This window comes from Sminthopsis crassicaudata, chromosome 3, assembly GCF_048593235.1.
Source record: "Sminthopsis crassicaudata isolate SCR6 chromosome 3, ASM4859323v1, whole genome shotgun sequence".
NCBI classification, from domain to species: Eukaryota; Metazoa; Chordata; class Mammalia; order Dasyuromorphia; family Dasyuridae; genus Sminthopsis; species Sminthopsis crassicaudata.
In genome coordinates, this window is record NC_133619.1 from 513,903,653 (window position 1) to 513,964,600 (window position 60,948).

Consider the following 60,948-nt stretch of genomic DNA (forward strand, 5'->3'; position numbering starts at 1 on the left):
AAAAAAAAAAAAAAAAAAAAAAAAAAAAGATAGGTGAATATCACAGAAAGTCAAATAGGGAATTGTGATTGCATAAAAAAAATTTAATGTGCATAAACAAAACCAACACAAATAAGATTACAAGAGAAATAGATAAATGAGGGGAGAAAAATCTTTGCAGTGAGTTTCTTTGATAAAGGTCTCATTGCTAATATATATATATATATATATATATATATATATATATATATATATATATATATATATATATAGGGAAACGATTTAGATTTAGAGCAATAAGAGCCATTTCTCAGCTGATAAAATGACAAAGGATATGAATAAGCACATTTTTGGAGGAATAAACATAAACTATCAATAACCATATCAAAAAAAACCTCTAAATGATTAATAATTGGAGAAATTAAAATTATTCTCTGTTGGACCACTTCAAAACATTAGATTGAAAAAACTGAGAAAAATAAAAAAATGACAAATGTTAGGAAAACCATACATCAATACTGTTAAGGGAGCTATGAACTGGTCCTGCCATTCTATAAAGCAATTTGAAACTATTCTCCAAAAGCTGTTAAACTCTGTATACCCTCGACCCAATTCTCCAAAGAGATAAAACACTGATGAAAAGGATCTTTATGTATAAAAATATTTATAATAATTCTATTTGTGGTGGCAATGAATTGGAAACTGAGGAATTGCCCATCAATTGGGAAATGGCTGAACAAATGATGATATGTGAGGAAATACTTTTGTGTTGTTAGAAATAATGAAAGTCATGGTTTCAGAGAAACCTGAAAAGATTTGTATTAACTGATGCACAGTGACATGAGCAAAATCAGGAGAACAATTTATATAATGATAATATTATTAGTTAATTAATTAATTGGTAGCTAATTATTGAAGTCTTAGGTACCCTGATCAACACGATGACCAAACGTGATTCCAAAAGACTTTTGACAAATCAGACTATCCACATCTTGAGGACATGGCAATATCCTGATCGAGACATTTTTTTGGACATAGTCAATGTGGGGATTTTTTTTTTTTGCTTGATTAGACATGTTTATGACAGACAATTTGTTTTTCTTGCTTTCTCAGTAGAGATTAGGAATGATGAGAGAGAAAAAGCAGATCTTTGTGAAAATGTCATTTAAAAAACTAATATAGAAGTCATTTCTGAATCTTCTTTCTGTGTGCAAAACACTGACAAATTCAAGCAAAGATCAAAACACCAAGTTAGAAATACAGATAAAAATGAATAAAAGAAATAGGTTATAATTGTAATGGCTTCAACTTGACTTGTTAACAAGTTATTTACACCCCATAATGGAGAAGAAAATTTAAAAAATACATTGGTTGTGATGATTACTATTTTCTTAAGAAATTTAACCAAGTTAAAGCAGTCTCTCCACAATTTAAACAATAAGGGAATCCAGAAATAAATTAAATGAGCAAATACTTTGATCTTGCCAATCAGAGAGACATGGAAGCCAAGGGCAACATCATTTAGAACATAAAGTCCCCTAGAGCCTATTAGCACAGTTCTGGGAATTATGGAGGAGGGTGGTGAAAGACTATGAGTAATTGCCTCCCAAAGTACCAAAGAGTTATAGTGAGAAAAATCATTCAGTAGAAATCTTGAGATACCATTTAAGTCAGACCATAGATCAAACTAGAAGGAGGAAAACAAATAGGTGAAAAATGGAACAGATTTATTTAGTTTCTATTCTGATCCAGCCTCCACATTGATGAGACCATTTTAAGATTCTCAACACCTCACTCCCCAATGTGCTATTAAAAATAAGCAGAAAATAGAGAGAAAGAAGAAATAAACCAAACTAAATTTATAATTTGTTATTATTGTTCTTCAGTTATTTTCCATCAAATCCAACTCTTAATCTCATTTGGGATTTTCTTAGCTGAGATACTAGGGCAATTTACCATTTCCTTCTCCAGCCCATTAACAGATGAGGAAACTGAGGCAAACAGGGTAAAATGACTTGCCCATTCACTTCCTGACTATATCCTGTGCTCTGTGCACCATGGTACCACCTGGGTGCTGTAGGGCACAGACTATGGAATATCAGTATGGGAAGGCATTTTAGAGATACTCTCATCTAACCATCATTTTACAGAAGGGGAAAATGAGGTCCAGAAAGGGCTTGTGCCATCTCTAGCTCACACAACTATTCAGTGACAGAACTAGAACCAAGGTGCCTTGGTACCACTGTCTGCCAAGTAAGTAAGTTAGATGGTCACAGTTGTCCCTCCAGCCCAGTACCACTGCCTGCCTTCCATATTCTCTAGGATGGCACTCCATGCTCAGAACACTCTCTTTCCTCTTCAATCCATAATCAAGTTGCACCTATTTCATGTCTCATCCTACTTAGGGCCTTTATTCTCAGATGTTGACTAATTAAATCAGCTAATTTCAATTAAAGTGTAAATCACTCATGAAATCAATGTTTTTGTATGGAAATGTACTTTAAGAGAGGCCTTCTATGTTTTATTCCCAAAGACAGACATTTTGATTTCTTCTTATTTCAAAAAATCCTCATATCAGCAAAAGATAGAAAGGGATTCTTAAATTTTTTGTTAACGTTTCCAACTTAGTGACTTAGTGACTATAGATACCTCTGGATAATTTTTTTTATTCATTTTTCCAAATTATCCCCTCCCTCCCTCCACTCCCTCCCCCCGATGACAGGCAATCCCATATATTTTACATGTGTTACAATATAACCTAGATACAATATCTGTGTGTAAATACCATTTTCTTGTTGCACGTTAAGTATTAGATTCCGAAGGTATAAGTAACCTGGGTAGATAGACAGTAGTGCTAACAATTTACATTCACTTCCCAGTGTTCCTTCTCTGGGTGTAGTTATTTCTGTCCATCATACCTCTGGATAATTTTTAAAAATTGTAATTGAATGAAGTATGAAATTTCAATTAGAAATTAATGAAAGTTAGCTGTAATTTTTTTCTCTATCCAAGGAAGGGGTCTTGGAGAGCCCAGGTTAAGAACTGTCATAGAATAAGAATTGTTGGGTTCTGTGGTTGTTTTTTTGTTTCAGGCCCCATTTGAGGTTTTCTGGGCAAAGATGCTGGAGTGGTTTCCCATTTCCTTCTATAGTTAATTTTATAAATAAAAGACCAAAACAAACAGGGTTAAGTGCCTTACCCAGGGTTCCACAGCTAATAAGTGCCTGAGGCTGGACTTGAACTCTGGTTTTTCTGACTCCAGTTTTGGCACTCTATCTGCTTTGCTACCTAGCTGCCTGCTAGCAGGACTCTAGCTGGGTTTTAGTTTTGACTGGCTTTATAAGCTTGGAGTAATCACTTCAGTATTCTGGATAATGACCTGTCTTGTCTCTGTCAGGGGGCTAGTCTAAAAATCAAAGGAAATAGTAATGCATATGAAAGTGCTTTGCAAACAAAAAATTGCTGAACAAAGTCAGGAAGACTGGGATTCAAATTCTGCCTCATATACTTATAAGCCATGAGACTCTGGGAAAGTCATTTAGCCTCAGTTTCCCCATCTATAAAAAAGTAATAACCTCACCGGGACATTATGAGAATCAAATAGATAATCAATCTGTAAAGTGCCTAGTGAGTGCTAAACCTTGGGGCTTCAAAAAGAGGCAAAAGACAGCCTCTGCCCTCAAAGAGCTTGCAATCTAAGATGAGTCAACAACCAAGGACAAACTATGGATATTTTGTAAATGTCCATAAATAGATTAAATAGAAAATAATTCAGAAGGACATCACTAGGGTTAGCAAAGATTTACTATGTATGTAAGTATGTAGATGATAATAAATATGAAGTATTTTGCAAATTTTAAAGCAATATATAAATGTCAGCTAAAATAATTATAACTTATTTAGTGCTTATTATGTGCCAAAAACTGTGATAAGTGAGTTTTTGTAGCTGCTATCTTATTTAATCCTTACCACAATTCTGGGATGTACGGACCATTATTATCCCTTTTTTACAGATGAGGAAACTGAGGGAAATGGAGGTTAAATGAACTATCTTATTTGATCCTTATACAAACCTGGGAGGAAGGTGCTATTATTACCCCCATTTTACAGAAGAGGAAACTGAGAAAACGGAGGTTAAATGACTTGCTCAGGATCACATAAGTAGTAAGTTTCTGGGGTCAAATTTGAACTCACCTGATTCCAGGCCCAGGACTTAGAGTAGCCCCACCTAGTTGCCTAACACGAACATCTTTTTATATTATTATTATTAATGCGAATGTGAAACATTATCGGTACAGATTTTTTTTTGCAGTTGTCACATCTGTTATATATACGTATATACAGTCTGATTCCCAGACAAAATTCCCTTGAGGACAGGGATCTTACTGATCTGCTTTGAGGAGTATCACAGAGATCAGGAATTCCAGCAAGGCATTTGACAAAGTCATGTTATCCTTGTGTATAAGATGTGTGGGTTAAATGATAGTACGAGTGCTGTCATGATCCAGACCTATAATCCCTTCTACTGGAGGTTGTGGCTCCCCAGGACTTCCCAGCTTCCGTAGGGTAAAGTTGGGCGTCACTATGGTGAAATCCTGGGAGCAGCCTAAGGCAAGGGGCACAGAGCCTGGTCACAAAAATGGAACAGATTCAATCTTTGCCAAATTGTATTGGAATAAGGCCCTTGAGTGGCTGATGCGGTTCCAGCAAGGGCAAGAAGGAGAGGCCCAGTTGCAGATAGATAAATAAACAGACAAGACAGACAGACAGATATGTAGGTTGATTGATAGGTATAGAATAGACAGACAGATCTAGATAGATAATATTGATAGACAGATATACAAATATGGTTAGGTAGATTGGAATCCAAGTACACCAGAAGGTGTCTGATATTACTACCTAGGAGAAGGTATCAAGGGCCACAGACACTGCAGGGGCTGTGCTGAGCAACGTTTTTGTCCGTAATTTGGACTAAGGCCTACATTGTTTATATGTCAGATTCACAAAGCTGAGAAGGATGGATATCTAACACACGGCACAATTGTCAGGACTTTAATAAGTCTCCTGACATGCTGAAACAACAGAACAAAATCTAACAAGATTAAACTGAATGCAGAGCAATGTAAAGTCTTGCACTTCAATGCTGGAGAAGCCATTTCACAAAAACAGGATTACAGAAAGTGTGGCTGTGGCTGCTGTGTGGGCCTTCAGCTCAGGGTGGATCAACAGGGGAAGTGGCAGCTAAAAGCCGAGTCTGTGACCTCCTGGGCAGGTAGAGGAACCCTGACGCGGCTGTGGGGGAGGAGATGTTAACAAACGCTGGGTGACCCATGAGCTCTTTTTTTCAAGGTCACTGCTAATGCTTGCCTGGGGGAATTGGCACATTCTGCCCAGATTCTATGATATTAGGCTGAATTAATAGAAGCATTGTGTTCTGAATGAGAGGAGATGGCAGATAGGAGGAGATGGGCAGAGCTGGAGCTAAGATTTCTTGATTCCGGGGTGAATTCAGTTGATTGAAAGATGGGGAAGGGATGTAATTATTCAACATGGTAGAAGGCCCATCCTAAGTAGAATTGCTCCAGAAAAGGGGGTAGTTCACCCCAAAAAGAGTATGGCCAAGGACTCTTCTGTCTAGCTGATTGATGGCCTCTCTTGGAAGGCCAAGAAACGCAGAGATCATACAGGTGGGGTGGGAAACGTGTCAGAGTCAGGGGCTCTCAGACTGCGACGTTTATGGGCCGGCCTGGTATGGCAAATGGGCCGAGGGGCGGAGACAGAGTGGGAGCTTTTGTTTTTATTACAGTCCGGCCTCCCACAGTCTGAGGGACCTGGCGGCCCCTATTTAAAAAGTCTGAGGACTGCTGAAAGGACACTAGATGGTACCGTGGGTGGGTCAGTGGGCCTGGAGTCAGGGAGACTTGAGGAGAAGTTTGGCCTCAGGACATTGATAGCCCTGGGCGAGTCCCTTAAACTGTTTCTCAGTTTTCTCATCTGTAAAATAGGGGTGGTCGTAGTGTCTACTTCCCATGATGCTGTGAGAATGAAATAAGATAATATTTGAATACAGAACATATATATATATATATATATATATATATATATATATATATATATATATATATATATATATATATATATATATATATATATATATATTTAGTTAGCTACTATGATCTAGAAATCAATTTTCTTGTAAAATGAGATTACTATTTAACTGCAATTCAGTCTTTCTTAGTATCAATTTTTAAAATCCCCTGTCGGGGTCCTTTTTGAAATTAGAGTTATAATTATATAAATTACATGAGATAGTTCTGGCTTAGTGGAAAATGCAGGACAAAAAAGAATCATTTAGGAGATTTCGAAGTATTTATTATTGCTATTCAGGATCTAATTGGGCAAAGAAACATCCAGTCAGGGCCGCTTGTGAAGAACGCCGAGCTTTCCCAAAACGCCAAAGGCAAAGCTCAGATAGGACGCGGCTCTCTGGGGCTCCCCAGCCCAACCCGAACTTAGGTAATTTTGACGGAGGACATAAAACCAATTTATTCCGGCCGCGGCTCCCGCTGATCCCTGACACGGACAGGGTGGCGGGAAAGTGTCTGAGAGCGCCTCAGTAAGTACTCAGATTGCCGGTTCCCTCACCTTGAGGTGTATTTATTTGTTCAGAGGAGTTCCGGGGTTTCTTTTAATCCCGTCCCTTTTTTAGAAACGGGACCGTGTGAGAATGTATTTTGCTTGAAAATTCCCCTCCATTACAAAGGTTTTCTTATAGGATAGATGAAATAGGAGTGAAAAAACTTGATTAAAAAAAAAAAAATATATATATATATATATAAAATAATAATAATTATTATTATTTTTAATTTGGGAGAGGCCCTACAATTCAAAGGCTGCTTTTATAAAGCAGGGACACGCATTCAGCGTTCCCGGATCTCGGTGTCCTGCTCTGAAAAGTGGGGATGTCTGACCCCCGCGTCCGCTCCAAAGCCTCGGGTTTTGTCACTTCGTTCTCCCGGCATGTGCTCCCTTCCCCCCTTCCACGTTCTAGAACCCCCGCCCCGCCCCCACCAGACGGCCGTCACAACAGGTACTAGAGCAGGAAGGGGGGATGGTTTAAGAAGGGTTATGAGTAAGGAAGGATGCAAAGACGAAGATCTCTCCCGTCTCAGACAGCATTCCTATCTGACTGCCCCACCTCCTTGCGCGCTCCCCGGTCGTTCGCATACACACATTAAAGAGAGGGAGTTGTGAAAGGGAGTGGAGACCCCTCTGAGAGGCTTTGGTACGCTCCGGGGCGGAGTCTTGGAGTGAGAAGGCGGGCGTCTCGCGCACCAGCCCCACCCCCCGCGGAGGTGGGCGTGACCCCTCTGTGAGGTTAATAAATCGAGGCAGTGCCGAGGCGGGCGGCTGCAGAGCGAGCCGGCTCCGGAGCGAGCGCACACGGCGCCCGGGACTCCCCCTCCCCGTCGCCGGTGCCGGTGCCGGTGCCGGTGCCGCTGCTGCCACCAGCGCGGGTTGTCGCGCGCTTCTCTCCTCCTTCCTGTCGCCGCCGCCGCCGCCGCCTCCTCCTCCATCCCCGCCACCTGGTCCGGGTCTGCGGTCGCGCAGGGCAGGCGGTGCTTCGCCCCCACCGCGCCCCCTCGGGGGAAGCCCTGGCCCTGCGGGCCGGGGGATGGAGCTGGGGCGCGCGGGGAGGAGGCGGCTGCTTCCCGCGGGCCACTGAGCGGCCATGAAGACCCTCATAGCCGCCTACTCCGGGGTCCTGCGAGGTGAGTCCCTGGCGGGGGCGCATTGGGAAGCCTCCGTGGGCGCGTTCCCCTCGCCTGCAGCCAGGTGTGTTTGGAGCCTCCGGCGGAGCTCCAGGGGGAGGGAGGGAAAGGAAGCCCTTCTTGTGGGTCAGAAGGGGGTGGGGGCACTCTCGGGGAGCTCACGATAAGGGGTGCAGCGGCAGCGAGGTCGGGGAGCCCCCTCCGGTGGTGTCATGAGGGGGTGTCCCGGGGTGAGGCGAGGGGAACTTCCTTCAGGTGTTAAAATGGAGTTGGGGGGGCCGCTGGGAGGGCGGGGTGTCAGGGATAGAGCGAGGGGAACCTCTCTTACGTAGGCCCCTCATTATACGGGCGTTAGGGGGATAAGGGGAGTCGGGAAGCTTCCAGAGAGGTGGGCTGTCAGAGGGAGGGGATTGAGGGGGGCCCTTTAAAATGGATACTAACTATGGGGCAGGGGAACGTTTTAATGATGGGGGAGGTGCAGGGGTATCGAGGAAGGTGTGGAGGGGAGCCCGGTCCCAGCTGCTGTAATGGGGCAGAGAGACCCCTCTCTCTGAGGTGGGGAAGTTGGGGATAAAGTGAGAGGAAGGGGCTCCTTGCGTTTTATAACGTAGAAGTGTGCCCGCAGGGAAGAGCCGAAAGCTGGGTGGTGGAGAAGTCGAGGAAGGAAATGGGAGAACGCTGACCAGAATTTGGTGGCCTGAAAGCCCCCGGAAGGTGAGGTTAGAGATGAACCTGGGGGTGGGGCGAATGCTCCTCCTGGGTCTCTGCAGGTGGGTGAAGTCCCTAAAGGGATCCTGTGAAGGAGGAGGGACTTGGTCTTTCTGCTTCACTCTCCCCTTGCAGGCTGAGGCGCTGAGGAAGGGTTGAGGAAGGAGTGGGGGTTTTTGTCCCTAACAAATTCCCAGTTCTTCCTCTGTTTCCTCTCCTCCACCTACAGGACCGGTGTGGTTCTCGCCCCTCCCCCAGGTGGAAGCGGTGTTCTCCGCAGTCCTGGGCCCCTCGCGACACGGCTGGGGGATTGGGGAGGAGAGACTCTATGCTTCTCTACCAGCCCCCGACTCCGGGGAAGGGTAAATCCTGTAGATTTATAGTGATAACTAGCAGTGACATGAGCGCCCCATCACTGACTGGGAAGTAAATGACTTTGTGGTGGGGATATTGACTAGGTCCCTGACAAGTCGCACAAGTCGCACTGTTTGCTAATAAGTGGCTTCTGTTGTCCGTCTGTCTGCCTGTGGGAAGTCTGGCTGTCAGAGTTGAGTAATTGTACCCGGGCAACCCAGCTAGGAAACCAGGGCTGGATTCACTAACTACCCCTCTGCCCTTCCCTGAGCCGTGATAGGTCCTGAGTACTTGTTCCAACCTTTTGTTATTGGCAACCAGCAAGACAGTATAGCCTCCCCCCACATCACCCCAGACTTAAAACCTCAGCTGCAGGGAGCTAGGGACTGACAGGATGGGGGATGGAAGCAGGGTTTGTCAGGCCCTGCTCTGACATTTACTGGCTGTGTGGAAATTATTCTGTTTCCTCACTTGCAAAACATGATTTGATTAGATGGTCCCTAAGAAGGTCTATTGAATTTTTTACATATATTTTATTTTTTGGCATAAAGATTAGAACAAAGAAATTCTTGAGGTTCTTTCCAAGTCTGGGCTTCTGTAATTATGTAATACTAAAGCAGACCAGGTAATAAAGGGGAGAAATTAATGCTTTGCAGCAGTCTTTCAAAATGGAATAGAGAAGCTAACGATAGGACGAGTTGAATCTTTGGCTGATCAGGTTTGGCCAGAGGTGGCAGCTGAAACTGCACCTCCCTAGTTTAACATCCCAGGGAACATATTTAGATTGAAAGATCACATGTTTATTAGAAAACATATTTACTGAAATATTCCTTCACTCGCTTCTGCATCCCTTAGGCAGTCAGCTCTGGTGAACAAGTGAATAATCATCCATTTTGTGAAGCCTGTTTTTAATTCAGGGTCCCTATTTTTCTTCTGCTGACCTGCCCTTCTACTTCAGGAGACTGCGCCAGGCAGCTAGGTGGCTCAGTGGTGGAGTTCCAGGAGTCGGGAAGCCTTCTTTTCTTGAGTTCAAATTTGGCCTTAAGTACTTACTAGCTGGAGATCTTAGACGAGTCACTTACCCCTGTCTGCCTCATTTTCTTATCTCTGTAAAGAGCTAGGGAAGGAAATAGTAAACTACTCCCCTATCTCTATCTACTCTATCTAGAAGGTAACTCATTTAACCGCACAATAAAAGCCGAGGTAGAGGATAGCACTTGGATTCCGGCAGTTGGATGTTCTCTGTTCTCACCAGTTATGAGCTGCCATGGTGTGGGGGAGAGAACCCCCTAGTAAGAAGAACTTTTTAGAAATCTAGGTTCTGTCCTACAGAACTACTAACTGGGAGATCTTAGGCAGCTTGCTTTATCATTTCAGCAGATCTCTGGGCCCTACTTTTCTCCATAAAATAAAGATTAGATTAAAATAAGGCTTCTTAAATCTTTTTTGTGTGTGTCCTGGTGGTTTCTGTCAATCCTAGTGTAGCTTGAGGAATCCTTCCCAGAAAAATGTTTTTTAAATATAATACAATTAAATCAGGAACCTTTTTAAAAAGTGTTCATGAACTAAATCCTATTTAGAAAAAAATTTTAAGTGAAGAGGGCTTACATCAAGTCTGAGATAAAATTTAACACAGAAAACTTACACAGGTCACTTATTAAGATGTTTGACTATAAATGTCTTTATTTCTATGGGACTCAGTTTTCTTAAATGTAAAATTAAGATAATGCTAGTATTATTTTTACAAGATTACGGGAAGGAAGCAATTTATAAACATTAAATCATTATAAAAATGAAAGGGTTACAGTACAGGTCATTTAACACATACAAGTATTGAAAAAGAGGCAATATTCAGTAAATCTAGGGTTCAGAGAAGATCATTATGTTCTAGAATAGGCAAGGTTTCTTGGAAAAGGAAGTTCAGTCTGGGACCTGTAAGATTCAACTGGGAAAGGGTATGTGTAAAGATTTAATAAATGTTTGCTGAATTTGTTTAATTGAATTAATAGCTCACCTGTATTTCCCTCCAGTTTAGAAAATATTTCTTTCCAACAACCCCTGTGAAATAGGTATTGCAAAAATTGTTAACAAATAAAGTTATATGTGTAAAGTGTTTTGTAATAATAGTAAAATAACTAGCATATAAATGGCCCTTTAAGTTTGAAAAGAGTACTTTGCAAATATTATCTCATGTTATCTTCTCCACATTCCTAAGAAGTAGGTGCTATTGTTTTCCCTCTTTTACATATGAGTAAACACTTGCTCTGTGTGTGAGGATAGATTGAATTCTGGTGTTCCTGATTCTAAACCAAGCACTATCCATTGTGCTACCTAGAAATAATAGCTATAGGTTTGCAAAACATGTCATATGTTGATCAGTAAACTTTTATTAATTGCCTAGTGTACTGGGCTAAATTCTGGGGATACAAAGAAATATAAGACAGCCCCTGTTTTCAAGAAGCTTAAAGTTGAATTGATAAATTGAAAATAATCACTGTGTTTGCAGGTTTTTTCTTCCATTACACTTAGAAAGTGATCTAAGTAAACTGGAAAGGTGGTAGAAAGTGGTCTAAGTAAATTGGAAAGGTGGTGTGTTCGAGTGTGTGTTTAGATTATGAAGGGCTTTGAATGCCAAACAGAATTTTATATTTGATCTTGGAGGTGAGCAAGAGCTCCTGGAGTTTATTTAGCATAGGGGTGACACGGTTAGAAGCCTTCTTTAGAAAGATCATTTTGGCATACGAATGGAGGATAGACTGGAGTGGGAAGAGAAATGCTTGGAGCAGCCAGGGGGTTGTTGCAATAGCCCAGGTATGAGGAGATAAAGGGGGTGACAAGTGTCAGAGGAAAGAAGCATATGTGAGAGATATTATGAAGATAAAATTAGTAAGACCCTGGGACATAGTTGCTGTCATTATTTACAGATAAGGAAATTGAGGCACACAATGGTTAAATGACTTGCCCAGGTCCCACAGTCAGTGTCTGAGGTTAGATTTGAACTCTGTTTTTCTTGGTTCCAATTCTGGCACTTTATGCATTATGGTGTCACCTATAATGCTTCAGGTGCTATATGAATGTTGGCTACGGTCATTATCCCTAGTTTCCAGATGAGAAACTAAGGCATATAGAGATTATGATCTGCTCATGGTCAGCTTGTAAGGACGGAAGCTTGTCTTTGTGCTCTCTCCATGATGTCCCACTGCCTCTGTAGTTTACAATCCTCGTCCCAGTCTGGTTCCTATAGATACACAAAGCCCTATGCTTGGCACAGGGGGCTCTAAGATGAAATGTCTGCACTGGAGGAGTTTACTATGCCCTGCAGGGATTTAATAGACCCATTGTAGTAGGGACAAAGGAAAGAACCATATAAAATGCTCTAAGAATATATGAGGAAGGAAAGAAGAGTTGGAGCAGGAAAGTGGGTAGTAAGGAAACAAGGATAAAGCTTCATGAGAAAGAGGAAATGTGAGCTGGGTCTTAAAGGATCGTAAGAATTTCATTATTCAGATGTGAAGGGGCTGTGTTCAAACCATTGGTAGGGAGAATATTGCCACTGGATGTGTGGAAGTGGGAAAAGGCTGGAGGAGAGATTTGGGAAATGTCTAATGGGCCATTTGGCTAGAGCACTGAATATGTGAAGTGGACTTGCTTAAGTGTCTCCAGGTGAATCAACTTGGTTGGTTATCTGTAATGAAAAAATAAAAATTATGCATGTTAAATCCCTCAGTGATAACCTTTTGACAACCAGCATGATTTAGGAGATGTGACACCTTTCTCTCCTCCCCCACAAAACAAGAAGAATATTTGGGATTATCATCTTGAATATCTGTGCCTGACTTCTGTTAACATCAACAAATGAGGCTGAACTCTAATTATCCTGAAGGAGGAAATGAGAATTCTTCAATTCTCTTATTAGATTTCTGAAAAAAATGATATGTCTAGTGGATAATGGTTTTGAAATTAGAATGCTTGCATTTCAGCCCCAATTTTGACACTTATTAAACTAAATTACTTAGGGTAGGCATCTGGGTCACTCAGTGGATAAAGTGGCTTAGTGTCAGGAAGACCTGAGTTCAAATGGGGCCTCAAACATTAACTATGTGACTATTATTATTTGTTATTAATTATTATTATTTATTAATTATTATTTAATCCTATTTACCTCAGTTTCCTTATCTGTAAAATGAACTAGAGAAGGAAATGGCAAACTACCCCATTATCTTTGCCAAGAAAATCCCAGATGGGATAACTAAGAGTTGAACATTACCGAAAAACAACTTAACAAGAACAAATATAGGGCAAGTCAGAGTTTTTAGCCTCTTTCAAACTCAATTTCTCCCTCTATTTTTCTGTAAAATGGGGTTAATATTTGTACTTCCTACATCATAGAGTTGTTGGATCAAATGAGGATATGTAATGATATTAAAGTGATTATATGAGTCATCTGATTTTAGACTTGAGCTTTTTTGTTTTTTGAATAACCCTGTTCCCAGCTACCTCATGTTACAGAGGAGAAAACAAGCCTAGTGTCTAGCAGCAACTAGCCCAGAGTCACATAGGGAACTCATGTCAGAGCTGAGACTAAACTATAAGACCCCTGAGTCTCACTTTAATCATTTACCAAATTCGAGGCTGGATAGCATTCTGAAAGATCATTTCACTCTGAGTAGTGAGCTGCTTTGGGACTTTAGGCTATTTTCTCTCCTCCCCCTCTTTTTAAATCCCAAGTAACATGCATTACATGTTGGGTGGGAGTGGAGCTGGGTTTTGAGGTGTCTAGTCATGGACAAGATCCAGCCCCTTCCCTTGGCCATATGCCATCAACCTTCTCCATCCTGCCCCAACTTGGCCCCTTAGCTCCAGGTTTGGTGAGGGTTGGAGGAGGCAGGATGAAATGGCCAGCTCTCTAGCCTCATGAGTCTTTCTCAGAAAGAGCAATTCTGGAGCCCAGGCTTGTGGTTGTACCAATCAAGTGAAGATTGAAGATAAGAACTCTGCTCAGCTGCCAACATCAGAACAGTGGCCCAGAGTGTCTCCCTCGGGGCCTCCTGCTTCGGGGTTGGACTTGGCCTGGGCTCATGGGCAGCTGGCCTGGCTCACCTGAGGCCTAGGTAAGAGTCAGAGAAAAGGATGAAAGAGTGGTGGAAGAGGATTACAAGCCCTTCTCCCTTCCTGAATCTTAGAATTGCAGAGCTGGAAAGGACCTCCTTTAGAGATCATCTCATCCAATCCCCTCATTTTGTCCTTGAAGAAATTGAGGCCCAGGGAAGAAGGAAGGGACATGCTTAGGGTCACAAAGCCAGTAATTTGCCGAGCCAGGCGGGACTTAAAAACAAGTCCTCAGACTCCAAATCCATATCATCTTATCCGCAGCTTCTTAAACTTGTGGGTCTTGTAGCTGAATGTAGAGGACTTGAAACTGTATTTTATTATCAGTAAATGTTTGATTTGAAAATATCTCTTTTATACAGCTGTATACCCCACAGTTGTGTGAAAATTTCTTGGATAGAAAGGGATCACAAGTGGAAAAAGTTTTAAGAAGCTCTGATCTAATCCAGTTTGCACATGAATAGGAATCTCTTTTTCAGCATTATGTATGTTACCTCTAGACAATAATTTTAAGTAATTTTGAGGAAATCTGTTAAGAGACTTAAGTTTGTAGGAGAAGGGATAATGTCGGAAAAGGCAGAAAATTTTCTTCATTTGTAGGCACATGTGAAGGGATAAGGACAGGTAAACTGCCATGTTATTTGCAAGACCTCATGAATACTTACTTGCCAATTGCAGCCTAGAAAGAGATCCTTAAATGAAATCTGTGTTAAATACTATACCTAGGCCAAGCCTAGGTATTAACAGGAAATAAAAAGTATGTTATTTAATTTGTTCACTCATGATGAAGTTTAATATGTGATCTCTGTCTTTGGAGAGATTACATGGTCAAGTGAGACATAGAAAACTGGCACATTGGAAGTTCTAAATAAATTTTTGTTCATTGATTTTCAAGGAATCTCAGATTTTGGAAGATTTGAAAAGGTTAGAGCCTTCTGCATTAATTATACTTGTATTTAACCTTGTGGGGAAGAACTAGCAGCATTAGGTAAACTTGTAGAGGTGCAGGATACAAGGTAAAACTTCCTGACTATTAGAACTGACCAGTGATGGAGGAATCTGAAGTGGTAGAGAGGGAGTTTTGTCACTAACTTTCATTGACAATGAACTAGCTAACCTTTCACCTTTTCATCTCTAAATGTCTGGCCTACTATGTTGCAAAGAGCATTCCTGCTCAGGTAACCTTTGTCAGAGGTTATTGAAATTCTATGAATTTGCAAAATGTTAAAAAATTTGTGCAACAAGGGGAAGCTGGATGGAGCACTGGCTCTGGAGTCAGTAGGACCTGAGTTCAAATTCGGTTTCTGTAAACACTTGTTAGCTGTGTGACCCTGGGCAAGTCACTTCATATCTGAAGTGAAGTCACATCTGACTTCAGGGCTAGTGCTCTCTAATCACTGAACCACCTAGCTTTCTTTTCTATTCTTAAATGGAGTTTCTCCATTAAATCTCTCTCTTAGCATGTCTTTGGGGCATGGAGGTGACTTTAAACCTGTGGCTATAGAGTGAAGGTCCTAAGACTTCTTGTTTAGGCCCATTGCTTGTCTGTTTGAGAACCAGTCTAGTTGTTTCCCCCCCCCCCCCCCCCAGGCTGGAGTTGTGACTTGCCCAGGGTCACACAGCTAGGAAGTGTCAAGTGTCAAGGGTCCTTCTGAATTCAAGGCTGGTGCTCTATCCACTGCGCCACCTCGCTGCCCCTAGTCTAGTTAAGTTTAAAGAAGCTTACTATCAAGTGAGAATTATCTCAGCTATCATAACCCTCAAAAATAAGCTGCCCATGTGGAGAGTGCTATATCTTTTGTAATATGGAATTACAAAATAAGGATAAATGATACCATTTACATTAAGAGACCATGGGAAAATTAAATGTGATCACCTCTTCCTTCTTCTCTTCCTTTTTTTTTTCTTCCTCCCTCCCTCCCTCCTTTCCTCCCTTCCTTCCTTCCTTCCTTCCTTCCTTCCTTCCTTCCTTCCTTCCTTCCTTCCTTCCTTCCTTCCTTCCTTCCTTCCTTCCTTCCTTCCTTCCTTCCTTCCTTCCTTCCTTCCTTCCTTCCTTCCTTCACAATTGGGATTAAGTGAGTAGTTGTCCAGAGTCACAGAAGTGTAAGTACGTGGCAAGTCCTCCTAACTCCAGGGCTGATGCTCTGTCAGCTGCACATCTAGCTGCTCCTGTGATTGCCTTTTTGTTTTGCAAAAAGCACTCTTCATAACTGCCTTTTGTCACCCCTCCTTTATGGGTGACAGAACAGACTCAGAGAGATGAAATAATATAAATTTTCCTAAAGTAACATAGCTAATAAATGATAGAAAATGGGACTTGGGTTGTGAAAACAACTAACATTCTTGAAGAACGTTAAAGAAGTCCATGATTGAATAATTCAGGGTTCCATGGGATTCAAGGTTTATACAGAAGAAACCAATTTCCACTTTTCATATGTCCCTGCACTGTGACTGCAACCCATTTGGGGAATTTAATGGTGACTATTACTGTGATGTACTCTTGAGTCTGGCATTGTCACCAAGCAACCTCAGATACCTCCCACACCATTAGTTATTTAAAATTTACTGGCAAGTAATGGGGGAATTTGCCACTGGGTGCTTGGTTCTATACTTGGGTTAAAGGTGAGGGCCGAATTCATTAGCCAAAGTGTGCTAGATATATGTCCCTAGAATAATGATGATGATATGTCCTTAGAAAGTATGTGTGGCACAGAGTATAAGAACTAAAAGTATTGGTAAGTTTCTCAGACTACATGAGAACTGCTTTTGTGCTCAAAGCAGACTTTGATCCCTGAGTTTGCATCCATTGTCTTTGCTATAAATCCACACTTCACAAAATGTTGAAACTGGAAGGAGACTTGAGATACTGAGTTTAACTTCTTAATTTTATATATGAAGAAACAGTACCTGGAGAAGGATACCAATTTTACATAGTTAAGTAGGCCCTACTTTAGGAAATGTTATAGATGAGCCATCTAGACTTATATTCATAAAATATACTTATTAAATCCTGACTAACCTTGTGCAGCCAGGCTGCTGTTAAGTATTAGACTTCCCTTAATGGACCTCAGTATTGGTTTGTAGATTATTTGAGTTGTTTTTATTGTGTGTGTGCCTACATGTAGATCGAGCTTTAAGGAAACCTAATTTACAAAACAAGAAAAAAATTAGAAGGCAATTTTATTATAAAAGGATTATTTTCAAGGATTCCACGAAAAGCTAATTTATCCCCAAACCAGTGTTCTTTCCAATGTAACATACTATCTTCATACTTATCTCCATTTACATGAGGAAATTCAGGTTCAGGGAGTTGTGACTTCTCAAAATTGTAATTCTTTTCAATGAGCTCCATTACTCTGGTATAGTCAAACCTATATTTATGTCTCATGTAAAAGGAGATGGAATGACTTAAAGCTAAATTGGAGATTTCTCAAGATTTGTGACATGCTTATGGAAGTTCAAAAGAAAATCAGGTTTAACTTATAATTTCAATTTATGTATGATTTTGGGGGAAGGCAGGATTTCTTTTTTTTATATTTATTTATTTATTTTTATTAATTTTATAATTATAACTTTTTTTTTGACAGTACATATGCATGGGTAATTTTTTACAACATTATCCCTTGTACTCACATCTGTTCCGAATTTTTCCCTTCTTCCCTCCACCCCCTCCCCCAGATGGCAGGCAGTCTCATACATGTTAAATATGCTATAGTATATCCTAGATACAATATATGTGTGCAGAACTGAAGTTCTTATTACACAGGAAAAATTGGATTCAGAAGGTAAAAATGACCTGGGAAGAAAAACTAAAATGCTCATACAGTATTGTTGAAGTGTATAATGATCTCCTGGTTCTGCTCATTTGACTCAGCATCAGTTCATGTAAGTCTTTCCAAGCCCCTCTCTATTCATCCTGCTGCTCATTTCTTACAGAACAATAATATTCCATAACATTCATATACCACAATTTACCCAACCATTCTCCAATTGATGGGTATCTGTTTATTTTTCAGTTTCTAGCCACTACAAAAAGGGCTGCCACAAACATTCTTGCACATACAGTTCCCTTTCCCTTCTGTAGTATCTCTTTGGGATATAAGCCCAGTAGTAATACTGCTGGATCAAAGGGTATGCACAGTTTGATAACTTTTTGGGCATAATTCCAGATTGTTCTCCAGAATGGCTGGATTCGTTCACAAAGGCAGGATTTCTTAAACTTTTTCCACTTGTGATCTCTTTCTGCCAATAAATTTTTACATGACATCTGGTCTAAAGGTGTATAAAATAGGTATACAAAATCAAACATTTACTGATGATAACTCATAATTTTGTGACTCCCACATTCAGTTATCAGAACCACATCTGGAGTTGTGAACCACAGTTTAAGAAGCTGGGAGGGGGAATCAGGGGTACCTGCTATCAGGTCCACAGTTAGCCAATTCTCTTGATTGGAAGTTAGAATATAGTTTTCAAAGGTCTGTGGGAAAACATAACCATTAATGTACTACCAGTGGAAGTTAGTAGCACTTTTCAAATAAAAATATAATTATAAGTCACTTATCATGGAAAATAGCATTCATTGGATGCAGAGCCCTGGAACGGGTATACAACCCATCCATGAGAACCACCCATCTTAGAGGAATTGATTATTCTTGTCCATACAGAATTGTTAATGTGAAAGGGCCTTCTGCCCTTATAGAGATATAGCCCTTTACCTAGTTGGGGATTCCTAGTTAAAGGAACAACCTTGACCTTTGTGCTGTTTTCCAAGTTCAGTGCTTCTTATTCTTCAAGCCAAAACTCTCTTTACTTTCTCCAGGAAGCCTCTTCTGGCAAATTAGGCTGTCATGGATTTTTCTCTCATTTGACCTGCATAGCTATTTTTTTTTTTTTTTTTTAATAGCTTTTTAATTACAAATTTTTTTTTTTACATTTACATAAAAATTTTTTCAACATTGACCCTTGCAAAATCTTCTGTTCCAAATTTTCCTTCCCCCTACCCTCTCCCCTAGATGGCAGGTAGTTTTTAATACATGTTAAAAATGTTAAAATACATGTTAAATGCAATATATGTATACATATTTATACAGTTATTTTGCTGCACAAGAAAAATCGGATCAAGAAGGAAAAAAAAAAAAAGACTGAGAAAGAAAACAAAAATGATCTGCATAGTTCTTGAAACCTGTACCACAAAACAGTACTCAGGTCTGCCCTGATTCCAATATTGGCATCATTAACTGTTGTGGTTTACCATGTCACTTCTTCCAATATCAGTTGTTTGATAAGATCATTTATTTAAGCCAGGCCTTCCCCACCCCATGCCCTAATCATTCTCCATAGATTCTGTACACACCCATTGAAACTAATATATGAGCATATGCCTATTTTCTGTAGAACCAAACCTGTGCTTTAGGCTAAGCTCTGGAAGTGGGTGGTGCTAGTTTGGGACTTCTTAGGCGAAATGAAGCTTAAGAGTTAGGGAGAGAATCCATCTTGATGGAGAAGGGGGGGGCTAATGCTGTACAATGAGGGACTTGATGATCTCTAAGGTGCTTCCCAACTCTTAATAGCTTGAGAGGGTATAGAATAGCTTCTACCCTTGTGATGCAAACAAAGTGGAAAGAGCATTAGTTTAGGAGTTAGGAGAGACCTGGGTTCAAGTTTTGCCTATGGAATCATAGACAAGACTCTTCACCTTTTTTAGTCTATTCCCTCATCTATTAAGCAGTAGTAATAGTTATTTTACTTAACTTTTGAGGTTTACATGAGACTTAAATAAAATGATGTATATAAAGTACTTTGCAACTGCATTACCTGACAACAAATGTCAGTAATTATTAATAAAGTTTTTTATTCAAACAGCCCAATGAGATAGAATTATTGTTCCCATTTTAAACTTTAAGAAGCTGGGTCTCAGAAGTGGAAACGTCATCACAAAACTTAACAGTAACAGGGATAGGGAAGGGAACTTTCATTTCATTTTTATATGGAGCTCCTGAGGGATGATGCTAAGAGGTTATAAATGACTTGCCTGGGGTCACATATCCTGTATGTGTCTGAGACAGGACTTACATGCAGATCTTAGACCCACTTTAGTCACTATGCTGCATTCTCTCTAAATATATAGCCTTTTACTTTTGCAGAAGATTGAACATAAATTATTCCATCCTCAAACAGCCTTTTGAAATGGGTAGAACAAGTATTAATCTTTCTCCCAAGGAGCTAGACTTGTCTTAATTCAACATCTATAAAGTACCTACTATGTATGTGCAAGGCACCATACTAGGCCATTGCTGATTAAGTGACCAAAAAAAGTCTCTATCCTCCAAGGACTTTAGATAAGAGAGCTCAGATTAAAAGTTTTCCCATGCCTTTGAGCCAAAATTTACCTTCCTGAAACTTCTTTAGGTCTAGCAAAACATGTCTAATCCATCTTCTATATCCTAGTCTTTCAAATATATGAAGAAAGCCATTGTGTCATAATTTCTTACCACTCCCCAACCCCAGGTCTTCTCAGAGCTAAACATTCTCAGTTCCTTCCTAATTGTAGCACCCAGAATTAAGCATACTATTTCAGACTTATTATCACCATACTTAGGACAATGAACTGTCTACCTTGAGCCACTTTTTTTTTTCTAGCCTCTTGTCCCAACTATATTCTGAACCTCATTTTGATTGTTAATGGTAATTCCCATTTTTGTATGACTAATGTTTACAAAAATACTTCTCTCATAGCATCTTTGTGAGGTAGATTGTGCTGATGGTATTATCCCCCTTTTGCAGATGAAGAAATGAGGCTGAGAGTTAAAATGATTTGCCTGTAAGCCTCACAACCAGCATTGAACCAGTATTTTTCCTAGAACATACCCCAATTAATCTTGCTATCTTTGTATTTGATCACTGCTTACTCAGGATAAGGCTAAGGATAAAGGGGGGAAAACCCCCTGGATTTGGCAGATGGTGATTTGAAATCCAATTCTGGCACTAGATTTATAATCTTGGCAAGTCACTTAACATCTCTGATATTAGAAAAAAAATTGCTTTATAAACTTTACTGTGTGGGATTTTTAAATTACATCTTATTCACCATAAGTTCCTTTAAAGAAGGTAGAGACTGTGTGTCCTTGATAATAATAATAAGCTAATACTTAGTATAAGGTTTTTTTTTATGGTTTACACAATGCTTTTCTGGCAACAACTCTGAAAGAAAAAGGTAGGGATTATTGCCCCCACTTTATATAGAAGGAAACTGAATGGTGATGATTTGATTTGACTATTAAGAAGTAACACTTGGATTCAAAGTCAGGTATTTTGACTCTGAATAATAGTGTACTTTCCACTGAATTTTTCTGTCTTATGCTAATGTCCACACCAAAAAAGTTATGTCATACTCCATATAATTTGCTCCAAACTAGTTTTGGAGAATTTGTGATTATGATTAATTTTCTCAGGACCTTTGACTACTAAGTAAAACTATCACTGGAAAGAGCCTTGGAAGCTTTATAGTTCACCCTGTTCTAGGGTTCCCTTCTATAGCATCCAGAATGAGGAGGAACTTTTCTTCCTTCTAAAGCCACCCATTCTAACTAGACAGTTGGAACTCAGTAAATGATGATTGAATTGAATTTACAAATGGTAGGTTAAGAGGGGCTTGGCAATAGAGCAGTTAGATAGATGGCGCTGTAGAGTTTATTGGGTGAGTGTCACATTATTAACCCATATTAGATGTTTGGAATGGATCCAGACCTGTGAGGACATGAGGAAAGAAAGGGAAGGAATTGATCAGTCACTGAAATCTCCAAAACCATGTTAGAACAGAGATCCTTTTATCCTATTTCTTTTCTTCTAGGAATGGATAGTTGAAGCAAGAATTTGATTTCCAGGGAGGAATATAGAACAGAAAATGTTAGTATTGGCAAGGATCTTAAAAGTTAGAATTTTAGCACTAGAAGAGAGTTAAGTCCAACCCCCTAGTTTTGCAAAGAATGAAACCTAAAGAAAGGCCAAATGATTTGCCAAAAATCACATAGGCAGCTCAAAGCTAGGACTAGAACCTTAGTCTATGGACTTTTCAGTCAGTTGATTTTTCTACAAGACTCTGTTTTCTTGAGATTAATATCTTTTAAGTCATGTAAACCAGAGTGACCACAGGAAATGAGGCCAGCTTCATTGAAATTGTGAAGCAGTTTGGAAAAAAGTTTATTTAGACTTGAAGAGTCAGTCAGATACTTGCTCTGCTACTGAACGATTCTATGGCTGTTAAGCAAGTTTCCTCAGGATTAGTGTGAGGATTAAATGCCAGCCTTTAAAAAGATATTCAAATGTCAGCTATTATTTTTCCTAGTTAAATTACTATTGCAAGAAAGTCTTCATAAGCTCAGTAGCTATGTTCTCAAAAAATTGGGTATGAATTCAATTTTTATTTACTAAAATGTATTGTTCTGTGGCTGCAGAGATACTCTGTCTTTTGTGACTGATTTTAAAAAGTTTGCTTTTGGGGCAGCCAGGTGGTGCAGTGGATAGAGCACCAGCCCTGAAGTCAAGTTCAAATGTTACCTCAGACACTTAACACTTCCTAGCTGTGTGACCCTGGACAAGTCACTTAATCCCAATTGCCTCAGCAATATATGCTTGAAAAATTCAGCAGTGTTAGGTCATATAACAAACTGCTTCCTTTACTTGCCATGGGCAAGCAAACTAATAGTCAGACAAGCTGATTTTGTCTGATTCATCACCTCTCTTTAGCACCTTTACTGCCTTTGGGTATGTGTGTGAGAAGAAAAGACCCACAAATGTGTAGAGTCTTCTTGTTACACAATTATCAGAGGATGTGGAATGTGAATGTTTGTTTTGTCAGTGTGGACTGAAACCCATCTAGATCTCATGGTCCTGGGTAATTCTCAGCAATGTTCTTTCCCCATAGAAACTCCAACCTGCTAGAGGTCCTGCTCACAAAAAAAGTAAAAATGCTAATCTGGGTGATATAAAGTTCTGAAAGAAATGACAAGACTGTTATTTAGTTGATGGAGAGGAGAGTTATACAAGTGTCCTTTGGGATCCTCTTGCACTCTAGTGCTACAGCATGTAAGAAAACAATTTTAAACTGGAAAAGACCTTACAGTGAACAATGTACGATATAGAAGAACCTGAGGACATAAAATGTTAAAACTGCAAATTGGGAGTCATTTATTCTAAACTCCTTGTTTTACAAAGGAGAAAGATGAGATCACAAACAGAATTGATCAGAGTCACACAGCAGGTTAGTGGTAGGGCTGAAACTCCCACCTGGGCCTTCCAAATTCAGATCCAGGTGTTTTTCTTTAACAGTATAGTACCTCTCCATTTCTGAAGTAGTATTTGTAGCTTGGACGGCAAGTCCTTCTTACCTCAGAATAATAGTCTTCTAAGGCTTCCTCTCACATCTGATTTCCGCACCAACATCCACAACAGCTGGACCCTAGACGATTGTCATCTGCTGCCTGATGTTGGAAGGTAAATGAGGAAGGAGCTCGCTTAGCTCCCAGCATCCATTGTACATGGACTTGTGTGTGTCAGGTGGGGAGCATAGCTCTGGGCATCAGTAGCTTCACGATGGCTGTTTGCGCTTTCTCTTGGGCCTGGTTACTCCTCTGGGCAGCAATCCAGTTCCCTGAGCTAAGCCGAAATCTGACTTAGAATGTAAGATCTAGATTTCTCTGGGCTTCTCTGGTTCAACCCCTTATTTCTGTCATATTCCCAGAGGTGAGAAAGGGACCTGTTTTCCATAGGCCATGTGGAGTTAATGGCAATGTGGCTGAAGCACTTTTCACTAGGCACCACAGAATAGGACTGGATGGTGCCCTAGAACCATTCTGGGATGGCTCTTTAAGGAGGCAGGTGAGACCCACAGAAAGTCAGGTTAAGGTCCTCAGAAAAAAGCCTTGAGTTTGTCAGGAGACTGTGATCCTGGGCAAGTCAGTTCCGTATTATGGGTCTCACTTTATCTGAGAAATTGATCTCTAAGGTTTCTTTCTAGTTTAAAAAAGCTATAGTTCTATGAATATAATCATAGCTGACATTTCTGCAACATAGTAGAGTGCTTCTTCATAACAACCCTCTTAGGGTACATTGTCTCAGGATTCTTATCCCCAAGACTGTTATCAATTGTAAAGTTGACAAAACAACCTTGGAAAGGAGTGGTTATCCTAAGATCAACACAAGTGTGTGCATGTGTGTAATATGTGTGTGTGCAGGTCAGTGTGTATACATATTTATATTTTTTCTTGTAAGCAGAGAGTATTGAATAGTATCAAGCTCAAACTAATCACTGAAGGCTTCCTGGAGGAGGGGAATCTGAATCTGAAGGGTTTCAAGTTTAAGAACTGGGAGCAGCGGCTTGTAGGACAGGCCACGCCCAAATCTGGAGGAGGGAAAATAAAAACAAAACTCCTTTTGGCATCCCCAGCCAATTGAGAGAGAGGCACCCAGCCTATGGATCTTATTTTTAATCAAGACCGAGTTTTGGTGATTGAGCTTCTCTCCTAAAGGATAGACCTGGTTTAGTGGGTCTGATCTAATTATCTAATGCTGTGAATGAGTTATAGGGATTAAAATTTAAAAAAAAATTTTTTTCTTCTATAAATATCAGGTAATATTGAGAGGCTACTTAGTATAGTTGGAAGAATATTAAATTAAGATCTAAAAATACTTGACTGGGATCTGAAGTCTGTATCTATAACTTCTGGGAAACCAGTGCAGCTCTCTGGGCCCCAATTTCTTTAGTTGTTAAAAAGAAGGGCTTGGATTCCCTGACATCCAAGGTTCCTTTTAGTTCTAACAGTCTATGTTTCATTTTTTATTTCCAATTATAAATTGTGATGAAAAGAACACTAGATTTGGAGTCAGAAGCCATGGGTGCAGGTCCCTGCTTAGCTACTCTGTGATCCTGGGTAATTGTTTCATCTCTCAATTATTAGCTTTCGTTTTCCCATATGTGAAATGAGGAATAATATATAAGGCCCCTTCCAGTTCAATCTTATAAACTAATGGTAAGATAGATGAAAGATGAAGGCTGACCACATTCTTCCTTGCCATTAGTTTGGCCATATATCAAGCCAATAAGTTAGCCAATCCCAACTCTCATTTTCATTGTTTCCTCTACTTTACCTCTGTACAAGCTAGTTGAAAGGGAATCTCATATTAAAGGCCTAGTTCATTTTCCCCCTTGATTTTTTTCAGTGAACTAGAAAAAAAAAGTATTAGTCAGAAAGGAGAGCTCTAGGCTCTCTGGTATTTGTATTATATTTTTGAAGTATAACCCTCTTGAATTCCCTCCTACACAGAGAATCTGTTTGTGTAACCTGTTGGGCCTAAACCCCATACTAGAACTATTCCAACCACTTCCTTTTGCCTCATGAGAGGAAGTATTGGGGGGGGATAAAGAATAATAGATAATAAATGAATGAGTAAATAAAATTAAAGAGACTTGAAGTCAGGATTAAATTTAAATCCTGGCAAATACTTTTACCTGCCATCAAATAGGGATTAAGAAATTTGCCTTTCCTATAACTACTGGTTGTCTTGTGAAAAGCATTTTGAAAACTACATAACTGTGAATGGTTTGGGTTGTGGTCCTAGACTTTCTTCCCTTGTAAGTAGGGATAATAAGACCAGAATCATCCATCTTATGAGACTCTAAATGTAAAAGCGTGACAGAATTGTGGGCATTAAAACTATCTTATGATTGGGAACTCATTTCAGGAGATACCTCAGAGCCCTTAGTAGGTCATGTTCCCCTTCTATTCAGAAAACTCCAGCAGCTCCCTTTTTACCTCCAGGACCAAAAATCGTCTTTTTTCATAACCTGACCCATTTTCCCCCATTCTTCCTACACATGACCCCATTCCTCAAACTCTGTGATTCATGTACATTAGCTTTGCTTTTCCTCAGACACCAAATTCCATCTCCCATCTCTCTCTACTTTTGCATTGGCTGGCTACCATTGCTGAAAGTCTCTTCCTCTTCATTTCCACTTTATAGTTTTCTAGGCTTCCTTCAAGAATCAGCTAAAAATCCCACCTACAAGAAGTCCTCATAGTACTAGGGTCTTCTCTCGTGGGATCACCTTCAATTTACTCTTCCTGTGGTTTATTTATACAGTTGTTTGCCCTTTGTCTCCCCCATTATAATATGAGCTTTTTGAGGGGCAGGGTCCAGATTACCTTTATTTTTATTCCCAGCATTTAATATTATGCTTGACTTGAAAGTAATAAGTACTTGTTGATTGACATCCTGTACAGTCACCTACAAGTGGTCATTTGGCCTCCTTCCCTAAGATCCTCCCATCCTGTACCCTGATTTAGGATTCTTTTTCAGACTCTTCTCACTTCAACTCTGATAATTATGTTTCATCATGCAAAATAGAAGATTGGAGCCCAGGTTCCATGCTTCTGTAGGGTGTACCACCACTCGCAAGTTTCTCAAGACTGTTTTGCCCTATAAAATGGGTCTCTGCTCTCCTCCCATTCTTTCTTCCTCCCCCTTCCCCAGGGTAGGGTGGGGTACTAGGGTAGATGAGGGCCTATTGGACATCAGGGCCTTCACCTAGAAATATCATTCTTAAGCTTCTCTCCTACTCATTTTAAACCCACCCAACTCCTAGAACTAGATTGTGTCTGTAAAGTACATCAAGACTAGACTTTCTGGTTCAAAGGAAGGTTAGGCCATCCCAGCTCATGTCCTGAATAATAGAAAGGAACAGCTTTTTTTTTTTTTTTCTTTCTTCCCACAGAATATTCGAGTGTCATTTTTTTTTTTTTCTTTTAATTCACAAGCTCTCTGAAAATGCACACAGACACATGAGTTCCACAGTAGAAAGAGGTTAGAATTAAATGTTAGGAAGGAAGAGAGAAAAGGAGCTAAGGAGTATGGTAAGATGCTAGACTGCCACAATTTGATGTGGAACCTTAGGCAAAGAAGCACTTCAGTCCTTGCAATGAACTTTGAACACAGGGAACGATTAACTCTAGATCAGTGGTCCTCAAACTTTTTAAATAGGGGGACAGTTCACTGTCCCTCAGACTGTGGGAGGGCCGGACTATCCTAAAAACAAAAGCTCACACTCTGTCTCCGCCCCTCAGCCCATTTGCCATGACCTGGCAGGCTGCATAAACGTTCTCTGCAGGCCACATCTGGCCCATGGGCCATAGTTTGAGAACCCCTGGTCTAGATAGTCTGATCAATTCTTTTAAGGATGAGGAAATTGGTTCAGAGAAATTCATTGATTTAACCAAAGCCATACACCTAGTATATATAAAGCAATGGTTTAAATATAGGTCTGTGAAAATTTGATCCTTTTGTATAAATGTCTTGTGTGAGGAAAAACTTAGAAAAACTTTAGGCCCTTGAGAAATTTTTGGTTTGTTCATAGAACATATCTTCACAAACATAATCATGAGATTTGTTGGTCTTTAAAAAAACAAATCTCTAACATATTTTTACCATGTTTAACATGTATTAGATTACATACCATCTAGGGGAAGGGATGTGGGAAAGATTGTGTGTGAGAAATTGGTGTGTGAGAAGAAGGTGTGGGAGAAATTGGAATACAAGGTTTTTAAAGGGTCAATATTGAAAAAATTACCCTTGCATGTTTTGAAAATAAAAAAACCCCAATAAAAATTTTAAAATAAAAAAAAGCTCAGCCTAAAACAGTCTTTAACTACAAATTCTCATATTTAGAATTAAGTGACTTGCTCAGGATCATATAGCTAATGGCTAAGGCTGCATTTGAAGGCAAGGTCTCCTGATTGCAAAGCCAGTACTCTAGCCATTGTAGCACCCAGCGGCCCCCTTGTATGTCTTAAAGTGGCACCTTAGGACATTTTGACTGCCCTATCTTATTTTGTTAAAAAAGAGGATCCATTTGAAAACTGATCTCAGGTTGTACTCTGAGAAAGTACTTGTCCATGCCAAAAACTTGTATGTTTGAGAAATTGAGTCCTTGTGAACCAAAAGAAGTTTTGTTCAGAATTATGGCAGTCTGTGCACATAAAACTCAGAATTACTCATTAAAATCTATAGGTATGGTTCTCACAATGTGGGATGCCTAATTCAAACAGATTTGTTCCACTTGAACCTGAGAGGGCAGAACTAAGAGCAAAGGTTATACAGAAAGATTTCTGTTCATTTTAAGGAAAAACTTTCTAACAATTAGAATTGTCCCAAAATAGGATAGAAACAGCTTCTCCTTCACTGGATGACCACCTGTCAGCAATGTTGTAGTAGGGAATTCTGCTTGGCTACAGGATGCTAAATGATCTCTGAAGTCCTTTTCAGTTTTAAAAGTCTCACTAAACTTCTGTCCTATTTTGCAAAATGGGGATCCTCAGTCCTCTCCCATTGATTGTTCCCATTGTTCTAGAGAGATCTGGTTATAACAGCCTCTTTAGACTCTAAGATAGTATAAAGGGCACTGGACTGAGAATGAGGAAACTTGGGTTTGAGGCCTGCTTTCCCTTCTCAGTAGCTATGCAACCTAGGACGTCACTTAGTTTATCTGGTCTTCCATTTACCCCTCCAAAAAGTGAGAGGTCATAACTAATTTAATGCTTGAACCCCAAAATTAGTTATTAATGATTGTTTCAACTTGGAAAGCAGGTTTCCTGGAGGGGTCCCCCCAAAATATGTCCTTGACCTAACTGATTCAGTGCCTTTATCATTTTCTTGAAGCAATGGATGGCATGCTTTTCAGATTTGCAGATGACATGAAGCAGGGATAGTAAATTTTTGATACGTTAGAACAATGAGCCAAGTCTAAATAGGTGAATTTTAATGGGGATAAATCTAACATACTGCTCTTGGGTTAAAAAAAAATCATTTTTTAAGTACAAAATGTGGAGGGTGGGTGGGTGGAATATGGCTAAATAATAGTGGGTAGGAAAATAATTCTGTGGATTTTAATGGACTAACATTATAACATGGCAGCCAAGAAATGTAATTTGATTCTAGGTTGCATTATAAGAGGAATGGTATGCTTGGCAAAAGAGATGATATCCCTACTTTACTCTTCTCCAGTCAGACCACTTCAGAAGAGCAATGTACCAGTTTGGGTACCACATTTTAATCCATAAGAAAACAACCAGGGTGTTGAGAATACTAGAGAGTAGGCCATGTTAAGGATTCCTTTTTTAAGAATTTTTAACCTGAAAATGAAAAGATTCAAGGGGAAAGTTTGAAAAGCATAATAGCCACCTTCAAATATTTGAAGGTCTCTCCTGTGGAAGAGGGATTAGAATTCTGTTCAGCTACTGGAGATAGGAAAGGCAGTGGGGTGGGGGAGGTAAGAGAGTCTTAGAGAATGGCTATAGGAGTGGGCGGGGTGGGAGGGGTAGGAGAATTTGGGAGAATGTTGATTTCAGTGAGGAATAAGGATAAAGGCAGAGCAATTCCATCTGTCTCAGAGTAGCCTGCAGTGCTTTTGGAAGGGGAGAGGGGTTTTCCTCAAGCAAAGACTGGGTGATCTCTGGAGCTTTATTAACTTTGAAATTCTGATGGAGATTCTATGAGGTGGCAGAGAGTCTGTTTCCCCTCTAGCAGTGATTCCCTTTACTGTCAGTTTGTTTTCCCCATTCTCTCATGCTGCTGCTTCTGCCCATTAGAACCCGCCTCAGAGACTTTGGACAGTCTACCTATTTCATGTTCCTCATGAACTTTGACAGTGAGACACCCCCTGAGGTTCTCAGGGTTTTGAGAAAGGGTTTTCCTTCAGCTGCCACACCCCCAGGCATTCCCTAGCTGTCTGAAGGAGATGGAAGTCCTCCCTAAGTTGGCCAAGTAGGACAACTTTTCTCCTCCCATCCGCCCACTGCAGGGATTCTGGGAACCTCCCAAAAGGCGACTAGGGCTGATGGAAAGAACCCTCATCTGGCATGCTTTCTTCTTTGTGAATGATCTCGGGTAGTCACTTAAACTTTCTGCAAAATGAACTCATGGAGCTCAATCTGACCAGGCATTTTGAGAGAGTATTAAGGCACTAGATTTTCAGTTCAGAAAACCTGGGTTCCAGTCTCACTTCACCAGCTGGCTGACTTTGGGTAAGTCATTTAACCTCCTCTGTTTGCCTCAGTGTCTAATCTGTTAAAAATAAGAGCCTTTGAGATTCCTTCCAGCTCTAGATATGTGATGCTGTTATCTCTGGGTACACTCTTACTCTTAAATCTGCCACTTGCATTATACCTAGTCCCTGGGTCTTATCTTAACTCCCCTTTTTGTCCTTCATTTTTTCTTTTATTCCTTTCAGTAGCCTGGGCTCTCCCTACTGCAAAGGCTTTGTCCAGTACAGCCAACTGACCTCTGTTCAGTCCCTTTACTCTCACACTTCCCTCTTCCCCAACATGCTTTAAACTATTTCAGTCTTCATTCCATTGGGAGAGATATCTATCCTTAGCTTACAGATCATTTAAACTGAGCCACCACCCATGATAAAACTTTTGCCAGTATAAAATTCTTAAGGCAAGCGATGTGTTTCCCATTCATGCAATGGAGTTCTAGGAGATCGATCTCTGTAAATTTTCCTTAAAGGAGGTGGTGGTGGTTGTTTAGTTGTATTTGACTCTTTGTGACCCATTTGACGTTTTGTTAGCAAAGACACTGGTGTGGCTCGCCATTTCTTTCTCCAACTGATTTTACAGATGAGGAAACTGAGGCAAACAGGGTGAAGTGACTTGCTCAGAGTCACACACCTAGTAAGTATCTGAGGTTAGATTTGAATTCAGGTCTGCCTGACTCCAGGCCCAGCATGCTATCTACTGCGCCATCTAGCTGCCCTAAAGGTAGGTTGCAATAAGATCTTATTCATATTTCTTAATCTTTTAAGGTCTCCGTTCTAGACATGCCTTCTGGAAAACTAGGTCACTGGGCAGAGCACCTGGGGACTCAGGATATTTTTCCCCAAAGAATTCATGGAGCACAATGGTATCCTTGCCTCTGGTGTCCTGCCTTTTTATCTCTCCTGTGTCCTGGTGGTATGTGGAACAGGCCTGGAGATTGTTGTCTACCAATAGAGCCTTTAACACTTGATTAACATACAGAATCCCCCTGATTGGGAGTTCGTAGACCTGGATTCTCTTCCTAGGTCTGTCCCCAAGTTTGGGACCTTGCCAAACAAGTCACAGCCTATTCTTAGGTGCTTCTTCTATAAAATGTGAATTTGGACTAGAGACTTTCTGATATAATGGGAAGAGCCCACGATTTGGAATGAGGAGGCCTGAATTTGAATCCCAGCTCTGCTGCTTATACGTGTATGACCTTTTGGTAGGTCATGCTTTGGAGTATTTATGAGCATCTTAGTTGTCATATTTTCTGTTCTACTGTGGATAATTTTGCCTTCCCCATTAGATTAGGAACACCCAGAAAAGGATTTGCCTTCACAAAGTTTGGGCTTCTTGAAGACCAGGGGACTTTTGTCTTCCCCAGATTAGGATTTTCTTCTTGTCAAGAATCCTTGTTGTCACCCCTCCCCCTCCCCCCACTTTGTTTGAGAAGTCTGAGGCTTTATTGACAAGGGAAAAAATGATAGTAAGAGAAACTTAGCTTTAGTATTAGTTAGATCTTTTGTGTTCTAAAGTCCTCCTTTGCTGTACATTATCAAGAAAGTGTGTGAACTTTTGTGCACATTTTAAAGAGTTGGAATTTCTTATCATGGCTGAAGGATGGGATGAAATTACCTTTGGTTTGGTTTAGAGTTCCTGGCTTGAATTCTGTGTCACACATACAGTTGTTTATCCTGGCTTGTTAAGCTGTTTTGATGCTGCTTTAGAGAGTTAGACTGCCTTCCCAAGAGCCTAATAACAGTTTCAGATCTTGTAAATTTAATTATCCAGCGGTACTAATTAGTATTAGTAAAGATCTCACCTTGGCCAAATAGTACTCTGTAGTTTTCCTTCCTTTTTGTCTACCTCTTCCCCCAAGTATTCATGGCTACCCCCAAAACCAAGACTGGTAGGCCAAGTTGGCCTTCAGGAATGCTGAAAGGACTCCCTTTTACTTCCCACACTACCTAAAGATACCCGTCCTGAAGCTTCCCCTAAAGCCTTAAAACTCTTTAGCTGCGAGATAAAGCCATTCTTTTCCCCATGAGAGAATAGGCTTAAGGGCACAGCCCTTCTCTCCTCTGTCCTACTGTTCAGGTAAAGGGGGTGGGTAGAATGGGGGGTGTGATTAGGCTTGTCCTCCATCCTGGTCACACTGGGTCCATAATGCTACTTCCAGTTCTGGAAAACAATGATATAAGGAGAAAACTGATCAATCTGAGCATATCCTGACAGAGCTAGAATGGTGGTTAGAAGAGAGTGTCTGCTGTAGTGATGAAAGATGTCTGAGGTAGAAGGGGGAGAGAGACCTTGTAATAGAGCAGCGGATGGGGGATGGTGTCAAGGTGGACTGATGTTATGAGCCAGAACTTGAAACAAGATACTAAATGGAATTGAGTAGACAATGGCCAAATCTAGTTTAGCATTGATTTAATCCTACAACAAATAATGGTTTCTTAGTGATGTATACTCAGTATAGAGCATATAAGGAAGAAGTTCTCAGGGCCAGAAAAGACAAGCGCACAAAAAGATCGTGGAGGCTGAGAGATTCATTCCATCTGCCACCTTTGTGGTGGCCGGAGGCTGAAGCACAAATCTTTGGATTAGGAGAGATTCAGGAAGCCAAAGGCAGAAGCAGAGAAGACAAAGGACTGGTGGCAGGAGCTCAAGCTCTTGGAACTAAGGAGAGAACTAGGCTTCTAAGAAAGCTAACTGGGCCCCCCAAGAAAGGAGACAAGACTTGGAAAGAGACAATAAAGGATTTGGGCTAAACCCTGGCTACTTGTGTGGTGATTTGAACTTAAAAGGAAGCCTGCCTCCAGAGACCCCAAGAAACCAAACCCAAAAGAGAACATTACAGATGGAGGCTTGATGTTCAGGAGATCCTCCTTGCAACTAAAGAGGCCCCCAAGTAGAAGCACCCTTGGGAGCTACGGCGGAGATGACCCCATCGTTGTAGGTCTCTTTAGCAGTAGCGAGATAACCATTGTCATTTTCAGGTAGGGATTGGACTATATTACCTCCAAGTTCCCTTCCAGTTCCTTAAATTCTGTGATTCTGAAAAATGTAGGAACTGATACATGTTGAGATTTTTGCAACTTTTAGCAGGGCTTGGTGGGAGGGAGAGGAGAGGCAGGCAAGGGCCCTAGAACTTAGCTGAAAAAAGAATTACCTCCCTATGAACTGATGTGGATTCATCACCAGGAAACTTCAGGATGTATGAGCTCGTACTGAACTACACCTCCTGCGGTCCTCTCTCATCATAGAATCTCTCAGCAACTTTCTGGGTAATTCTGGGGCTGAAATAGCCTATAAGAATTCTTCTCCTGTGATACCCCTTTCCGTAGTGACATGAAACTGGAAACCGAGTGACTGACCATCAGTTGAAGAATGGGTAGGTAAGTTATGGCATATCAACATTATAGAATATTACTATTCTATAAGAAATGACCAACAGGATGATTCCAGAGGCCTGGAGAGACTGATGCTAAAGGGAAACGAGCAGAATCAGTATCATTGTACACGATGGTAACAGCAAGATCACATGATGATCAGTTCTGATGGATGTGGCTTTTTTCAACAACAAGGTGATTCAGATTAGTTGATGGAGAGAGCCATCTAAAACCAGAAAGAGGAGAGTGGGAACTGAGTGAGGATCACAATACTTTTTTATTATTTTGCTTGTATTTTATTCTTCTTTCTTTTCCTTTTTGATCTGATTTTTTTTTTTGTGAAACACAATAATTGTATAAATATGCATGCCTGTATTGGATTTAATATATTTTTAATATTTAATAATTTTTAACATATATTGGATTACTTGCCATCTAGAGGAGGGGAGTGGGGGGGAAAGGGGGGAAATTGGAACACAAGGTTTTGCAACAGTCAATGTTGAAAAATTATCCATGCATGTTTTTTATTTGTTTTTTTATTGAAGCTTTTCATTTTCAAAACCTCCTCCCTTAGATGGCAAGTGATCTAATATATGTTAAACATAGTAAAATATATGTAAATCCAATATAGGTATATATATTTATACAGTCATCTTGCTTGCATAAGAAAAATCAGATCAAAAAGGAAAACGAAATAAGAAAGAAAATTCAAGTAAACAACAAAAGAAGTGAAAATGCTATGTTGTGACCTAGACTCAGCTCTCACAGTCCTTTCTCTGGGTATAGATGCCTTTCTTCATCACAAGATTATTGGAATTAGCCTCATTGTTTTTTGGAATCACCTCATTATTGGAAAGAGTCACGTCCATCAGAACTGATTGTCATATAGTTTTGCTGTTGCCGTGTATAATGACCTCCTGGTTCTGATCATTTCATTCAGCATCAGTTCATATAACTCTCTCCAGGTCTCTCTGAAATCAACCTGCTGATCATTTCTTATAGAATAGTAATATATTCATATGCCATAACTCATTCGGCCATTCTCCAACTGATGGGCATCCCTTCAGTTTCCACTACAAAAAGGGCTGCCACCAATATTTTTGCACATGTGGGTCCTTTTCCCTTCTTTAAGATCTCTTTGGAATATAAGCCCAGTAGAAACACTCATGCATATGTTTTGAAAATAAAAAAGAATTTAAAAAAAGAATTCTTCAGGCCTTGGTGTTCTCCAAATAGTTTGTAGTTCTCTGCCTGCATGTCTGGGCAAAGAATCTTTCAGAGAGCTGTGCAGGACTAAGCTACATATTAACATGGGGGCAGAAGAAAGGCATTATGGTATAATGAAAAGAATATTGAATTTGTGATGAGAGGATCAATGTTTAAATCTCTGAGTTGTTGTTGAGTATGTGATCCTTGGTTTTCCTTCATTGTGGAATGAAGAGGCTGAGCTAGATCACCTAAATTCCCTTCCAACTTTAGCATTATAAATTTCTGGGTCCTTTTAGCCCATGAATCCTCTAAATTTATAGAAAGCATACTGACCAGCAGAACCACAATGCTTAATAATCATGAAACCACTTTAAACAAATAAGGTGGATGGGGACTGTTAATGTTAACAAGATAAAAATGAGTATTTTTAAATGAGAAATCTGTAAAAAGATCCTCCATATGGAATGACTAATGTCATTCAGATTTTTCAGTTCTATCTGCACAATCTCACTTGCACCCATCCTCTTTCCACTCCCATGTCACACACCCTAGTTCAAGTCATCATTTTGTTCCTGGAGTTGGGCAACAACCTTCAAACTAATGTCTACACCCAGTCTCTCCCTCTTCCAGTACACTGTAGATAGATACCTGACTTATCTTAGGTGTACACAATTCTGACCGTGTCAGTTCTTTGCCCAAAAATCTGGAGGTTCCTTGGGGTCACCATTGTGAACAGAACAAAGTACAGGCTCCTTAGACTCGCACTTGGGACCCTTGACAGGCCAGTCCCAGCATATGGCCTTGGGTCCTGCTGCTGCCCCTTGTAGACATCTCCTGTCTTCCTCACTTTTTTGTTCAGCTTAATCTGTGCTGAAGGGTACAGTAGAGAAAGCACAAGGGACTGGAGGCAAAAAACCCAGTTTCTAGTCCCAGCCCTGACATGTACTATTGCCTGTATGACTTCAGACAAATCTCATTCCCTCTCTCAACCTCCATTTCATTATATCTAAAATGGGGGTAAATTTTATTTGTGTTGTCCATTTCACATAGTGATTATAAAATACCCATCCATTTCTAGGAAGTCTTGGATGCCCTACTCTCCCTGTCAGCTGAAATCATCTCCCTTCTTTAGAGGGGAATAAAAAAATAAAATAAAATAAAAAAAGCACTGCCTTTGGAATTGGAAGATAAGTTCAAATCCTGCTTCTATGGCTTTCCTTTCTGAAAGATTTTGGCAAAGCACTTTCTCTCTGGGGCCTTGGTTTCCTCCTGTAAAATGAGGGGGTTGGACTCGATGGCCTCAGAGTCCTCTCAGGCCTTTGATCTATGCTCCTACTGCCAAATGCTATTTGTTTCTTGAAGCTTTCCAGCCTTTGTCTTTCCTATCTCCTTCAAAACTACTGAAGTCTCTGTCCCAGCCCCCCTCAGTGCCTTGTTCCTTTATTACATCTGCCTTTTTTTGTTAATAACTCAATTATACTTTAAAGATTTAAACTGCTGTTCTATCTCATTTGAGTCATATGAGAACCCTACTCAGAGGTTAAATGAGTTTGCTCCAATTCTCTGAATCCTGTCTCTAGGTAGCATTTGAATTCATGTCTCTCTGATTCTGAGTCCAGCACTTTCCCCCCTTTCACTCCTGCCAGATGACCTTTATGAGGTCAGAGACTATGTCTTGTTCATCTTTGTCCCTCCCCTTTTTCCTCTCCCAATATTGAGTACAGGGCTGTGTGCCCTCAGAAATGTGTAAATGAGTCATCTGTAATGTCAGAAAATCCTGCTGTTCTCTACATTGGCCAGACCACATCTAGAATATTATATTCAGTTCTGGAAAAGACATTTTATATAAAACATCAGCAAGCTGGATAGTGAACAAGATGGTGAGATGACAGTAAGCTTTGCTGTACAAGAATCAGTTGAAGGATCTGCAGGAGAGGATGGGACATGATAGCTGATTTCAGTACTTGATGTTTGTCATAGGAAAGAGGGGTTAGATTGTTTTTGCATGGCCATTGAGCTTAGAGTGTTGAGAGGAAGCTTCAAAAGAGGCAGATTTGGGTCCATTGTTAAGAAAAATGTCTAATACTATCCAGGTGTGGAATGAGGACTGCCTTGGAAGAAAGTGACTTCTCCATCAGTGGAGATTTTCAGAAACTGACTAATCACTCATCAGAAGATCCTTATTCAGATGGATTAGATAATATCTGAGTTTTATTTTCTAGCTCTGAGTTTCTGTGATTGAACATTTGGGGAGTCTGATTCTCTTTTTCTTTCCATTCTAGGCACTGGCTCTAGCATCCTCTCTGCACTACAGGACCTATTCTCCATCCCCTGGCTAAATAAATCTAAGGTTGAGAAACAGCTTCAGGTCATCTCTGTGCTACAATGGGTCCTTTCCTTCCTTGTCTTGGGTAAGATGGTTTTTGGTGCTTTGGGGGCATGGTATAGAACCTGGGCTGGAATGAAAAAAGTGGTTAGAGATGTGCCCTGACAATCAGATAAAAAAGGTAAGTGAAACAATAATATTGAACACTCCCATTTCTATAGCACTTAAAAAGCAAACAAAATGATTTCCTCATAATAATCCTGTGAAGTTAGGGAAAGGAAAAAAGTAGCATTCTCCTCACTTTACAAATGACAAGTGAGTTTTGGAGGAGGAAGGTCACTTGCTCAAGATCACATAGCTAAGCAAATGTTGGAAGTGAAGGGAGGCTGGGGAACAATGGGGAATGTGGACAAAGAGAAAGCAGCCTGGATAATGTGAATATTTTTGTACTTCAGGACTCTTATTTCATGCAGTGATTCAGAGCCAACTTTGCCCATGCCATCTTGAGTGCCATGGGCAAAAACTTCACCATTCACTTTTGGCCAATCTGTTGCCGAGCTTTTCCTAGGCTGGGTCTGTGCTTAAGGACCCACTAGCTCATAGGATCTACCAGAGTTCACATTCGTCTAGAATCGAACCTAGTGACTTCAAGTCATTCAAGGAGAATTTGAGTGAGGGTGATTTATTGGCATTAATAATTCACCTGTTGGGGCCACTAGGTGGCGCAGTGGATAGAGCACCAGCCCTGAATTCAGGAGGACCCGAGTTCAAATCTGGTCTCAGACACTTAATACTTCCTAGCTGTGTGTCACCTAACCCCAGCCTCAGAAAAAAGGAAAAAAAAATAATTCACCTGTTATCTGTTATCTCAATTGAGTCTTGCTGTTAACAGACCTAGGAGGGAAGCATGGTTTATGGAGTGAGTTAGTGTACCCAGGAAAGGCTAGGGCTCAGTCTAGGACTAGGGCTGGGTTTGGAGGCCAGAGCCAAACCTTTCACCCATAACTTTATTTGCTAAGTACTAAATAGGCCAGACCTTATTAGTTCTGATCTGGAAACTGAAATATGCCCAGATGGTCTCCTCTTTCCCTTTCTCTGACCCTGTTTCAATGCACTTTCCCTTCAGGAGCCTGGAAACTAGGTTGGAGATCTTGGCAGGCCAAGCATAGTCTCAGATTATCAGAGCTTTTCTGCTGGGCTGGATTTATAGTCTGCAAGTTAATGATTGATCCTGACCAAACCCAGAGCCGGCAAACCTGCTGGGGCTCCTTCCTTGTCACTCCTCCAGGCCAGAGGCTTGGTTACGGCACACTGAGGGGGTGGGAAGATGAGTGTGTTTGGGAAGCTTGCAAGGCAAGGGACCTCATCAAGCTTGAGGCCCCACACACCAGTGACAATTAATCCTCTTGCCAGTCATCACTCCCCCTGTTGGCCCTCTAACCAAACCAGCTGGCCCAGAGGGGCAGTGCCTAGTTTTGTAACCAGAGGTTTGTGTTGAAACCACTTTTAGGTTTAACCCTGAATTTGTTTTTCAGGGCCCTGCTTCAACCCAACTAATTGCTAAGGCCCATGAGAGACAGTGCGATATAGTAGGAAAATGGCTGGCATTGTAGAATAGGTGGCCAGGCTTGTAGTTCTGTATGGATCCTGGGCAAGTTATTCTTCAGCCTTCAATTTCAATGCTATCTCAGGCAGTCATTAATAAGCATTTATTATAGATATTTACTATGTGCCAGGAACTGTGTCTTAACAACCACAGATACAAAGAGAAGCAAAAACAGCCCCATACTGAAGGAGCTCACCATCTATTACAGGAGAAAACATGTCAGCCACCATGCATGTACAAGAGACATACATGGCAGATGGAATATAGTCTGAGAGTCAGGAGTTGGACAAAAAGTCGGGAAACTTAAGAGGCATGAAGAGGGAGAGCAATTCAGGAGTAGATGTAAAGGCCCAACAGGTGGAGTTGGGTGAAACCCTCTTTGACTTCTCTAACTCTAACTTTCCTTCTCTAATTGTGTATTTATATCTGTTTCCCTACACCCCCAAACACCAACTACTTGAAGGAAGCAACTATTTTCCATTTTTTTCTTTGTGTTCCCGGTGCCTAACACACAGTAAATGTCTGATCAATGTTCATTTAATTCAAAGGGCTGAAGATACAGAGACAGTAGAATCTAGGTTCAGATTTAGCTTTGGTATATGATATGTGACCCTTTTTCTTCATCCATAAGATAAGGATAATAATCCTAGTCCTGCACACCTCTTAAAGTTTTTCTGAGGAAATAGACTTAAAATACTACAGAATTGTGAACTGTTAAATTCAGAACAATGAAAAGGACCTTAGAACTCCTTCAGTAATAAAAACCATTTCCCAAATCAGGCCATTCCATTCTGTGGAAGCTGTATTTATCTTTATGTTGAACAAGCCTCAACTGTAAAATATTAAGTTCATTAAGATAGGATTCAGAATTAAACTGGAATCATAGAGTATCTAGTCCAGTCCTTTTTATTTTACAGATTCTTTTATTTAGTACCATGTTTGGTTCATGCAGCTATCAGAATAATCTTCTTTGAGACAATGTTGTCTAATAAATGGAGTCTTAGATTTAGAATTAGAAAACCTGAGTTCAAATCCTTACTCTAAAACTAACTACCAAATCAAATCAAAACCTTTCTGAGTCTCAATTTTCTTATTTGTAAAGTAGGGATAATAGTATTTTCCTTACAGGAAGATTGAGAAAATATGTACAAATTTACAAACCATGTTAGTTGTTTCTAATTCACATTTCTAACCTTGCCATTCCTCTTACCCTAGAGCCTCCAATAGCTTCTTGTTTCCTCTAGAGTAAAATAAAATGTATTTGTTTTATTTATTTAATAGTTTTCCTCAGTTACATTCAAAACAATTTTTTTTACATTTGTTTAAAAAATTTTTTAATTCTGAGTTCTCTCCCTTATCCCCATCCACGATTAATAAGCTACATGTGAAATTATGCAAAACATTTCCATAAAACATTTCCAAGTTGTAACATTTTTACAGATAAAGGTTCTGATAAAGGCCTCATCTCGAAAATATAAAGAGAATTGACTCTTAATTTATAAGAAATCAAGCCATTCTGCAATTGATAAATGGTCAAAGGATATGAACAAACAATTCTCAGATGAAGAAAATGAAATTATTTCTATTCATATGAAAAGGTGTTACAAATCATTATTGATCAGAGAAATGCAAATTAAGACAACTCTGAGATACCACTACACACCTGTCAGATTGGCTAAGATCACAGGAAAAGATAATGACGAATGTTGGAGGGGATGTGGAGAAACTAGAAACCATTCTGGAGAGCAATTTGGATCTATATTCAAAAAGTTATCAAACTGTGCATACGCTTTGACCCAGTAATGTTACTATTACTACTGGGCTTATATCCAAAAAAAATATTAAAGAAGGTATAGGGAGCAGCCCTTTTCATAGTGGCTAGAAACTGGAAACTGAATGGATGCCCATCAACTGGAGAATGGTTGGGTAAATTGTGGTATATGAATGTTATGGAATATTATTGTTCTGTAAGAAATGACCAGCAGGATGAATACAGAAAGGTCTGGAGAGACTTACATGAACTGAGGCTGAGTGAAACGAGCAGAACCAGGAGATCATTATACACTCCAACAACAATACTGCATGAGTTGTTGATCAATTCTAATGGATGTGGCTCTCTTCAACAATGAGAGGATCCAAATCAGTTCCAATTGATCTGTAATGAACAGAATCATCTATACCCAGAGAAAGAACACTGGGAAATTAGTATGGACCACAACATAACATTTCCACTCTTTCTGTTGTTGTTTGCTTGCATTTTTATTTTTTCTTCTCAGGTTATTTTTACCTTTTTTCTATATCCGATCTTTCTTTTGCCGCAAGTTAACTGTATAAATATGTATACCTATATTGTATTTAACATGTATAGGACTACCTGCCATCATGGAGAGGGAGTTGGGGGGAAGGAGGGGAAAAGTTTGAAACAGAAGTTTTTGCAAGGGTCAATGTTGAAAAATTACCCATGCATATGCTTTGTATATAAAAAGCTATAATTAAAAAAATAAATAAGTAAATGACATTTCCAAGTTGTGAACAAAAACATAATCTCCCACCCTAATGAAAATAAAAATACTCAAGAAAAACTAAGTTAAAAAAGAGAGAATGCTTCAATCTATATTCAGACACAATCAGTTCCTTTTCTGGGTATGAATAGGATTTTTCATCATAACTCATTTAGAGTAGTTGTGAATGATTATACTACTGAAAATAGCAAAGTCACTTACAGCTGGTCATCCCAGAACATTGCTATTACTTTGTACACAGTACATTTCACTATGTCTTGAGTTCATGAAGGACTTACCAGGTTTTGGTTTTGGTTTTTGAGAGCAGAAATCTTGTTCATCCTTTCCCATAGAGCAACATTCCATCACAAACAAATACTAATTTATGGAACCATTCCTCAATTGATGGACAATCACTTAATTACCTTTTTTTTTTTTTTTTTTTTTGGCCTTTAGAAGAGAGCTCCTATGAATAAAATAATAGTCTTGGCCAGTGTTCACTACATCTTAGAGCTACTCTGAGATCAAATGAGTAGGTGTGCCCTTTGTATGGAAATGCTTTGCCACTTTCAAGGGCTATGTATAGGAACTAGTAGTCCTATTATCTCTCCCCAATAGTTACATTTCTGTAAAACAAGTCAGGCCTTTAAAAATGGTGATGTACATGGTAGCGAGTATGACATTCCCCTTGTACAGCGGGAGACTACACTGCACAGTTAGTAATGTTCCTGGCTGAGAAGTTTAGCCCAGACCTCCCCTTTCTCCACAGCCAGGCTTTCTTCCATTACTCTGTGGTGGTCTTTCTGAGTCATTTCTTTGTGGGTATTCTCCTACACACATTTAATGTTTCATACTCCTGGCCTGGAAGTTCCATAAGGACCAGGAATTTGTCTTATCTAAAAGTTACATTTCTCCCACTGCAGCCCTATTCTGTGCATATAGTAGATGCTTAATATTTGTGAAGCCATATCCTAGTTGCATGTTTTAGTCCAAGTTTCAGTAATTCCTGTGAGGTCAAATTTACCTTTCTTGTACTATAACCTATTTATTGCTCATCACCCATTTCTGTTTGTTGTCTTTTATCCCTGTGAATTTGCACAGGCCATTTTCCACACCTGGAATGCATTCCCACCATATCTTCAAATGTCTGTTGAAATCTCTTCAAGGCCAAACTCCTAGATACCGCCTTTTAAAGTTGGTCCTCATTTACCATCTAGTCACCCCTAAAGTAATTCTTGGGATAATACACCTGATGGATATCTATCTTCTTATGAAACAACACCTTTGGTGGCAGCCCTTTGAACTTCTGGACTGGTCCAACTGTAAAGAAGTATTTTGGTTTTTCCTCTATCTGCCCTCACTTTGCCTCTAGGCAACTTCCACTTTGTATTCCCTTAGGTCTCAGCAGAAGCACTCTAATCCCTTTTATCCCTTCTCAGGTACAAGAACACAGCTAATATGTATCTTGAATTTTCTTTTCAGGCTAATCCTCCCCATTTCCTTCATATGATCCTAGATTCAATAACTTTCACTGTCCTTGGTTTGCCTTTCTATGCACTCTCCAACTAAAGAATGTCCTTAATCTTTGATGTCCTAAATGGAATACAATTGTCCAGATAGTGATTGACCAAGGCAGAGTATCATAAAGTTGTTATTGCCTCTTTTAAAAAAAATTATTTTTCATTTTAAACTTAAGTACAAAACAAGAAAAGAAAAAAAAAAAAAACCTTGCCATTTTCACAGCAGAACATAAGAGAATTCAATGGCATGCAATAAAATTTCCATTTCAAGAAAACCTATGTAATAAATACTGCACATTTTTTCCAAAGCTATCCAGCTTTTTGGTGCTTCCTTTTAGGTTTTCTTTTGTTCTTTGCTGTGTATTTTATTTTATTCCTCCCAAGATTATTTTATATATATATGTATGTGTGTGTATATATGTGTATATATATATATACACACATACATATATATATATATATATATACATATATACACACATACATATATATATATATATATATATATATATATATACATATACATACACACACATATATGACCAACCATACTGTCAACATTTGTCAGTTTTTTCTCTAGAAGCATGTGTAGGATTTTCTTATGTTCAAGTCTCTCCATATTTTTCTATTTAAATAAACCAACTCATCATTTCTCATATCACAGTGGGATTTCATCAGAATCACATACACAACCTTGTTTAACTATTTCCCAAATTGAAGGGAAACTACCATTTTAGCCAATCTGATAGGTGCAAGATGATTATCTCATAGTTGTTTTAATTTACATTTGTCTAATCAATAATTATTTAGAGCATTTTTATATGATTATATATAGTTTCAATTTCTTCAATAAAAAGTTGACTTCATATCCCTTGACCATTTCTCAATTGGGGAATGACTTGAATTCTTATAAAAATGATACACCTCCTCTTTGTTTCCAAGTCATAGGGCTGACTAATTCAACTTAGTTAACTAATACATGGCACAGTAGATAGAATGCTGGGCCTGGAGCAAGGAAGGATCTGAGTTCAATTCTAGCTTAAGATACTCACTAGCTGTATGACCCTGAACAGTAAGTCACTTAAGTATGCTTGCCTCAGTTTTCTTAGTTGTAAAATAGGGATAATAGCACCAAACTCACAGGGTTGTGGGTGAGGATCAAATGAGATATTTGTAAGGCATAAAACCTGGAACATAGTAGACATTTAATAATTGCTGACATTGAATCATTAATGACAATTTTCAATTTAGTTATTTAACCAGTACTAAATCTAGCTAATTTTGTATTACTTATTAATCTGTATTCCTTCATGTTTTCTACAAGAATAGCCTGTGATGGTTTATATGAGATGTTTTGCAAAAATGTGATCGTAACTATGTAATATTCTTTTGATGTGTACCAGTTTAGTCCTTCAATTTAAATCTCCGATTAAACCATGCTGGGGTATATGTGATTGCTGCATCCTTTGTTAGATGATCATTAGCCATCTCTTTAATGATCCATTGCAAATTTTTTCTAAGAAAACAGTCAAATTCACTAACCTATAAATTATGGACTTTTTTCTGCCTCCCTTTTTGATGAGCGGGATATTTGTCTTTCTTCATTATGAAGTAACTCTGGTCTTTTACATATTACTTCTAGTAGCAGACAGCAGATCAGATGTGCTGGTCTTATTTAAACACTGGGGATGCAAATATACATATGTATGTACGTAAATATGTATGTAAAGATTTTATACATACATAAGCAACAAGAAACATAGTTTATTCTCAAGAAGCTTAGAAGGAAGACAACACATAAAAAAAACCTGACAAATGATGGGGAGATAGTCAGAGATTAGGAGAAGATACCCTTAAGGCAGTATAGTTTTGAAGTTTGGAAAGTCAGATACTCATTTGGAAGAGGAATAAAGTTCTGACGAGATAAGCCTGTCCCCAAAATGGCACCATGATGCAGGGAACTTACCAATGGGAGGAACCTACAATGGTAGTTAAGACATTCAAAAGATGAGGAAGCCTTGAGGAAGGTTCTAGGGTGGGATTGCCACTAAAACTTGGTGTTAAAAATATACAGCCAGGAAGAAAATCAAATCTGCCAGGTCTATTTTACCAGAGGATGTAATTCATCTTGGATTCACAATGGCATTTAAAAATTATGAATCTCTTTCCTTACCTTGAATATCAAGTTCCTGTTAACTACCTTTCTACTATTTCTAGTGCCAAGTCACTTTTGGAAAATAATAGAGGGAAAAAAATCTGGTAATAGCTCTGCCTTCTGGAATTTACTGGTTATCATCCTGTCCATGTCAAGTAAAGGTCTCATCCTTTTTGTGATCCTCTATTTTCCTACCAATATTTAAAAAATTTTAAAAAGTTTTGACCTTTATTTTCTCCACTAGTTTCAACTACTCTAAGCTTTAGCATTGCTGATGCTAGTCATGTTTCATTTTCTGTACATGTCTTTTAAACATCTGAGGGTGGTGAGTTCCATATCAGTTTCTGAAGACAACTTCCCATTTCCCTCTTCATTTTAACTTGTGTTTTCAGAATTACATTGCTTAAGAGATCTACCTTATTGTCTCACCTTAAAGAACTTTAATTCATTAGATCCTGCCTTTCTTTTCCCTAAACTCTTTCAAATGTGCTTTCCCCAAATTTAGGGTAAATATCTGTCCAACTATATTCAGCCTTCCTCTCCTTTTCTTATTCTTAACTTTAGGAGGAAATGATCACTTTCCTTGGAAAGTCCCTATCATTTCTACCCAGCAATTGTTTCTTCCTTGTTAGTGAAATCAGATCTTGAATAGAACTTCCTCTTGTTAGTTCCTCCATCTTTTTGCAAGATTGAATTATCACTAAGAAAAATCAGGAAGTTATATAATCTGCTCTGTTCTTGGCAGAGACAGACAAACATGGAGGAAAGAGAGAGAAAGGAAAGGAAGGAAAGAACAAATGAACAGATATCTATGTGTGGTCTTCTTGGCTGTAAGACAACACAGCAGTCTTTGGAGAATTGAAAATGGATGTCCCACAGAGGGCAGTGGAATAAGCACATGGTGCCCATGAGCAGGCTACAGCACAGTAAATGAAGAATTCAGGGAATTATGCAGGAGGGATATCAAGGAATGAGAGATGACCTGAATGCACCCATTGGTATATTGGTATACTCAATCTCAGGAGAAATTAAGAAGGGCTTCTAATGTTGAGTAAGATCCCCTGTAGAAAAGTTATGGGAGGACATGGACAAGATAGGAAGGATGGGCAGGACTAGGTGGATTTTGCTATCTCTGAACTGAGTATGTTATTTCCCTTCTCTGAGTCTTGGTTTCCTTTTGAAAATGAGGTTAGATTTTTATAGTATTTAACGTCCCACTGAGTCTTTGTTCTTTTCCCTCATAGGAATTACATGCAGCCTCATCTTCATGTACATTTTCTGCACAGACTGTTGGCTGATTTCGGTACTGTATTTCACATGGCTGATCTTTGATTGGAACACCCCAAAGAAAGGTACATAATTCCCAGTTTTTCTGTTTATTAGAAAACCTGACTTTTCCCCCCTTTTCCTCACAGACAGGAAAAATCATTTCTCAAAAAATCAGAGTTAAAAGGGACTTGAATTTATCTAGTTCAACCTGTACTTCAGCAGGAATCCCCTCTAAAAAACCCCTGACAAGTCTTTGAACACTTTTGATGATGGTGGTTCACTACTTGAGACACTCCATTTCACTTTTGGACAAGTTGAATTGTGATGAGGAAATGTTTTCCTCTTATTGTAAGCTGAAATCTTTCTATAACTTTTCCCTACTATCTTCAGTTGTGCTCTTCAAGGCCAAGCAGAACAAGTTTGCTCTTTCCTCTATGTTCTATTGCTTCAAATCATTATTCTAACTGTCCCCAAGTCTTCTTTTCCTTAAGAGGCTATACACCCTCAGTTGTCAAGCCAGTCCTTCTACTGCCCAGACTTCAACACTCTTGCCCTGCAGAGATGAGATGCCCAGGTCAGAACTCAAGCTACTAGGTGAAATATCTCTAGGGTCTCCAGGGCCTTTTGTTTATATGTCTCTCCTGTGCCCCATCATCTGGTCTTGGTGCTTGCCCTCAACTTCATAACATGGGTTATCCTCTTCTTCCTAAAGGTGGCCGGAGATCAAAGTGGGTGAGAAATTGGGCAGTGTGGCGGTATTTCCGAGATTATTTTCCCATCCGGGTAAGTGCCTTTAAATCTAGTAAACATTTGCTTTTCCTATCCTTGTATTTCTGAATAATGGGGGATTCTTTAGGGCTTTAATGTTCGCTGAGGTCTCTTATTGATAAGGCACTAAGGGGAGAGACAGGCTCCCTTTCCTCATGGAGTTCCCTGTCTAGTAGTAGACACTCCTAGCAGATAGCAGCATATGTACCAAGTATCTAAGTAGCTCTGAGGTGTCCATCAGGGAGGGGGAGAGGCAGGATCACGCTTGAACAGAGGAGATTAAAGACAGCTTCCTGAGGGAAGGTGACAGGTGAATTTAGCTCTAAAGAGTGGGAGAGAAATCAGTAGGTGATGGAATTAGTGAGGGAGGCCATTGCAAGCATGATAGGAGGCTGCCAAGGAAAGGCCAAAGGAAATACAGTTCAGGAATTGTGTAATGAAAGGAACATTGGATTTTGAGTCAGAAGACCTCAATTTGGATCCAAGCTCCAAGAGCTACTGTGAGACTTTGTGTAATGCACTTTCCCTCCTCTTGGCCTCAGTTTTCCCCTTTGTCTCCCACAAAATGAAGAGTCTGAATTAGACAAATAGCCTAAAGCCCTAAGGATAGAGAATAGTCTAGTATGTCCTTAAATACCCAGCAAAGACATTCAGTTAAGTGTCCAGAGTGAGGTTGTGGGGAATGGCAAATGAACTTCCTGGCTCAGGAGATTCCCAAACAGAACAGGTGCTAACTTGTCTTTGGTTCAGGGTGTTTGTCAAGGGGAGAGTTCCTTATGCCAGTGAAATCACAGAGCTGGTTTAAAAAAAAAAAAAAAAAAAAAAAAAAAAAGGTCCTATTAAAGAGGAGAGGCTGTTGAGGTGGAGCAGCTGAAGATTCAGTGTTAGATTCAGAACTACCTGGGTTCAGTCCTGCCTTGTAACTATGTGCCCTTGGAAAAGTCACTTGCCCAGCAGTCTAGAAGTAGAAAAGGACAAGTGGACTGAGGAATGAACCTAGCCTTAGGAGGTCTGGATCCAGTCTCCCCTCCCCAGTCAGGCACTCGGCCAGTGTCAGATGTTTGTTTTTCTCTATGTTGGGGAAGGCAAAGAGCATGCCAATTCTCTCAGTGGGATGTGAAGTTGGGGTCCCTCTTCGTACCTCCCAGAGTGCCTCACTGGGAAATCGATTCTGGGCCTCCAGCCTTACCATGGCAATGGCAGCTGAGGTTTCATTCCTTCCTGGCCAGAACAGAGTGTGGTGGGATATTAGGAGAGAGCCCAGAGCTCCCTTTTTTTTTTTTTTTTTTTTTTTTTTTTATTATATATATATATATATATTTTATAATATTATCCATTGTATTCATTTTTCCAAATTACCCCCCCTCCCTTATTCCCTCCCCCCGACGACAGGCAATACCATACATTTTACATGTGTTACAATATAGTCTAAGTACAATACATGTGTGTGAATATCATTTTCTTGTTGCACAATAAACATTAGAATCCGAAGGTACATGCAACCTGGGCAGACAAATATTAGTGCTAACAATTTTCATTCCCCTCCCAGTGTTTCTTCTCTGGGTGTATCTACCTCTGTCCATCATTGATCAACTGGAAGTGAGTTGGATCTTCTTTATGTTGAAGATTTCCACTTCCATCAGAATACATCCTCATACAGTATCGTTGTTGAAGTATACAGTGATCTTCTGGTTCTGCTCATTTCACTCAGCATCAGTTGATTTAAGTCTCTCCAACCCTCTCTGTATTCCTCCTGCTGGTCATTTCTTACTGAGCAATAATATTCCATAACTTTCATATACCACAATTTACCCAACCATTCTCCAACTGATACATCCATTCATCTTCCAGTTTCTAGCTACAACAAAAAGAGCTGCCACAAACATTTTGGCACATATATGTCCCAGAGCTCCCTTTTGATAGGCTTTGATTTCCTTCTGGTTCTTGTGGAGGCCCGGAGCTGCTTTTCCTTCATGTGCCCAGTTTGTCCCCCGCTCCCAGTGTAAATGATCCAGTATGTTGGGGGCAGAATTGGGACCTTCATAGGAAGTCTAGTGTTAGCCATCCTTTTAAAGTTCGGAAGGTTCATCCTTTGGTCAGAAGAGCTGGGGCAGGGAGGAGGCAGCTGAGCAGCTTCCTCTGAGATTTCGGAGCTTGGTTGTTGATGTTAACGTGCCACTTAATACTGACTCTGAACTAGCTTGTTTACTATTCATAACCTATCCATACCCCACAAGACAACTCCCCCACCCCAAATCCTCATGTTCTTCTAGTAATGTCATTCTACCCAACAGACTAAAATTTTTTGTTGCTTCCAAATGGGTTAAGTGCTTTTCATCCCAATTTATGCCTTCAGTTAATTTAGAAAAGGTATTTTCATCTAATAATAGTGTCAGGGTATGTCCCTTGTCACTTTAAGTGCTAGATATAGTGTGTGGACAACTGGAGTGTTAAGTCATTTCAGTCCAATTCTGTGGCCTCATCTGGGGTTTTCTTGTCAAAAATACTGGAGCCCATTTTACAGATGAGGAAACAGGGTGAATTGACAAGGACAACAGGGTCCTATAGCTAAGTCTGAGAGTAAGAATTTGAACTTGAATATTTATTCTGACTCAAAGATAAGAAAGACTCTTGTCATAGATTGAAGTTTGACTGCTGAGCATCTGGGCTGTGTGTCCAACCAGATATAAGGGCAGATAGGAAGGACATTCACATCTCCATAGAGAGCTCACAGTCTAGTTTAGGAAAACAGCAGTTCTTTTGTTTTTTTATTTTTTATTTTAATTTTTTTTTTCCTCTGAGGCTGGGGTTAAGTGACTTGCCCAGGGTCACACAGCTAAGAAGTGTTGTGTCTGAGATAAGATTTGAACTAGGGTCCTCCTGAATTCAGGGCTGGTGCTCTATCCACTGCGCCCCCTAGCTGCCCCCCAGCAGTTCTTTTGTGTAGGACTGTGTCTTACATAGACAGGAGTGAAAGGTTCAGGTAGTAAGTGCCATAAGAATCCTGAGAAAGAGTTGTGGGAAGGGAGGGACTTTTGCAGCATAGACAGGATTTGGATGGGAGGAAAGGAAGACATCCCTGGCCAAGTCATTTTACCTGACTGTAAACTCAGTGTGTCCTCTTAGCATAATTTATATGGGGCTTCAAGATCTACTAAGGGCTTTGACAACACTATGATTTGAGCACACATTTTTGTCACTGAGACCAAGAGAAGTCAAAATAATTTGCCCCTGAAATGGCTAGCAAGTATAGAACTCATAGTTGAACCCGGTATCTGCTATACAATACCAGATTGTCTTCCAAGAGATAAATTGTTACTTTATCCAAAAGGATACTCCCCTTTAAAAGGGAGCAGATTCACCTCAACCTAATTAAAACTAGGGTTCAATATTACAGATAACTTTCCAGAAATTTTGTAATTATTGTGTAAAGTAAAATCCAACTTGTGTTCTTTGATCAGTTCATTACTTGGAAAACAGAATGAAGGTTTGAGACTCTAGATCAATCAGGTTCAGAGTTAACTGAAGTGTGAACCTTGCAAAGGCATTTGTGACCATTTGGGATAGTGAGTGGCCTTTGGTTCGCTGCTCCCCCGTTCTGGGATCCTGAGGTGCACTAAGTTCCCTGCTGACAAGAAGTGGAAATGGCCTTCAGAGAAGTCTCGTCCTGTGGGTTGTCGTGAAAATGGCAGGCTTTCCTGGAAAGAAGCAGGACTTGAGGTGGGTGGCCTCTGGAGAGTGGCTAATGGCCCAGGATCTCTGGGTGTGGATAGCTTAAACCGACCCCTCTTGTCTTCCAGTTCCATGGCACTGAGAATGCAGGCAGGAGAGCACTTGAAAATAATAATGACAGAGCTAGAAGTTCATGAGATTTTAGGGCTTCAAAAGGACTTTAAAAATCATTTAGTCCAGTTTCCTTAATTTTATAGATGAGGAAACTGAGGAAATTCACCCCAAGTCCCTCCACATGGGACTCAAACGGAGGTCCTTGGACTCCAAGCTGAGTGGTATTTCTGCTCTGCCAGGAGCTTACTTACTTAATGCTTACAACTGCCTGTCCGGCAATTAGATGAGTTACTTTATTCCCAGCTTCAGATTTACCATCTGTAAAATGAAGCTGATAATTCTTGTTCTACTTGCTTCCACCCTGCCTCCACTTCCGCAGGCACTGGGAGAGACCTGAATGCCAATCTGGTTTCAGACCTTTATTCACTGTGCTACCTTGGGCAGATCATTTTAGCCTCTGTTTGCCTCAGTTTCCTCATCTGTAAAATGGAAATGATAATCACAACAACCTGGTTTTGAGGTTCAAATGAGATAATGTTCTTTAAACACTTTTCAGACATTAAAAACACTATATATTCAGTGTTATTGCTTTGAGGAGCCAATGACATAATAGATGTAAAGAGCTTGTTAACCTTCAAACATTATAGAAATGTCAGCTTTTGCTAATGTTATTTCATGGGTCATCGTGACCAAAAAATTTCACTGCTTTTCAGCAAACCCTATTTTGATAAACCTTTCCAAGCTTAGCTAGTGTAATCCTTGGATGACAGTCCATCTCCAGGTTCATACTCAAAGCCTTTCCAGGTTGATAGGACTTAGCAGAGCTTATGCATACTGGCTTAGTCTTCTTAGGATGCAGGGGTACTGTTAGGACATGAGGCATTTGAGCATTGTTTTTCCTGGGAAAAAAGGAACTTGGGAGCTAGGAATAGAACTTAAATTCCTACCTTCACCTCTGAGCTCAGTGAAAACTTTTTTGTTGTTGTTTTCAACTCATCCCAATCAAACAGCAGAATGTCCTTTCCTTGGATACATGGCTTTCCAAGCCAAGATCCAGGAAATCCCAGGCTCTGGACCTTGTTTTTGCCAAGTACCAATTTAAAAATAAACATCACTTCTCCCACCCCCTGAAGTGTGCTGCTTGTACTCCAGGCAAGTGACAGGGCTTTGGGATTTTAAAGAGGCTGACGTTGGTTGTCATTGTCCACATTTGGGACTCTTTGTCCCTTCCCCTTCGAGGGAATTAAAAAATAAAACTCTCCTGGCCTTTGTCCCTGGCAAGGGCCAGGTAAGGTCTGTGGGAGTGGATGCTTTGGGGGATGGGACCTGAAAGGGGCATGTGAGAGGCACGAGCAGTCAGTGCCATATGACTTTCCCCAAAGTATCTGCCTTATCTGGGGGGTGGGGGAATGGGGCATGATGGAACAACCAATGATGGTGTCTCCTGTCAGGTCAGAGCAGTCTAAGATGCAGCCGGGTTAGTCTTGTTTATCATTCTCCACAGGAGGGGGATGGGAGGTCAGCTCTAGGACTCTGGGTCCTGGCATGTTTTGTTTTCCCCAGTCTGGGCTGGCACAAGGAACTAGTCCTGACTTCTCCCTCTCCTAAAGTCCTATTGGGGCCTCTAGTAATAATGCTTATATTGCACCTTGAGATTTAAAAGGTTGTTTTTTTTCCATATAATATCTCAATCAAAAGGCCACAAAGTAGAAAGAATGTTAAAAAATTAGAGAAAGTTTTCTCTAAGATCCTTCCCAGCTCAAAACCTATGATCCTGTAACTTGAAGTCCAGGATACAAGGAGGTTCAAATTCTAATCTCACTTATTAGCTACATGACCATGCACAAATTACTTAATCACTCTGATTCTATTATCTTAAAAGGTTGTTGTAAATAAAGATCTCATATAAACTTTTGTTGGCTTAGGAGAAAAGGAAAAAGGATTGACAGAAATGAAATATGTGTTATTAATTTATAAGCATTAATTTCATAATCATTATTGGTATTGATATATTAAAAGACTCAACCTGTGACTGAGAAAGGTACAAAGGTAAATAAGATTCACATAAGGATAAGTGGTTGTTCTATGTTGCCTTTGTGACCAGAATCAGAATGAGTAGGTTAAAGTTATAGGAAACCAGAACTTTACAGCATCCAGAAAAGGTATCCAACAATATATAACAGGTTCCCTAGAAACAGTGATGCTTAATATCCCTAGAGTTTTTCAAGTATGGATTCCAATTGTGTTTCATACTGTGAAGGGTGAGAGATTAGACTAAATGCTTTCCAGGTGTCCTTTCCAGCTCTGAGATTCTATTATATCTTTCCCTTTCCCCCTGACTCTCTATCCCAGCTGGTGAAGACTCACAACTTGCTAACAACCCGGAATTACATCTTTGGTTATCACCCACATGGTATCATGGGCCTGGGCGCCTTCTGCAACTTCAGCACTGAGGCCACAGAGGTTGGAAAGAAATTTCCTGGCATCCGGCCTTATCTGGCAACTTTAGCTGGGAACTTCAGAGTCCCTGTGTTAAGAGAATACTTAATGTCTGGAGGTAAGAAAACAGAAGAGTAATGCATCCTTCCCACATTCTTGCAAGAGCACCTCAACAGTTTCATTCTCTGCTTTTTCTCTATCCATACCCGCTCAGTCCTCTTGAGGGACAGGGGTCCTTGGTGTGTTCCTTGGTTCCATCTTCCCAAGTCAAGAATGAGCCTTCTGCTGACCAAGTTCCTTCATCATTCCTATCTGTAAATAGATGAGACTAGAGGATCCCTGAGGTCCTTTTTTCTCTTAAGAATTCTGTTTAAGGAGGCATTGTCTGGGATTTTTCCCTGTCCCAAGCCTATTGCTATCTTGAGCCTGGCTCTTAAAGAACAGCATTGCATAAGGAAAAGGATGGGATTTAGAGTCAGGGGACCAAGAGCCAAATCCCAGCCCTTCCATTAGCTACTTCCCCTCAAGGCTTCAGTTTATTTGTAAAACTAAAGTTTTGAATTCAGTGACATCTAATTAGGAGCCTTTCTAGATCATCTCTGATCCTCCCAATTATGTCTTCTGGTTCTTGACTTCTAGTCCCAACCAAAATCCTACCTTCAGTAGGATTTCCTGATCTCCCTTAATTCTAATGCCTTTTCTGGTAATTACCTTTTTAAAAATTTTTTTTAATTTTTAATTTTTTTGCTGAGGCAGCTGGGGTTAAGTGACTTGCCCAGGGTCACACAGCCAGGAAGTGTTAAGTGTCTGAGACCAGATTTGAATTCAGATCCTCCTGACTTCAGGGCTGGTGCTCTATCCACTGCGCCACCTAGCTGCCCCCTGTTAATTACCTTTTAAAAGAATGTTTACTTTATTTTTTCTCAATTCAATTTTTCACATTCATTTTTAATAATTTTTGAGTTCCAAATCCTTTTTCTCCCTCCCTCCCCACTCCTAAAAAGCAAGCATTTTGAGTTAGATTATATATGTACAGTCATGTGACATATTTCCATATTACCCTTGTCGCAAAGGAGAACACCAATCCCCACCCAAAAAAACCCCCCATTTTCTGTCAATTTCTACTTTATATCCCAATACTACTTGTTTTGTACATAGTTATTTGCATGTTATCTTCCTCATTAGACTCTGAGCTCCTTAAATGCTAAAACTGTCCTTTATCTTTCTTTGCATCAACAGAGGCCTAGCACTGTACCTAGCACATAGTAGGCATTTAATAAATATTTACTTAATGACTTACATTGTGCTAGTGCATCAAGCTTTATAAAAAAACTTAACTGATAACAATCCTGTGAGAGAAGTAGCTTAATAGTAATAACGATTTCCATTTTATAGACAAGGAAACTGAAGCTCAAAAGTTAAGTGACTTATTTCAGTTAACCCATGTTAGAGCTGGAACTAGTCCTGTTCTACTAATTAGTTTAGTTGATTCTCAAAGGACAGTGGTCCATCTGTATTTTGCCTCTGGAGGATTTCATCTTAGAGTTTTCCTTCTTAAGTCCTTTGTTTGAGAAAAACATCCAGGATACCTCTGTCCATCCCTTCTCTAATTGAGAGACTCCTCAGGCCTGTAATTTATCAGTCTCTACCTATCTGGCCCAAAAAGGTCATCATGAGATGTGCTGGAAATCAATACATAGTTGCTTGTTCAAGGAGTCCGATACTGGGCTCTTGGGGAGAGAGGTTCCCTGGATTTAGATAAGATATAGTCGTTGCCCTCGTGGAACCTGGTCTTACAAAGAAAATGCAGACATGGGCAGAAACAATGCCATACTTTTACAATAATTACAGTGTTCCAGAAAAAGGGGCAAACCATTTGTTACATGAGGGCCATGGGGTTGATTAAAATGGCATTGCTTGAATTTATGGAACAAAAAAGATTGGAAAAAAAAAAGACTAAAGAGTTGTCATTGTCCAGAGTCCAAGAATCTTCCCAGCAAACCCTAAGACCTTAGAGGCTAGTACAGTTTCTAGGCTAAATAGCCTCAGTTGCCACATGATCCTCATTGCCACAAAGCCCTATCATTTTGTCTTGGAAGAACCCAGTACATCCTTTCTCTAATTTTTTTTCTAGCATTTGCCAAACTAATATATCCATTGAACACTTTGGGTAATAGGTACTACCCATAGGTAGTTTTCTTATTTAGGGTAATGGAAGGATTTTGAGGATTTGAAGTTATTCCCAAGATAAAGAACTAGGGAAATTTGTGATTAAAATAGTGGAAATTTAGCCTTTTTTTTTTTTTTTTTTTTCCACTGATGCCCTCCTTAATGTCTCATCTTAATGTGAAGGTGACCTTGGAGACTCAGATGTTTAGCTTGCCAGTCTAAAAAGGCCTCCCTTCACTTTGATGGTCTTGGTGCCAGACTGTCAGTTTATTCCAGGCTTGCTTTAACGGGTCAGAGCAACTCATAACCAGGCTGCTACAGAGCGTTAAATCTTTCAGCTCTAGCAACTTAAGAAACCACATCCCAATTGTAGTGTCATTGGTATCTGTGCCAGGGAAAGTGCAGATTCTTGAAGTCTTAAGATGTCTTAGTAAAAAAAAAATGTATCACATATTTTGGAACATGTATAATTTCATATTCCAGATAGGGTAAATGGCACTATTAAAAAGATTTTCACATCATTTGGAGCATCAGGGACCCTTCACTAGCATGGTCCCTTCTTTTTATGACGCTAAGGTTGTAAAACAGGTGAGATGTGAATTGACCCATTATAACTATGCTGCATAGGTCATTCGGCCTTTCTGGTCAAAAGTTTTCTCTTTTCTAAAATGGGGATACCGATATCTGCCCTGCCTGCCCCATAGTGGTGGTTTTGACATTCATATAAGATCTTTTATATTGAAAGTGTTTTGAAAATATTAGTCATAGGACAATAAATTTAGAACTGAATTGAAGCAAAGAAGTGACTTCAGTCACTATACCAAAGTTATTAAATACCCACTTTATATCAGGCACTGAGATTACAAAAACAAAAATGAAAACGCCTCTTGTCCTCCTCAAGCAGCTTATATTCTGTCTCTTCAATGGAGAGAATAAACACACACACAAAACATTATCAAAATAAATACAATGTAAATATTTTACTAAGATCTTAGGCTCTTAGTAACAAAACTGTGAGATGAGACCCAAAACTTCTAAAGTCAAGATCCATTTGGAGGTCCAATAGACTAGAGAGAGAACCCTGGATGACTCAGTGGGGGATGTTGTAGAGGGAGCTTCTGTTCAGCTTCTCAGGTCCCTCTGAATTCTTGGAGAGAGAATGGAAGGAACTTCGGATTTGGAGTAAAGGAGGGAGATTTGAATTCTGCTGCTTATTTACAGCATGACGTGGATGAGCCTTAATTTTCATATCTAAATCTGAGGGAGTTGGATTTGCTGGAGAAATAGAAGACCCCTTTCAGATCCTTAAATTTCAAATGAGTGAGTTTGTGGTTTGTGATTCTTATTGTGATGCTGCCCCCTGATGGAATTTTGAAGCTATTACTATAGTTGTCAGCTAACCTTTCCTGACCTCTGAAACTATGCTCAATGGCGGTGGTTATTAATGAGATTCAGTGGAGGGATCAAGTTATAGCTCTTCTACCACCCCAGAAAAATGCCCTTAGGCCCATAGCTTATTGTGTACATACATAACTCAATATAGTCATATCTATCTACTAAGCCATGTGAATGTGGCCTAGTCATTTACTGATGCATTTTTGTTCCTTCATCTATCCGTAAAATGAAAAAAATTATAATTATATGAGATAAAATTTATAATTTTATATGTGTATCTGTATAGATAATATAAAATTATGAAGTTTTACATATGTAAAAATATACATATATGTCTTCGTATAGGTATGTATATATAAACTCTAAACTGCTAGAAAAATCAGTTATCATCATCACCATTATTACATGATGAAATGTGGTATGGTTTTGGAATCAGGAAGAGCTGGGTTCAGGTCCTACCCCTGGTATATAGAAGCTGTGTATCCCACTGTGGAAGAGTCACTTATTCTGTTTGTATCCTGAAGAACTCTTAAACTTTAGAAGATTTGAATCCATGGGGAAGGAGTTTCTACATGAGGGATTCATTGTTGCTTTGATGAATCACAGGTCCATAAACCAAAAAGCATAATAATTATACTGATGCCTTCTTAGTGGCACTAACCATTAAGACAATGCTTTCCTTTTGACTCTGCTTCTCTGTAAAGGTATGAGAATAAGGAGCTTAAAAGCAGACTAGATAGGCCTCCCAGGCATTCTTCCCCAGGGCCAGCAGTCCTGAAGGCCTGACTTCCTCACCGGTGCCTCTCTTCTGCCCCAGGTATCTGCCCTGTCAATCGTGACACCATAGACTATCTGCTTTCCAAGAATGGGAGTGGCAATGCTATCATCATCGTGGTGGGGGGTGCTGCCGAGTCCTTGAATTCCACACCAGGAAAGAATGCTGTCACTCTGAAGAACCGGAAGGGCTTTGTGAAGCTAGCCCTGAGGCATGGGTGAGCTGGTTAGGGAGGAGGGGCTGGGGCCAGGGCCAAGTTGGGCTTCTCTTGGCACCCTGTGGTCAAAAGAACCTGCCCAGAAAGTTAGAGGATGCATCCCCTTAGCTGTGGGACAACCTATTTGTTCTGATGTAAAATTACAAGCTAAGGCTAGATCTGCCAAGGCCAGTCCCTTCAGTTAAAAAAAATTTTTTTTTTAAGTTTTACAAATATACTTCAGATTACTTCAGTTTTACAAATATAAAATTGAGCCTCAGGAAGGAAGGCTGGAAAGCCTTTGCTTAGTACATGAAACTTGAGTGTCTGAGCTAGAAGAAATATTATCATTCAAGTATTCTTTTATGAGGGGGTGGGGAGAAGTGGTGGTGACATGTCCAAGGTCACTCATTTTTTCATTTTATTATGGTTTGGATTTTAAAGGCATGACAAAGACTTGAAAGTTTCTTAACCTCTGCTTTCTTTCCCTATAGGGCTGACTTGGTTCCCATCTATTCCTTTGGAGAGAATGAAGTTTACAAGCAAATAATCTTTGAAGAAGGTTCTTGGGGCCGATGGGTCCAGAAGAAGTTCCAGAAATACATTGGCTTTGCTCCCTGCCTTTTCCATGGTCGGGGCTTCTTCTCCTCCAACACGTGGGGCCTAGTGCCGTACTCTAAGCCCATCACCACAGTTGGTAAGTAGGATTGAAGAAAGGACAGGGTTGGGGATGGAGGATAGCCACTCAAGTAGAACCTGAAGAGCCAGCAAAATAAGTTTCAAAACCCTTTTTGTCAAGGACATGAGTAGGGTTGGGCTCAGAGCTGGCTTCCTAGAATTTAGTCACAAAGCAGAAAGGAAATGTGCTGTCACAGCCCGGAATTTATAATCACAAGTCCTGGGTTGAAATCCTGCCTCTGCTACTTACTAGTTGGTGGCTCATAGAAAATCATTTGAGTGTCTCTGGGCCTTGTTTCCTCATCTGTAAAATGGAGATTTATAAAAAGGATAGTGACCCTGGAACTGTAGGACCTAGGTTCAAACCAACTCTCTGACACTTACTACCTGTGTGACTTTGGGCAAGCCCTTTAAGCCTTCCTGTATCTCAGCTTCCTCATCTATATAATTGGACAAAATAACCCCTCAAGTATCCTTTCCAAAGGCAGCAGCCTTTGCACAGCCTTCTTTTCAGGGTTGCAGAGGAAATTCTTTATAGACCACCATAACAATGTAAAGGGGAAAAAATCAGACTGAGTAGAGAGCTGGAGTTGAGCTCACTCAGTGATTCTCAGTTCAGCTTCTTGAAAACAGGAGCAGAATGAAGCCTGAAGCTGAATGTGGAACAGTAAAAGAGATCAAGTATTTACTGGGGTCAAGCTTTGTACTAAGCACTGGGAAGGCAAAGGCCCCTGGGAGAACATGTCTGGTACCACTGAGGAGGAAGGGAGAAGGGGGGAGAGCAAGGAGTGAGAAAAAGACAGCTATCCCTGGGGCCCTCTGCAGATCCATTGCTACACAGATCGTCCAAATTGGACAGGACCTTCTCTGGATCTCATTTTACAGCCTCTTTTCTAAAAGACCACAGGCACCTTTAATAGGCCCTCCACAATCTGGTTGTAGCTCATCTTTAGTTCAGCCTTCTTAGTGTACTCTACATTCCAGCCAGATTGGACTATTAGCTGTTCTCCAAACCTTCTGGACACTCCTGTCCTCTGGATACTTTGGTATCCTGGAATTTACTGCCTCCTCTTCTTTTATTTCAAAGATAGTGACAAAGTTGTAAATGCATTACTGGAAAATCCTGGTGTCTATTCCCACTTCTCATAGTGGTGTATAAAGTGATTTTCCCTTTCTGGGCTTCAGTTTTCTTTTCTGCAAAGCAGGTAATTTGCACATAACAGCCATATGAACCAGATGTAGTAGAAGTATTTTCCTTATTTTATGTAGTTGGAGGAAGAGCACTTAATCTCAAAGAGGAGGGGGTGTGATATAGTTTGATATAGTTATGGGTCACATAGCCAATATGTATATGACATGCAGGGCTTTTCTTTTGTGCCATTGTTTCTCCACCAAAAAAATTTGGTGAGCCCAGAACTCAGCATCATGTCTTCTAACTCCAAGACTGGTGTTCTTTTTATTAGAGCACAAAACTTCTCCAGTTCTAACATCACATAATGAAAAAAACATTGAACAAGAATCAGGATACCTGAGATATTGAGTGTTCGTAGGCCTCATTTTTGTAATTTGTACAATAAATAATAGTTGTCTATTATGTGGAAGGTTCTTTAGGAAACATTCTAAAAGTAACAACTCACATACCTTTAATGCTTTAAGATATACAAAAGATTTTCCACCTAGTAACCACAAGGATTCTTAATTTTTCTCCACAGATGAAGAAACTGAGGTTGAGAGGTGAAAGGACTTAAGGATTTAAAATTGGATTGTAAATTAGCACCAGAAGGGATCTTTATAAGAAATCAGATCTAATCCTTTATTTGACAGTTGAAGAAAGCATGTGAATTGACTATCCAAGAGTACACAGGTAGTAAATGACTGGACAGGAAACTTGTACTCAGGTCTTTTGACTGCAAAATGGAAGCTTTTTCCTTTTCCCTTTTTTTGTGGTTGCTGGTATTATAAAAGAGATCAGTGTTGGGATTCAGGAGCTGTGGGAGGGAGATAGCAGGAGCAACGCTTCTAACAAAATACTTAATAACATCTTTCTCTTGACAGTGGGTGAACCCATCACTATCCCCAAACTAGAGCACCCAAGCCAGAAGGACATCGACCTTTATCATGGCATGTACATGGAGTCCCTGGTGAAACTTTTTGACAAGCACAAAACTAAGTTTGGTCTTCCTGAGACAGAAGTTCTGGAAGTGAACTGAGTGGACTAGGCTGGTGGCAGGCAGCCAGTGGCCTCCCCTTTGGGGGAAGAGTCAGCCTCAAATCATTTTTCTACCAAGTTCTCAAGTGCTTTTTTGTTCTGTAAATTTGGAAGCCTCATGGGTGTCTGTGGGTTATTTTAAAAAAAATTATAATAACAAAATAATAATTTTGTTAAAATATTACAATCTTAGGTCTTTTTTAAGGAGAAAAGTGAATGTATCCAAACTCTCTTGCTGCTTCTAGTCCATCCCACTCTGAAGAGCTGAATTTTTTCCTGGTTTCTCCCTGTATTTCTCAACCTGATCCTTCCTTCCATCATCAAAAATAAAATAAAATTTAAAAAAGGTTACCTTCCTATTATGAGGAAGAGACCAAGATTGTATTTTGAAAGCATTCTGGATATGAATTAGAGGAAGCTGGATTCAAATCCAAGCTCTGCAATTTACTTCCTGTTTTATCTTGGGCAAGTCCCATTTTGAATAAAATATCAATTAAGATGAAGGGGTTAGAGATCTAGCTTCCTTCCTAGCCTGAGGCTTTTATAATTCTATAAAGCTT

At 39.9% G+C, this 60,948-nt stretch overlaps 1 protein-coding gene across 6 annotated transcripts; it reads left to right on the forward strand.

Moving 5' to 3' along the window:
* Positions 1 to 7,067: 7,067 nt before the first annotated feature.
* Positions 7,068 to 60,570, forward strand: DGAT2 (diacylglycerol O-acyltransferase 2). 6 transcript variants are annotated; one of them, XM_074304104.1, is made up of 10 exons: positions 7,391 to 7,815; positions 8,377 to 8,465; positions 8,689 to 8,821; positions 36,879 to 37,007; positions 45,949 to 46,056; positions 46,686 to 46,756; positions 52,880 to 53,084; positions 57,348 to 57,522; positions 57,996 to 58,198; positions 60,235 to 60,570. In XM_074304104.1, the coding sequence occupies exons 3-10, from the start codon at positions 8,788 to 8,790 to the stop codon at positions 60,387 to 60,389; spliced, it is 1,080 nt and encodes a 359-aa protein (XP_074160205.1). In that variant the 5' UTR covers positions 7,391 to 7,815; positions 8,377 to 8,465; positions 8,689 to 8,787; the 3' UTR covers positions 60,390 to 60,570. The 6 variants fall into 6 exon arrangements, with proteins under 6 accessions (XP_074160204.1, XP_074160208.1, XP_074160205.1 ...); XM_074304110.1 differs by lacking the exon at positions 7,391 to 7,815 and having other exon boundaries at positions 8,364 to 8,465; XM_074304103.1 differs by lacking the exons at positions 8,377 to 8,465; positions 8,689 to 8,821 and having other exon boundaries at positions 7,068 to 7,751.
* The last annotated feature ends 378 nt before the right edge of the window (positions 60,571 to 60,948 follow it).

Excerpts from the sequence above, each read along its gene's own strand:
- DGAT2 (XM_074304103.1), top strand. The coding sequence starts at position 7,712 with ATGAAGACCCTCATAGCCGCCTACTCCGGGGTCCTGCGAG. Across the intron at positions 53,085-57,347 it reads AGAATACTTAATGTCTGGAG|GTATCTGCCCTGTCAATCGT; the intron begins GTAAGAAAACAG and ends CTTCTGCCCCAG. Across the intron at positions 58,199-60,234 it reads TAAGCCCATCACCACAGTTG|TGGGTGAACCCATCACTATC; the intron begins GTAAGTAGGATT and ends TTCTCTTGACAG.